The following is a 71,489-nucleotide window of genomic DNA, read 5'->3' on the forward strand; positions in this document are numbered from 1 at the left end:
TTGGTCCAAAAATTAGATTGTGTTTTGAGAAAAGTTTCGAAATGGTTTTGATGCATTAAAATTAAGATGATGCATGAACTTCTTTTTAATATATTTCCTCTGTTAAAAAATGTAATATTATTTTAACTGAATCTTACCTCTAATAAAGTCGTTATTTATCTTTAAACTAACACAATTCGTCTCTATTTATCCCTGTTTAATAGGATGTTTCACTCTAAAATAAATATAAAGTGATTTATTTATTAAGAATATTTTTAAAAAGAAAGGTAATAATTACAACTTAAAACACCACTAATGCCTTACATTTTTTAACAACCAACCCCTTAAAAGATGCCTTGTATTTTTTAATGGAGGAAGTAATAAATATACACACCAGTTCATGTACCTCTTTCTTTATAACCTCTTTCTTTATAAATAGAGTTGGAAACAGATTCAACCTGGCCAATGAACCTACCAAATTTAATAGGTCGAGCTAAAAAAATGAGTCTATTTAGGAAGGCAAACAAATACACAGACTAGTTGGCTCATCAAGCTTTTAGTAAAAATTTCAATATTCAAATCTTTGATACTCCTCCCCTGAGATGTAGGGATTTTTTGTATGCTGCATGTCTGCACTGTGTTCTTATGACCTTTTTATTAAGAAAAAAAATGGGCCCAGCAAACTTACACCATATAACAAGCTGATTAAATGGGTTTGTTTGAGGGTTATATGGATTTTTTTTTTGAAAAATTGTAAATAAATTTCATTCAATACAATTAATTATTTTTAAGTTCATTGACAAGTTTCACTCAAAATAATTATACCATCTTTTTTTTTTAAATTCATTTGTTAACGAACTTTTGAGTAACACGCACTCAAACACTTGATTGGATTTGGACCTTGGCTAAGTAACTCCCTCGGTCAGCTTCGCTTCAACAGATTCAATACGGGACTGATTATCCGCGGCCGCTCCTTCCTACCTTCATTCTTTGACTGGCTTTGAGCGATCGTCTTTCAGGCTGCCCCCGTCCAGCGAATCCGGTCACTCCATCATCTACCACCTCCACGAGTCCATGGCTGTCGGATCCTCGAGCTCGAGTCCTCGCTCTCGTGGCCGATCCAGGTGCTTCATCTTCTGCTGTGCTTCATTCTCTGGAGATTTTTAATTCTATTTCAGTGACTTCAAAAATACTAAAATCCAATCCAAACGCTTTCTTGAATTAGTGAAGAAGGCGTGATTCCATAATTCCAAATGGATAAACACATGATAACTTCTTGAAGATGCGGTGTTAAAAATTGGTACGCAACTTGTTGAAGAAAACACTCATTTCATAGTGCAATAAATAAATGGGGAAAAATCTAGTGAAGATCAACTACAGTACAGAGTGTATTCATTTATTTACTTGTTCATTTTTCAGGGAAATGGGATTGCAAGAGGAGAGAAACAGCCACAGATGGAGAAAGAGATGAGTGGTGTTAGATTGTAGGACAGAGGAGTGTATATGGACGGAGACGAACAGCGACTAAGAGAGTTCACTAACAAAGGTGTGAGGCTGTAATATATAAGGCGAAAACAACTTCTAAACACGACGCATATGGATCGGCACTTGTGAGTTCAGTATGTGCCGCATGACGAGGCCTTTGGGTACAACAAGTTCCAAATTGAATGGGAAGGATGGACCAAGCAATGTCCATATTCAAACCATTCAGATGTATGCATTTGATACATGTCTTCAAGACTTTATATTACGTTCAGCTAATGACAGTTTGGACCTTACCAACAAAATTTTACTTTATTTTTGGACCTTACGTTCAGCTAACGATGCATGTCTTCAAGTCTCTGCCTCTAAAACGTTTTCGTTTGACCAACTTATATTTTTGTAGGTTTTTGAGTCAAATGCTATAAAAAGTAAAATTTTGTGCATTATATTTTAATTTAATTTTTTTTTTAAGATGGTGGCAGGATAGCCTTCTACAGTTCCTCTCCCCCTTGCCTATATAAACAAAAGGAGAAATAACATGTAAGGATTTCTTAAAAAAATTCACGTTTTTTTTTTGGTCAAACAAAAAAAAATAATGTTAAATTAAGATTTTTTTTTTAAAATATTAATAGTGGTGTATGAATGTAACCTCGAAATTTCAACGCATTCCGTGGTGATTCCTTTGCTGATAGTATTGAATACCAGGAATTGCTGGGAATATTGAAAATCTCGACTGCTCTGTTTGCGCTTGTATTGAATAATCTAACTTAACATTTATTTGTTTGTTTATTTTTTTATGAACATTTATTTATTTAATTGTAGGTACTTTTACGAAGAACATGAAGCTGAGTGAAAAGCCAGTCTCTCAATGATAGAAGCTCTTGCAAAATTTACCTCCTCTCGCTTCTATCTAATCACCCAGAAATCTGTATCAGTTCCTCTCTCATTCAGATTCGCAAGCACCTCTTCATTTGTCCAGCCGTGGAAGCCTAGATTTGAAAACGAAGACCCAGAAGAGAGCATCTCCAATAGGACTTACTGGACGAAGAAGATTCACAGACTCTGCACCAAGAATCGTAACGTCGACGACGCGCTTCGCCTTCTCCACCGTCTCACCCTCCGTGGGTACCGCCCTGACTCTCTCAATCTCAGTAGCATCGTTCACGCGCTCTGCGATTCCCATCGTTTTGTCGAAGCCCACCAACGTTTCTCGCTGTTCATCGCTGCCGATTGTGTCCCTGATGAGCGGACTTGCAATGTGCTTATCGCAAGGTTACTTGATTCTCAGAACCCACGTAGCACATTGCTAGTGATTCAGCGTTTGATTGGCGTGAAGCCTGAGTTTGTACCCTCTGTGGTTAATTATAACCGTTTGATGGATCAGCTTTGCTCTATTTCCCGACCCAGCGAAGCTCACAGATTGTTTTTCGATATGAAGAGTAGAGGGCACTCGCCGAATGCTGTTTCGTACACCACTCTGGTCAATGGGTATTGCAGGACTGGCGAGCTGAGGGACGCACGCAAGGTGTTTGATGAAATGAGCGACAATAGAGTGATGCCTAATTCGCTGACGTACAGCGTCATGATTCGTGGCATTCTCCAGAAACGAGATCTTGAAGGTGGTAAGGAAATGATGCGCAAGTTATGGGAGAGAATGAATAATGAAGAAGACCAGGCGTTGAAGACTGCTACGTTTGCTAATCTCATTGATTCTTTATGTGGAGAAGGGTTTTTCAATGAAGTGTTTAGAATTGCAGAAGATTTGCCACAAGGGAATAGTGTAAGCGAGGAAGTTGCTTACGGCCAGATGATAGATTCACTTTGTAAAGTAGGAAGATATCACGGGGCCTCAAGGGTTGTTTATATAATGAGGAGGAGAGGATTTGTTCCAAGCGATACATCTTATAATTACATCATACATGGCCTTAGCAAGGATGGTGGTTGTATGAGGGCTTTCCAGTTATTAGAGGAAGGAACTGAGTTTGGATTCTTGCCATCTGAATATACATACAAGGAATTAGTGAAAGCCCTTTGTCAAGAGTTGGATGCGGACAAGGCAAGGGTAGTTCTTAAACTCTTGCTGAAAAAGGAAGGTGTTGACAAGACCAGAATTTATAACATATATTTAAGGGCTCTTTGCCATGTGAATAATCCAACTGAACTGTTAAATGGACTTGTATATATGCTAGAGAACCAGTGTGAGGCAGATGTGATTACTCTCAACACAATTATCAATGGGCTTTGCAAGATGGGGAGGATTGATGAAGCTCTGAAGGTATTGCATGACATGTTGATGGGTAAATTTTCTGCTCCTGATGTTGTGACCTTTACTACCATAATATCTGGTTTATTAAATGTTGGACAAGTTGGTGAAGCTCTTGATCTGCTGCATAGAGGAATGCCTGAAAGAGGTTTAAAGCCTGGTGTTGTGACATATAATGCTGTGCTTCGAGCTCTATTCAAACTTCGCCGATCAGATGATGCGTTGAGCATTTTTAATACCATGTTAAGCGACGGCATTACTGCAGACCATACCACTCATGCAATCATAATACAAGGCCTATGTGGATCTAACCAGATAGAAGAGGCAAAGAGCTTTTGGCACAATGTTATCTGGCCTTCAGGGAATCATGATAATTTTGTTTATTCAGCAATTCTGAAAGGGCTCTGCCTCTCTGGCAAGTTCAGTGAAGCTTGTCATTTCTTGTATGAACTGGTAGATTCTGGAGTCTCTCCAAATATATATAGCTACAATATTCTGATTGACTGTGCCTGCAACCTAGGATTGAAAAGGGAAGCTTACCAAATTGTGGGAGAGATGAAAAGGAATGGACTGACCCCTGATAGTGTAACATGGAGGATTCTAAACAAGTTATAAGATGGAGTCACGAAGCATTCTTATCCCGAAGATTCAACCAAAGAAATGGACAAGGAAGCACAGTCAAGTACCTCTAACAAACTGCGAAGCGAAAATGTGATAACTGATGTGTGGTGCTGGTCAGAGGATATACAATTATTAACCAAGAAGATACGTGATCAGGCCCTGCCAAGATGGATCTGCATATAGATATTATGTGACCTTTGGAAATACTTCCTCCATTTTTATTTGTAAGAGAGAAAAATTGTATCACCCAATTCAAGAAAATTGATTGACTATATTGATTGTATCTGAAAATAAAAAAATTAAATTAAAATATTTTTTATTAATTACGTTAATTAAGTTTTTATTAATTGTTTCTTATGATTGTGAATGATGAAATTATAAAGTGTAATTTAAAAAATTTATAATAAATACTTATTTAAAAATGTGATTTTATTTATATAAAAAATAAATTAAAAGTAGTTTTTTTTTTATAAATAAAAACGGAGGTAGTGGGTGAGTTGGAAGAGACTACAGGATAAAAGTACATAACTCATTTAATGTGGTCAAGCAGAGAAGCTATTTTCATAAGAAACGGTATTTCCTAGTTATAGAAAATACGGATAAATTTCCCAATGCTGAAATTAAAGTGGGAATTTTGGGCATCATTTTAGAGCTAACAGATCAAACTTCAAAGCTGCTTATTCGCTTCGGCCAAAATTCCAGAAATTCTCTTCGAAATTTGCATTCAACTATGCAAATCAATGGGCCCACCTCTGTGACCGGCCAAGGTGCTGGATGGCTCGGTCACAACCCTGCCAACTATAAGGTTGAGGGTTCTATTTGTTTTTTTAATTTATTTGGGGTAGTAAACCATCTGGTGCCAAATCAAGTTGGGCCGACACTTTATAGACAAACATTCTATCATTTTGTATAAAAAAAAAAATTCTATCACTAAATACTGTTCTATTATTAAGACTTGAATTTAAAATTTTTAGTTGACCTAATGCAATTTTTTAAAATTTTAAAAATTAGATCATCATTTAATTAAATAAGACACTGATTTAAAAGTTACTGATAAGATTGTGGTTGGACCCATCATGATTAATTTAATATATTTTAAATTTTATACGCTAAACGTTATATTAAAAGGAAAATTTTGTAAAATATCATTTCACAAGGATTAAACTTGTAAGGTAAGATAGAGTAATTTTTGCTTTTTATGATATATCATTTTATTAGCATGAACTATTTAATATGAAAAATTTAAAAAATATTACCATAAAAATTATTCTGAACTTATTTAATATTTAAAAACATTCATTCTTTAATCATTATACATAGAGATGGCAAAGTATCAAGCACTTTTTGAAGGTTTTTTTAAAATAAATTAACTATAATGAAGTTTAACAAATACAGATAAATAATTTGAAGTATAAAAATTAAATATATGTGCTTACACTAAAATAATAATTAAAGACTTAATTAAAATAACTCAACAAAGATTAAGGGAAAAAAAAAAGAAGAAAGCAAGTGCGGTTATTGAAAACAATCCCACGTCGAAGGATAGCAACTACTCCACTAAGCTGCTGTAAAACAACAGGTCGCTGCGCCCGTACTGTGATGGAATGGACCAAGTACCTCTTCACTTTTTTCTCTTCATTTCCCTCCATTTTTCTCATCTCAACCACACATATTATTTTATTAAATAAATTTTTTAAAATTATAGAATTCATGTTGAAGAAGGGAAATGAAGGAGAAATGGAGAGAAAGAAGTGGAGAGGTTACTCTCCCGTGATGGAATGGGGTTGAGTTCTCTAAATTAAAAGTTACAACTTGATCCCAGTGAAAATTACAAGCTTTGCCTTTTTTTTTTCTTTTTACCCTTTTTTAAAAAATAAGTTGGATCCGATTCATGAGCTTAGAATCGATTGGTTTTTTATCGGTTAAGCCAGTTCTTACTGATTAGCTGATTGGTCAACTCTCCAATTAAAAGGGGTGACTAGATTGGACCCAGAGCTGATTCGGTTCAATTGGTTTATTGTTAAAACCTTACAATTTTTTTGTTAGTTAAATCGTATGTGTTGGTGTGAAGGCCTACCTCTGCTGTGACATGTTTGGAATCGGGAATCGCCTCTTGGTTTGATTTTTAAAACTGTGCAATTTTTTTTTTAGTTAAACCATAACGTTGGTTTGAAAGCTGTAGCCTCTACCTTTGCAGTGACATGTGCGGATGTGTGTTACGCTTTTGAAAAATAATAATTAAAAGAAGGAGCCCACCACCACCAACATTGCCCGGCTTTGGCAGGAATCGTTATAGTGATTCAATCAATCAGATTGCAACTCAAAGCTTCACTTCCTCGTGTTTTTGGTTCTCCTTTTCTTTTGAAAAAGAAAGAAATGTACGAAGGAGCTAAAGCTCAGAGCCTCGAAATTACTAAAAACCCAACTTTTTTCTTATTCTTAATATTATTTTTTCCTCATAAATCTCAAGCAAGGAAATTGTGGGACTGTCCTTAAATATGCCTTTCTTTACCTTTGCGTAAAGTAACATGACTGATTGTTGTCCCAAACATCAGACTTTAGCGTTAACTGCGATAGAGGGAACCGTGAATAGATTCCACTTCACATCAGATCAGAATCTCAATAGCATAGTTGCAAATTAATGTTTCAATCAAGCTTATGTTAACCTAAGCCTATATAAGGGTTGAAGGTTAGGCATTTAGATAGTGAAGTTATTGCGTAATCCCTCGTTGTTTGGTTCCCCATAGCCTGGGGATGGCTTATAATCCCTCAAAGAGGTGTGGTTTTGTTTCGTTGTAGTCATTCATCCTTAAAGGTGGTTACTGTTGTAATGCCATTAATCTTGTTTCTTTACATTGCTTAACGTTGTATCAAAGCCAAGCAGACCCTTCAAGTCCTTTGTTTCAAAGACAGCTTTTCAAGAAATGGCTGGATTGTCAAGCTTCATATCCCTTGTTCAAGATTTGTTCCACACAAAAGAAAGAAACTTGAAAGAAAAGTATGAAGTAGAATAAAGTAAATTTATCTTTTGAGCAGCATCTCCATTTACTATCACAAGAATTTAGGAGGCTGCGTGTCCTCCCGTTGCAAAGGGCACATTGCCCTGTTACTTCCTCACAGGTATTGTTCGATTACATCCTTGTCAAAGACACCAGTGCAGCGTAGGCGAATAACTATGTTGCCCTTGATGAAAGCTTCATGGCATATCACACATCTACATTCAGGTTCCTTGTCTAAAAATGGTTGGTCCACCATGAACTCTTCCATTTGACAGCTATGAACTAGCTCCATAGAACCAAACAAATTGAAGGAGTTGTTGCAATGATTATAGGGCTATACTCCTCTGAAAGGAACCCTTATTTTGCAGCGTGCACAACCATAATTCATCGACTCCATGATAGGTGAAAACTCTTAGTTCTTATCATGTTGGAATAAAAATTGGTTAATCATGGTCATATTAACTACTTTTAAGGATAACAAAGCATGAATTTTATGAGTTCAAAAGTCAAAATGACTTAAAATTGAGTTCAGGCTACCTATAAATATTTTGAAAAAAGTTTAAGAACAAAAATAATCCTTAATCTTTAATTTTAATTAAGGTGAGAGCATTTCATGCTTTTGTCTTTTTTCACCGATACCTAAAGACAAATGTATAGGGGTAAGGTTACATAGTTCTTGTCCCCTACAATTTTGCTATCTCTTTGTAATTTTGTTAGTAAGAAATATTAAAAATTAGTTATTGCCCTTCCATATGCTTGATAGTTTAGATTGGCTAATGGAAAATGTATCATATCAATCTCAAACTATGTTAAAAAAAAACAAGAATTAACTCCTTTGATCAACCACTATCTTCTTAATTAAAGGAATTAGGTGATCTAAAGAACCAAAATCATCATCACCTTTATCAATGCCTGCCCTATTTTTTTATTTTGAAATAGAGATAATAGATAGGTATTATATTGAAGGATTAAAGATCATTTTTACTTATCAACTTTATCAGAAAAATCATTGAGGATCCTAAATTGAACTTAGGAACAATTCAATTCTTGGTGTTATCTTTTAGATTTTTGCCTATGATCCTACCTTTTTTATATTTTCTATAATAAATATCAAATGTAGGCCCTGTACCTTCTCTCTCACCCTCCCTACCTCCTCTCTCTATGTAAACTCCGGCAGCTTTATATCCTAACTTCAACAACTTTATATAATTGAAAAGTGAAAACAGCTCATAAACTATGGCAGCATCACTACATGGAGCTCACCAAGAATTTTATGGGTGCTCCACTTTCGATCTCTTGGTCCATGTTTGCAAGGGCTCCTCGCCATGGCCCATCCCCTGCTTTGAACTAAATTGTTGTTTAAAGAGGATGAGCTATGCAACCTTAGATTGGAGAGGATTTAAAGGTACTTGCACACCATTAACAAGCCTCATGTCTTGACCATAGAGGTAATAACCATTGTTTTCTCCTGCCTTTGATTTGATGCCAGTGTTGTTCCTTTGATCTCATGAACGAGGCCTTTGGGGTTGTGTTGTATGTGATTGTTAATTCTAGTTTGAGTTGGCAGGTTGCGATGAAAGTAGTGATAATATCAGTTGCCTTTTGGAATGGCAAGAACCAAAGTAATATATTCTTACATTCTAACTTACAAGGATGTAAATCCAACTCAGTGTAAGTTCTTGTTCTCAACTACTAATTAGAGAGGTGGAGACTTGCAAGCAGTGTCGCTAAATTTCAGGATGCTTGAATTGGGGTGGCGGCTTTAGGGATCATACTCATGCTCTAAAAATGCAGACTGCATAGAGGTCTATCTTGCAGGTTGTAAGCTCAGGTTTTGATACCAATGCTTTGAGAGAGAGAATATTTAGGTTTTAATGCCCTTTGCTAGGTCTCCATCATTGATTAAGATTATCCTTTTTTTTTAATATTGATAATATGGGTTGAGTCTGGAGGCGCAACCTGCAAAAAATGTGACGGATTGAGTTGGAGAAAATAAATTCATTTAAATGTGGGGCAGGCTAATAACTTGAACTTATGTTAAAATAAGTTAAAAAGGCAAACCCTCATTTAGTTGGTCGAGAGTAACTCCTTACTGTTCAGTTAAATTTTAAAATTGATTTCATTAAATTATCTAAAACTCAAAACATATAGACAAGTAAGTTTATGTGTTGTTGTCACGAGACTGTATATAATTAATACAACTATCGGTGTGAATTCTATTTTACTTCATTTGTATTGGTAAACACGAGACTATATGATTATATGAGCATTAGCTCATGATCTATGCTAGCCTAGCTGATATTTTCTCCTAAAATTGCTTCAGCAAATTTTCCTCACAGCAAGTGCTATTTTTCTCCGTTTGATTTGTTAAGCTTGCCTAAGCATTATTACTTTTTTGAAAAAAAAATTATTTGGACAAATTCAATTCACGAGTTAGTGTATAAATGCTTGTTTATTGATTAGAAGACATGTTTGAACCGTCCATTTTGATTAACAATTAAACTTTAGAAAATTTATATATTCACATATAACAGAAACTTTGACAGATCATATTATTCATAAATAAATTATAAGTGACACATTTTTAAGATTTTCTGCAAGGCATAATTATTTTTTTAAAAAAATAAATGACTAAATTCACCTATAGCAGTTGAATTTAAAATTGGTTATGTGATCAGCACAAAGTCTAAAATGTCAAGAAAAATTCGTTGCATATTGTCTTGATGACTCTTGATAGTTTCAATTGCAAACATTTTTTGTTACTCAAATATTTAGTTTTCAGGAAAAATATGATTTTTTTTATTGCAAAGATAAAAAAATGAATTTATAATTTTTAAAATTAAAAAAATTAAAAATATTTATATTATGAGCTACAGGTTGTGTAGGTTGGCAAAAATTCAACCTACTAAGATATAAGTTATGTCAATCTATTTTGTTAAATTCATGACTTGCTGTTGATTAACTCGTGAGTCATTAGTTAGTCTACATTGTCAATCCTACTCCTTTATTCATATGTGCATACATTTGCGCGCACATACACGTACAAATATGCATTCCTTGATTGAGATTTTATCCTATCTAATCTAAGAGCTGCAAATTATTTGGAGGATAAATTGAAAGGTTCTAAATAAGTTTCGAACAAAATTATCATATTTTCTAATTTCTATCATTAAAAGAGATAAACACGTTCTCATTACCCCACCCCCAACTAGTGGTGGAGCCATATACACTTGAGGGAGGCATATGCACCCTCTCAACTTAGAAAAAATTATAAATGAATAGTAAATATTTTGTAATTTTATCTTCTCTAGTCACAAAATTTTGAATCCTTTAAAATCTAGGTCCTTTTTTTTGGTAAATGTTTTAACTTAATTACCAACCTCATCTAATAAGATAAAGGCTGTTGTTGTTATTATTGTTTTAACTTAAGTTCAATTATGAATTCACTAAGTCCATAACTTTAATATAATTTTTAGAAAAGAATATACTTATTTATTTAATTTTTTAAATCTCTTGTTAATTATTATATATTTTTATATTTAAATAATATCATAAATTAGTAACTTATAGGGAATGAAATATTTTTAATAGAAGTATGAAACAATTATAGAATTTATGATTATTTTAAAAAATTAAATAATTCTTTTTAAATTATTATTTTTAAAATTAATCTGCACTACCTGATATAAGGTCATGACTCTGCCATTGCCCAACATACACATATGACATATCATATACGATTCCAGGTTGACTAGGAGAATAATAATAAAATCTTAAAAACTTAGAATTTATGAAAATTAATATTAATTCAAACAATTATAAATTTAGTGGTACTAACCATAAATAAAATATTTAAATTTAAATATATTTTAATTTATAATTGGGATTATGTTTACAACTGTTTAAAATAATATCTATAACTTATTTTTTAAAAAAATTTATGAAAGCTTAACTGTCATGAATTTTAAGATTTATAATTTTATTGTCATTGTCCTGAATTGATTTGTCCGTTGCAATGGAATGGGAGGGGCTATTTTGTTATTGGTCAATTCTTCAGACACGATTGAAATGAATCCGACGTGACACGCTAGAATTCGCTAAAGAAATAAACCACAGGTCGTACGGTCGTAGTGGGGAGAAAGCTCGGCCGCTCCATTCAAGGATTGAAATTGAATGAAACGCTTCCACTCACAACCATTCAACGCTCATCTCTCTCTCTCTTTCTCACACGGAAAGCCAAAAGCTTAGAGAGAGACTTGACAATGGCGATGACCCCAAGCCAAGACCCAAACCGTATCTCCGAAGCTAGCTCCAAACCTACAGTGCACCTTCAAGACATGGAGGAGCTCAAGAGAGTCTTCAGCCGCTTCGACGCCAACGGCGACGGCCAGATCTCCATTTCCGAGCTCGACAACGTTCTCAAATCCCTCGGCTCAAGCGTTTCCGAATCCCAGCTCGAACTTGTCATGAAGGATCTAGACAAGGACAACGACGGCTTCATCAACCTGTCCGAGTTCGCCGATTTCTGCCGCTCCAACTCCGCCGACGGCGACTCCGCGGAGCTCCGTGACGCCTTCGACCTCTACGATCAGAACAAGAATGGCCTCATCTCCGCCTCCGAGCTCCACCACGTGTTGAATCGCTTGGGATTGACGTGCTCCGTGGAGGAATGCAAGAACATGATCAAATCCGTCGATGCGGACGGCGATGGCTCCGTTAATTTCGAGGAGTTCAAGAAGATGATGACCAACAATCCGCTGAGCGCTTCTACGAATCCGTAGAGAGAACAGTACAATTTCTAACTCTTTCTCTCTACCAAGGTCTCAGACTGCTTCCGTTATCGTAGGCTTTCTAATTTCTCTTTGACCCCCAAGTTCTTTTGCTATATTATAATAATTTTCTGGTGGTGTGCTGATAAAAACGCCTATATCTATATTTCTTATTGACCAGGTTAGAAACTCCTTTATTAGATTAAAAAGGAAGACGATAATTCCAAAATCTTCCTATGTTTTTTTGTTTCCCATTTTTGTTGTTCCCTTTTTCTTTCTTTAATTTCTTTCTTTTCTTTTCTTTTCTTTTTTTTTTTGGGCGGCGACTACAATGGTCAGGAATGAAAGGATTTCGCAATACTTGTAGAATTCTCGCACGACCGATGAAAAAGGGGAAGGGATCATTCACGAGTGAAATGAAACTTCCCACTCCTGTATTCTTGAAATAGACACTAGAAAGAGTATTTTCATATGGGATAAATGAGTTATTAGGTTAAAAAATCATCTATACATTATTGATTTTGAATTTAAAAGTAACACTCTTAAATATTAAAAAATTGTACTATAATATTAAGTTTCTAATGATAGTTGAAAAACCATTTGGGGGGAAAAAGAAATTACTTCTTGTAGTTTTTCTCATTTTTTTAATTAAATTTTTATAAGGTATTTTGTTTTATCTAAACCTTTATAGTTTGATTTATTTTATTAATTAATCTTTAAAAGTTAAAATCCTTGATATTTTTTGTAGAAAATAAAAAAATATTTATAGATCCTTATGCCGTGTATGGTATGGTGGGCAAAGATTGAGATTGGGTGAGATTAATATCATCTTTAACATGTTTGATATGAAACATTTTTTAATACTTGAGATTGTTCCATCCCACCTAGATGGAAATATTGAGACCCACGATACCCTATGATGTTGTAAAATTAATCTTGAAATTGAAACTTTTATGACCAAAATGCCCTCTTAGAAAATGCCCAAATCTAACTTTGTCCCCTTCCCCTTCACCTCATTTGCTCGGCACGTTGATCGTGATGACTCAGGTGACAACTTCCTCCCTCATAGGTGGCAGCTTCCACCCATGCAGGCGACGACTTTGAGAAAGCAACAGTGAACAAGCAACAAACGATGAAGATCAGCAGCAACAATCAACCTTGAAGTGAGCAAAAACAAAAGTAGAGATGGTGAGATCGAAATTGAAATCTACCTTTTTTATTCTAAATCTGGTGATGGGTGAAATTGATTCAAATGTTGGTTGCAAAATTGAAGTCAAATGAGGAGAGGCATTAAAATCATGCATGGATTATTCCAAAGGCATCAACGGGTTGTTCTCGCGTTCGTTTTTCTTATTTTAAATTTTGTTCCATACGTATTAAAATAATCACATGGGTTGTTTCATTTCATGTGGGGAGGCATTGAAATCATACGGCTCACGGTTGCAATAAGAAAAAGGAGCGTTTGAAAGTGGGAAATTGAAGGAGAAAGAAGAACTAGATGAGATGTAGCTCACGGTTTACCTATAAAGGGAGAATGGAGGGAGGGGAAGAAGAAGATAAGGATAATTGTGTCTTTTAATTCTCTGTTTTTTTTTTATTGGAGACTTTTTGTTTTTTAATCTTATCACATATCAAACATAATTTTAAATTTTATTCTCACTCCCATTATCAATCCTAATTCCATAAAATTCAATGCTTTATATCAACATATTCCATTTGAAATTAAGTTTTTATATATTTTATTTTGTTATAACCAAAATTTTATAGTTTGATCTATTATATATATTAACTTCTAAATGTTAAAACTAATAATGAATTATTAAATTTTATAAAACAAAACTATTAGAGTTTACAAAAAAAATTAATTTAATATTTTTAGCCAAAATTGAAAAAGGAAAATTTAATTCAATACACTATTTACATTTTTATTAATTTTTTATGAAAATATATATATATATATATATATATAAAATGTTTAGAAGGCAATCTAATTATACAAATTTTAAAAGAAAAATATAACTTTTAATCTCCGTCTTTTGTTATAAGTCATTGTATTTTTTTTTAATATTTTGAGTTTTTATTCTTTTATTTTTTATTATTTTAAGTCCTTAAATGAATAAAGTATAGAAATTTTGAAAGGATATAAAATACCGAAAAATAAAAATATAAGAACTAAAAATATTAAAAAAAAGTGAAGGAATATATAACAAAACATTAGTAAAATGTAGGGATTAAAAGTTATGTTTTTTCAGATTATAAAAATTATGTAATTAATTTTAAAATTATATAAGTATTTTTAGTTTTTTAGGACAAAAATATCCTGAAAATTTTCTATGAGGGGGATGGTATTCTAAACTTTTTTTTTAAAGTAATATCACTCAAAAAACGAAAAAGAGAGCGTAATTTTACCCGTAGTTAATCCCATATATATTGACGGATACATTTACACGTGTTGCACCCCTTCTTCCTCATTTCCACTGCCCCTTCTCTCTCTTACCCCAAGTTCAAATTCGGTTCCTTTCATATTCTCAGTCTCTTCCCCTTCAGTCCATATCCAAATGTTGCATGTATTGTCATATCATCTCATATTAAAATAATTTAATTTAAAAAAGTACACTTTATTTTGCAATTATATGTAAATATATTATGATGATGTTTTAACTTGTTTTTTTTTTCAATTTTTATTTTTAAATTTGTTCTGAAAAACTTCGCTATAAATTTTTTAACAAATTTTTATTAAATAAGTGAGGTTAAAATCTAAATAAGTTAGATTATAGGTTCTTACAAACCTACTTATATTTATGTTTTAAAAAATTCTCCAGAGTAGGCTGGCCAGGACCTATAGTCTAACATATTCAAATTCTAAGACCTATTTAATAAAAAAATTGTTCAAAAAAGACCTGAGAATAATTTTTTAAAATAAGTTTTCAAATTGAAAAATGAAAAAAAAAAATTAGTTTAAATCATTATTATAAAAAGTATATATAAAGTAGTGATATAAATTGTAAAAAAATTATTTTAACAGGGATGGGTGGCTAGGCATGAGATATTATTGGACATGGATAGATTGAAGGGCCTGAATTTCTCGCCACTAAGAAGCTGAGAGAGTAAGAATCAGAGAGAATCTGGCACCCCCAAGTTCCTTGTTTCCTGCAATTAGAGCCACACCATCTTCACGCCAGGGCCTTTCTAGGTTGATATCAGTGATACGTGGCGGCTGTGAAGCTTGAGGACAAGAATGTGGTTTCCAAAAGGGTATGGGTCTCCAAACAAGAAGCTTCTCTCGTCCCCTAGAAAGCTCAGGCATGTAATTCTCTCTTCCTCTGACCTTCTTCTCTGTTGTCTGAAATGTTGCCCTCTCTGTTCGCTTTTGAGGATGAGCACGTCTGCACTGTGCCTGCTGCTAGACTCTTCAACGCTCTATTCAAACACACTCACACCATCCTCCTTGATGGTCATTCTTAAGTCTCAACATTAAAAGTGTCAAACTCATCGAAGGAATCGGCTAATAACCTGGAAGTGTTGTCAAGGTTTCCTCCACGACGAAGGTGGGAATCCCAAATACGGATTGCACAAAGTGGAAGTCATTGATGAGACAAGACAAGCTGTGTGTACAACTCCATCATCGTGGAAAGCTAGTGGGGGAAGAACTTGTTCGCGAAACCCATATATATGTTTTGCGAAGCCACAATCTTGTCCTCAAGGTTAGCCTTCAGATAATCACAAAATGAGTAGAGAAGAAGAAGAACTCAGCCGATGGAGCCACAAAACCTTGACAAAAGAAGAGGGAAAGAGGGAGGAAGAACTCAGGGAACTGAGGGTGCGGTACTTGTAAATTAATTAGTTAACAAAAATATTAAAAACCTGTTTGGTTGAAAGAAAAGGGAGGGAAAAAGAGGAAAAATTAAAAAAAAAAAAAAAAACTCCCCTCCCCTTCACCTTATATGGAAAGGTGTTTTTAAAATTTTCTTTTCCCCTTCTCTTTCCTTCTTTCCCTTTCCCTTCCTTCCCTTTTAACCAAACAAAGCTTAATGGGAGAGAAGAGCATCTCCCCAATTTTGGGGAAGGGAGGTCCTCCTCTCCACCTTACCAAACAAGGAGAGGGGAGATTTTCCCTCCCCCTCCCTCACAATCAAATATAGAGTAAGGGTTAATGTGAAAAGGTCAATAGTGGAATATAATTTTATTTTATTTTTTTAAGTTTCAAGATAATATTGCTACAAAAAATATTGAGGATATTAGGTATCCTTTGCCAAAATCTTTTAGGACATTTTTGTCCTTTAATTCATATTTTTATTAGAAGATTATATCATTTTAGAATTAATAAAATAATTTTTCTAACTCAAAATTTATATAATTATATTATGTCATCTAAATAATTTGTATACATATAAAATTTTATTTTAAAAAATTATAAACATTGTATTAAATCAGCTTCTTTTACCCAGAATATTAAATCAAATATTCAATTAAATTTAAAAGTATTTTGTTTTGAAATAGTTAATCATTAAGTACTAATAATTTTAATTTTTCAGAATAGAAAAAATAAAATACAAGAATTTAATTTAAAATTGAAGAAAATTATAAAAATATGCAGATTAATGTTTTTAAAAAAGATACCAGCCCCACGCCAATAGGGGTAGAAAGAGATTTTTTTTTTTTCCCTTAATTGATTGAGAAACATTTTTTTTGGTTAAGAAACTATTTTATTTTGTGACATGTAAAATAATTATAGAATTTCAAGGTAATAAATTATAATTAACTTACATACAATAAAAGTTGTCAAGCTTGTGAATTTAAATAAATTCATGGCAGAAATGTAAATTTGAATCGTAAATTCAGATTGTAAAATTATAAGAGTTTATCTCTATTAATAAATAGTTATTAAAAATATATAATAGAATAATTAAAATATAAAATATGACATTATTTAATTTAAATATATTTTAAATCTAAATTATTGAAATTAAATCTATTTATATTAATAAATTATCATACTCAATATAGAAATTTTAAAATAGGACAACTTATTTTTTATATTTCTTTTTTTTATTAATATTAGGTTTTTGCTTTTTGAATTTTATTTCTCTTTGACTCAGGTCATACCATTTTTATGAATTGAGTTTCACATAATATATATTTAACTCATTTAATTTGATAAAAAAATTGACGAATTTAATAAATTAAATTAAATTAATAAATAATTTAAATTTATAAATGAGTTGACACAATTACATAAGTTAGAAACACGAAAACAATAAATTTAAAGAGTCAACTTACAAGTTTAAATGAATTTATTTTTAGTCTGAGTTTATGAATAAACTAACACAGTTTTATAAATTAAAGATATAAAAATTATAAATTTAAAAAATCACTAGAGAGCTTTACACCAATTCATACGCCGATGCACACAGTACTTGATGTTTCTCCCCGAAACTATTGCTCACATCAAAAGCGTCCAGGCTGGGATTCGATCAGAACATCAGAGGAGTGAGGGGGGAAGTGGGGTTGGGACTTGGGAGAGTGATTCAGAATGCCATTTGCCAACCATTTTTAGTTAAAAGGTTCCTGTCTTATTTAATTTTGTTGTAAATCTCTGGTGTATTGTTTTATTTTTGAAGTAATATTATAGCTCATTTTTCATTAAAAAAACGAGGAAATAATTTGAAATAGTATGAAATGCTTGGTATTTTTCTTTTTTTTTAAAGAAAAAAATAGAACAGGACGTATTTTTCTTTCTTTCTTTCTTTTAAGAAAATACTGTTCAACCCACTAAATATTGCATTAATTTTTAAATTTATCCCTATTTAAGAACATTAATTGAAAAAAAAGAGAAAATAATCATCTCTCATAATTAAATGTAATCCTAAAATTTGAAGGCAATCTTAAAAAGAATCTTAAGCCCTTTGGTTTAACCCCAATGCAAGCGGCTCGCAATGGTAACCAAAATTGCATTACCCAATATATGTAAGGGGGTGTTCGGTTGTTTTTTTAAGTTGTTCGTTCATATCTCACACTCCACTACCGCCCATTACATGTTTTAAAAAATCATATTTGCTCTCAAATTCCATTGTCTTCCAATCTTCCCCTTCATCCTCTGTTATTGTCCTCACCTCATGCACCCACAGCACGCACGGATAGAAATTATTGTTGGATTTGTCATACTTAGACCCAACACTTGAGGCTAAGTTTGATAGGTCACCTTTAATAAACTCAAAAAATTGTATGGCCAAGTTTAAAAGTTTAAAAAATAATCTTTATTTTGGGTTTATTCAGATAATTTAAATAAATCGCACTCAAATGCATTTGACTTGAATACTCAAATTTTTTTCTATTATTTAATAAAATGAAATTAGCCTTCACTTCAATTTTTACTTTGCACCCACAAACTACTCATACACTTCATACCCTTGAATGAAACTTTAACATTTCAATAACTATCATTTTTTAATCTTTTTTGGAAAATGTCAAGGAAAAATAAATATAACAGGTTACTTTATATATTTTTATTTTCACTCTTTCAATGCTTCGTTTCAGACTAGTATGGATAAGGGAAAAAAAGGTGTGTTGTTATGTTTTGTTGCTTGAAAAATCTTAATTTCTAATGTGAAAATTGAAATTTGCTCAAAAAAATGAAAATTAAAAATAAAATAAAAAAGTTTTAATAATTTTTATATTTGGACAAGTTCGAATAAGTTCAACACTCAAGATATAAGGACTGAGTTTGACTATATAAAATTAATCTTTGACTCTCTAATTTTGGAATTATATTCTTTTGTATTAGCTAGCATCACTCTTAGAGTAGAATAGGACAGAATATTTTTCTCTTGACAATTTTTACTCATTGGTTTTTGAGTTCTTCCTTCTTAGCCCTTCATTGTTGCTAGAATATGTGCATGTGTGTGAATAACAACTTTGTGTTTGTGTTAATGGCATCATTTCCTCTGCTTCTCTACCTTCAATTATGCAACGACCTTGTTGTCCATGTTAAGTTTCATGAGCATGAGTTTGATGCTATATTTACGATCTACTATGTTTGTGTATTTTTTTACTGCTCGTTTGTCATTTATTTAAGGTCCAAGTTGACTGCATCAATTTGGACTTATCAGTATGTGTTATTTTGTTCATGTTTCATTATCGTGCATGTGCTGTGCTTGTGGTTAGTCCTAATTAGCCCAGTCCGGTAGGTATCATGAGCTTTTTGTCACAAGCTGAGAGTCTGGCGCAGCACACGGCGCCCGTGCGGCATCCTGGAGACCCCATAATCCTCAGGACAAGCCTTACCACATACGAATCACACTGGTTTCGCCCTGCGATGGGCTCATCAGGGAGGCGGCACTAGCCCCCGACAGTTGTGCACTCAGCCCGAAAACTGAGGCAGAACACCCCCAAATGCCAATGTCGCCCCCTTTACCCATATTGTGCGAGACTAATCAGCGGATCGTTCATTATCTTGATCTTTACACAGTCACAGAGATATCATCCGTGATATTTTGATGCAATTGTTTTATCTTTTTTCAATAATATTTAATCCTCTATCAGGAAAAAAAAAAAAAATAATTTTTTTTTAACAAGATGAATATTATATTAGCGTCACTTTAATTTACATCCTCACACATCAATTTGAATAAATGGATTTCAGGACTCCCCGCAAAGTATATGTACTTTTCAAGCCCTGCATTAGACTTGGTTAATAATAACCAGCCCGGCCCGTGAGTTAGGACAAAAATGACAGAAAAGCAAATGCATTACTTAACAATGTCTTTTTTGGGCCGAAAAAGCATTACTTAACAATGTCAACAAGGCAACAAGCCCATAACTATGGGCCCATTTCGCAATTTTCTATAGTGAACTAGTTTTTTTTAGGCCTGCTATAGGAAACTAGCTTAACATTACTTAAGGCAGGACCAATCCGACCGTCAGACCAGTTGACCCGCTACCTGAATATAAAGTATATGGGCCCGTTTTGGATATTTTTGGTTTGGACCATTTTGACAGACCCAAGATTAACTCGAATAGAATTGGGTTGTTTTGAATATTTCGTTTTACTCCAACGTTAATGATAATAATTTTTATTTAATTTAGAAAAATTAATGTCAACTTCATTCTAGATTGTTGTGGTAAAATTTTGAGTGCATAATTTTTTTTATCGTTATTGTATAGATTAAATTGCAGAAAAAATTGAAAAATCATTTGCTTTAATGGGACAAATAAGTGAAATAAAAAATACACATATAAAAAAAAGGGAGGAAATTAATACTTGATATATAATGACTAAAAAAATATAAATTAAGAATAATATTATTGGTATTTACAATATGTTATTTATATATGTGTATATAAATATTTTTTATTCAATTAATATATTACCAATTTAATCATCAATTTAACAGGTTGAATCATAAGAATTAATATTTACTAGTATTTTTAATTTATCATCCAATATAATTTTCATGACACTGCTTGCAAGTCTTTTTCTTAATTAGGCTCAAAAATTGAGACTATTCACCCATAATTTCCCTCCTAGAGATCATTTCATAATCTAAAATCTACAAATGTTTACCCCAATTGTGGTGGGACGGCGATCAACTAACCTAGTGGCAGCCATATCATGACCAACCTATTGCCTGCAATGTGCACAAGGACCAATTAGATGTTGCCACGTAGGCCATTAATTCCCACTTCCCAGATGAAAATAAATACATATTTCGAAAAGGACAGGTGTAATAATGTTACTGGGCTTTGCCGGAAGTTGGAGACAACCTGGGTAGGCTCTCCCACGAACGAGCACCTTCATCATACTCTAATGTAATCATCTTGTCATTATCAACAAATTTGATCCTTCATGCGGCTTTTGAACGGGCTAGAAGCGATAATATTCTTCATTATTTCATTTCAATAGTATAAATTGTATTATTATATTTAATTATTAAATTGTAATACTATTTGCTTCTAGTTTCAAACAAACTAAATTTAAAATAAATAATTTTTAACTATACACTGAATAATAATAATTTCAAAACAAATTAATAGTTAATAAAATTTAAATTGGTCAACATAAATTTTAATAATTTATATTTTTGTCAATGATTACGCTTGTAAAGATACTCTGACTAAAAATACATGTATGGCTTATAAGCAATAATACTCGATTGTTTAATATTATAAGGCATACTTTTAACTAATTTATACCTCCTAATAACTTAGTTAATAGTATTTAAAATAACCCTTCTTTCTATGTTTACTTTCATTTATTAGTTATTTTAATTTAAAAACTTTATTAATTGTACCTTGATTAAGGATATTTATGAAGAAAAATTATATTAATTACACATCAAATTTGATATTTTTTAACATGATATTTTAAAATATTTTATAATATTAAATTGAGAAATATTTCTTTCATTCCAAATTATAAGGCACTTTTAAAAATAATTTTTTTTAAAATATAAATATTTTGGATAGATTAAGATTTTATTAAATGTACCAATTTTAATATTATTATTTTTTTCTTTATAATTAATTTTTATTACTCTCTTTTTTATATATTAAATGATGAGTATCTTTAAAAGTTCATATTTTTATTTTAAAAAAATAAATTTATTAAATAAATTTAATAAAATTTATCAATAAAATTTTATTTAAAATTGTTTTATAATTTAAGATGAATAAAGAACTTTGAATTATTATAAACTTTATTATACAGATGAAGATATGCCTTCTTAAAAAAGAAAAAAAAGAAAGAAATGGTAATAATGTGATTGCTTTAGAAATTAGAACTGTATATATAAATGTGATCATCACTTTGCAGCCAATCAGCGCGGCTTCTCCTTCCTTCGTTCCTTAGTCTTCAAATTCATTACTTCTCTTCTGCCTTCTTCTTTACCTTCTGCTTCTGGTTTTCCTGCGAATTTAACTCATCTACTTCGAAGCTTTATCAGTGAAATTCATGGCTAATCATTATCGTCGTCATCATGAAGCATTTGACGAGGAGTGTGATTACCTGTTCAAAGCCGTTCTGATTGGGGATTCAGGAGTCGGGAAATCGAATCTTCTTTCGAGGTTCGCGAACGATGAATTCCGTTTGGATTCGAAGCCAACCATCGGAGTCGAATTTGCTTACAGAAACATCAAAGTCGCCGATAAACTCATCAAAGCTCAGATATGGGACACCGCCGGCCAAGAAAGGTTCCTACTTAATTCACTTTCTTTCTCTTCTTTGCGATCTTTAATTGATGGTTTCCTGCTCTGCAGCTCTGTTTTCTGATCGATCTTCGTATGTGCCGATGAGTTTTGTTTCATTCAGTGAATCATCAAATAAAAATTGAAGACCTTTTGAATTTGAAAAACTCAGTTTGGAATTGAATGGCTTTTTAAACATTTTTCTGGTTTCTTCTTCTCGGAAACAAAGTTAGGGAACTTCGGGTTTTCATTCAAAGTTGGGCTCCACGCTGAGGGTTTCCTTAATTCAGACGTTAAATTAATTTGACTTAAATCATTATTAGATTTTGAATTTCCTTGTACTTTTGTTCACATTAATAATGATTTTCCTTCCACTTCTCTTGTCTTGCTTCTGTATATTTCGATTCAAAATTTTAATAACCTAACAGTGATGTTTGTTTGCTTTCGGTTTGTTTTGTTGGGTTTCGTTTTGGAGGCAATATTGTTTGCTTTTGTTAGGGTGAAACCGAAAAAAAGAGAGAAAAATCAGGAACAGTGACGTGGGACTTTTGAAGTATCTCAATTTACGATGATTCCCAAGTCCATTCGGTTTTAGCAAGTTTAGCATTGGCTGTTTTATATAAGGTAAAAAAATATTTTAACACACACATATCACATTGTTTTTATAAGTCATTTTATATATATATATATATATATAATAAAAGACAGGTTATTTATTGCTTTCCTTCTAATTTTATTTTACCCTTTCACCAATTTTAAATGAGTAAGATAACGAGTCATATATGATAGGGAGAATATTTTTAAAAATGATATATTTGATACAGGTAATGAGAATTTTTTTATTTTTTAAACAATACGAGTGATTTAACACATTTAATTAATTTGGTTATGATAACATTATGCTAGATAGTAGATACTGTATGAAAAATTAAAGTTTATTTTTAACCAGATATATAGGACGTAAAATAATCAATTCTTAATAAACATATATTTTTTTTTAAGTAAGACATACTTTGATATATTTATGTATATTTTTTTTTGTATATATAGGCGAATTTTTGGCAAGGATAGTAGGAATGTACGATGAGGATTTTTCAAACTGTGGGCCCATCAAATTTTTTTATTTTTTTAACCATCATATTTGTTTTGGCTGTTTTTCACTTTTTTTGATACAATTGTTTGGGTGTTTGGACTTATATTATTAAAATTAAATTTTATGTTGAAAATTTTAATTAAGTTTTATGTTGGTAATTGAACAATTTTTTAATGTTATATTCCATTTATTAAATTATCCAGTTATTTCATTTATTTCATTTCATGTAACAAACAAATTCAATAAAAGGTCCCTGCAAGGTCAAGTCACTTGTATCTGTTGGTTTATTAGATGTGGTGTCACACAAAAACATGTTCGTGAAAATAACATTTCACATGTTGATTCGCTCTGTCTCTTCAGTATGAGATAAGAACAAGTACTCTCTTTTTTTGTTTCTGCATGCATGCTAGAAGAGTTTTTTTTTTTCCTCCTTAAAAAAGAAGTCTTATTCAATCAAATTGAAGTGAGAAAATGTCATTAAAAGTTGTTTAGCAAGAGAATAGGGCTAACCCTAAATTAGAAAATTTTTAGCTATCTACATTCTTTATTAGATCGATCCTTCTTGCTTCTATACTCGCCATAGATTTCATTCTTAATTAACAAAACGTTATCTTGCATTGATTGCTTTCTGAAGGCAATTAAAAATCTTGACTAAAATATGGCAATTAAATTAGTGAGCTCCAAGATAGAAATTACTCTTTAGACAATGATATCTAAACACCCAAAGTTTATAAAATTGTCATTTAAGCACCTAATTAATAGCAGATTCAAAACACTTTTTTAACAAGTCCAACAATATAAAGAAGCACTTTTAACAATAACAACTAGTTTTTATAATTTTTAAGTTGAATTTTAATTTCGATAGCTCTTTTTTTTTTAATTGTCAACTTCGCAAATTAACTTTTAGGTTTTTATTTCTTTTATTTTGATTAGAATTATGTGGGGGAAAGTAGTACAGAAAGGCATATTGGTAATGAATGGGGGTAGAGGGAAGCATGTGACATAAAGGAAGGTTGTTCACCAACCCTACATTTCAGCATTTTCTTTTTTTATATAAAATCATCACTGCTCGTTAATCATTTCACTTCTCATTTAATTTTGATCCTTTAATCTATAAAATGCCTTTCCTTCCTCATACTCATTCATTGCATCCTAGATTCAATCACCTAACTCAAAAAGAGAACACTTACCAAAATCCTTTTCTTTTTCTTCAATAATTAAACTGGGTATCCTTTCATTTTGGGTTTTATGACACGCTTGCTTATAGATTCTTTAATTGAATGCATCGTGAATTATTGCGCTCAGTCAGATTGCACATAATTTCATAAATTTTTTAGAGGTGTGAAAATATTTTTTTAAAAAAAATTGAAAATGAATCTCTTAATTTTTAAATTCATTCAAGTAATCTTGTACTATTAATTCATTATTTTTGTGATGAAAATGTAATATATTTAAGCAGTTATTTGAATTTTTTTAAAAAAATTACTTAGACATGATTCATATAATTCAAGAGAGTTATTCATACAAGAAAAAATAATGCTTGAAATCATTGTCAATTATGTGTCATGCTTGCATGTAGTACTGTAAGAAATTAGAATGAGCCTAGCTTTTGTTCATCATCAGTGAATGTTAATCCCAAGACTTGTGAACAATCTATCATATTATAAAATTTGTGTTATATATTGATATGAAAGCCTTTTCTTTTTTTTTCGCCCATATACTGATTCATGCACACATACATAGATGTTACTGTCTAATTGCTTTGACTTTACATTTTGCTCACACATAAACAAAAATGTCCAATTAATTGTATTATTACAACGCAGGTTTAGAGCAATCACGAGTTCATACTACAGAGGAGCCTTGGGAGCATTACTAGTGTACGACATTACCAAAAAGGAAACCTACGAGAGCGTGAGAAAATGGCTTAGGGAGCTCCGGGAGTTTGGGAACGACGACATGGTCATCATCCTGGTTGGCAACAAATCCGATCTGATGGAATCAAGACAAGTGGATGAAGAAGAAGGCAGGAAGCTGGCAGAAGCAGAAGGCCTGTGTTTCATGGAAACCTCAGCATTGCAGAATGTCAACGTTGAAGAAGCCTTCTTGCATATGATCAACAAGATTCATGATATCACCAACCACAAGATGACCTTGGAAGCTGCTAACGACATTAATAATGTTGCCAGATACAATATTCCTTCTGGGAAGGAGATCAATTTGGCTCTTGACGAAGTTACTGCTACCAAACAGCCCACTAATTGCTGTTCTAGATGATTCATTATGAATCCCTTTAATTTGATTTTTCGATTTCATTTGCCACTATATATATATATATAGCCTTGTGTAAAGATCTTTAAGCTTTTGATGACATCGAGTTTTTTTAGTTGAAAATATAGTACTAAATGACATTCTTTTTTAAAAGCCTTGAGGTTCATCTGTAAAAAGAACTATTGACACGTTTTTGTTGAAACTTGATAACAAATATCATTCACTGACTCGCATTAATTTGACACTCTGTTTTTGAGTTTCTTAGCCACGATTATGTTCATTATCGGATTTTTTTTTATTCACACTATAACTACCCCAGCAAGAATGCAAAAGACAATATATAGTTGAAATGGGACAAGAAAGTTGTTATAAATTAAAGCACCATAAAATACTCTAATTAACTCTGGTTTAGTTTTAGTTATGAGCTTTTGGTAACAGATCGAGAAAGGCCATATATGTTTTCTGTTATTTTTCTATCGTTATATCAACCTGGAAAAACCTTAATTGTTACTCGAATGAATTAAAACTGGCTTTTGAGTTTCACCATCATCACCATGCTTTAATTAATTAAACCGGCATTCGCAAATAGTCACATGTTAATGCAAACAATGGTGGGAAGAAAGAGAGACGACTCCTTTATTCAGTAAAAAGCCGAGTAACTAACTATAAAAGAAGTTGAAACAAAAATTATAAGATAAAAAATATTGTTAGTAGGTAGTCTATTCATAATTTTGTAAGTTTCTTGTAAGTTAGGATAATCATTTGAAGCCAACTCTCTAGATTTACCATACTAACGTGATATGTACAAGAAAAAGTTTTTCAACATTCTTTTTTCCCTTATCTTCTTTCCAGTATATGTAGTCTTTTTTTTTTTTTAATGATAATAGATATACTGTAAATTGTATCTTTTCAACATAATGTGAATTTGAAGTTATAATTTTCTAAAGCGATATGTTTGTTTGTGATTTGCCAGTGTGATTTTACAGCTTTTGAGGCAAATCACACTGATGCCAAAATCAACGGGGAGCCAAAAACAATCTAAACTTAACCTTATACATGTTCGTGTTAAACTGCAATTTTTTTCTTTATCGATATAGATGTGTGTGTAGAAACTACATTATTTATGAATTATAAAACAATATGATTTTGTTTCTCAAGTTTCATATGTACAACACATTGATCCTACTTTCTAAAAAAATATCATCGCTTCAAGAAATAATTCCAATTCTTGAGTACTTAATATATATACTCTCAACAATAAACATTCTAGAGGATGAATACACTTTTTGCTTTTTAAACAAATAGACCATTTAGTATTTAATTACCACTGAAATCAGCACTATAAGGAGACGCATGTGTGCTGAACAACCGCCCTAACTTTAAGCACCATTTCTTGTCCAGCGACCACATTCGGAAAGGAATATATTTCTATTTTATATCACAAGAACATTCCCATTAGCAATTATTAATTTTATTATTATTTGCCATTCTTATGAGTAATTATTTACTTCCACTTTAATTTCAAATTTGCATGGCCCAATTGGTAGGTAAGAACCGGATCAAGGCAAGTAGAATAACTAGTCCTATTTCTTCTTCTTCTTCTGTTTTTTTTTTTTTAGATTTTATGAGGGTCCATAACTCAAGGAAGTTAAAAATGAGTTAATGGTAGGAACGAAAATCAAGTTATTAATAAGAGGATGAATCACCAACAGGCGTTGATCATAGTAGAAGGGGATATGTTCACTTAAGCACAAGATCTCAAGTTTGATCTGTGCAAATACAGAAAATATCTTTAAAAAAACTACCTCTAATTAAATTTGATAATATTTGAATATGACCCAATTAGATAGCTATATTAAAAAATAACATTTTTTTAATAATTCATCATTCTTTTTCTCCAAGTCTAATTCACCAAATTAAATCAATATAAAATTTTATTAAATCTCATATAAATATAGATAATAATTCATCAAATTAAGTTTTTGAAAAATGATGTTACATTTCATATCATGCCTACTGAAATTAAACATGGGTTCAGCCAGTCAAGGATAAAAACAAAAGGAATGGGAAGAAGGTCCAGCTTTTAAATTGGCAAATTAATTGGGCTTGGCAAATTATATGGGCCTTATGAAGCCGAATAAAGGAGGCCCAGAAAAGGCGGAAAGGTGGCCCGTCATCGTCGGTCAAGCGTGTCAGGAAGTCTTCGTTATCCCTATCCCTGCGGGCAACTCTTTCTGTGTTACACCTACTGAGTCGGTGGGTTCCTATCATCCCATGGAAACTGTGTGGTTTACTCAACTTCGAGGTCGAGGCCCACAAAACATGTTCCACGACCCGCATGTCACTATACCGTTCACTGTCCGCCCTTTTCCATAGTGTTTTCTCGTTTCTGGGTCTCCTTCTCCTCATTTCTACCTTCTGCAAATGTTCAAACTTTGCTTAAACGCTGCGTCCCGCTCAGAATGTGCCGATTGAGAGTGTATGGATTATGAATTTATGATTGTTGATTCATTTCTTCTCTCCGTGCTTGCGCTCACTGATTGGCTCTGTCTCAATTGAGCTGAACATCGGAGATAATGGCGAATTGGATCTCCTCCAAACTCAAAGCCGCTGAGAATATTCTCCAGCAGGCAATTCTCTTAATTTCTCCTCTCTTTCTTCCGTTTTCTTTTTTCCTTTCTGATATTTCGGAAAACAACTGGTGTGGAGGGCTAATTCTGGGCGTTTCTTGATTCAGAAGAATGGGGGACTTGTTATTTTATTCGTCGATTTTTTTATCTCCTGTTTATTAATTACTGATTACTCTGAAGATCATGAGTTTAGACTTTCTCTTTCATATTGAGTTAATGCCATTTTCACTGTATGATTGTGTAACGAACGGTTCAGATCGATAATCAAGCGGCCGAGTCGCTTCGCAAGAATGAGAGGCTTCGATCTGAGGAACCTAGGATAGATTCTACTGCCAAGACAAGCGGTGCTGTATCTTTGAAGGATCAGTTGAAGAAAAGACCGCCGGAGGACAGTAACTATCAGGGCAAACTGCGTGGTGATCCCAATTTTAGCCAGATTAATGATGCACATAAAGACATAGCAAGTGCGCCAAAAGCCTCTCCCAAATCTGTCCCTGCGCTTACAGATGGTGATTGGACTCAACTCCTTAGCACGCCTAATCCGCCTACAGCTTCTGGGAGTAATCACAGTAATGGAGTGACTGCGATTCGTGGTTTAAACAAAAATAATAGGAGGCCGAAGAATTTATCTTCTAATTTATTGGTTCCGGAGGTAAAGAAGAATCAGAAGAGTGGTAACAATGCTTCAAAATCTTCATCGAAGTTAGACACTGTCAAAGAACTTAAGTTGAGTGGAAAGGGTAAGGCTAGTGATGGGGAGGAGTCTACCTCGTCAGGTTCAGCTGGGAGGCACTCAAATGTAGAATCCGAAACTGATGGTAGGCAGGCAAGAAAACAAGGATTGGGTGGTACGGAAAGTGCTACAAGGCATGTAATGGAACAAGATCGTAGGGAAAGTGAAGAAAATGGTTCCTCTGTTGATTATAGCAAACTTCCTCCACCGGAATCTTTACAGTCACTCAATAAAATGCGAGATACCAAAACGGCTATTGATATTGTTCAAGGTCAATCGAAAAGTACAATTAAGGGGAAGAATGGACTTGATGCAGTCTCTGGAAATTCAACATCTGATGATTTGAGAACAGTTTCTTCCGTGTTAAGTGATGTTTCTGATTCAGATACAGACTTCAGTTCATCTGGCTCTGAAAGTGAGCATGAGAGGGAGGAAAGGAAAAGGCGGCGAGAGAGAATTCTTGCTGAGAAAGCAGCAGCTAAAGCAATAGAGGCAATCAAAGAACGGGAGGATATGGTAGCGAAATTAGAGGGTGAGAAGCAAAGCTTGGAGAAAATAGTTGAGGAGAGAGCTAAACAACAAGCACAAGAGGTAACATTATTAATATTATAATGCTGCAAACTTCTTTTTTCTTTTCTTCTGCATTGTAATGTTTTACTTTCAGATTGTAGGATATTAGTTATTGAGGGAAATTTTGGATTTCCAGCCCTGCTTTCCTTTTGGTTATTTATTGGGAGATTTTTATTGTAGTGTTAAATTGTCTCCTTTTGAACTAAAAGTCCTTTACAATTTTACAGGAAGACTATTCTGATTAGTACTTCTTTTTTCTTTTTGTTAATTATTTACTTTATTTTTACACACTCATTCCTTCAGGCTTCACAGCTGCAAACCACTATGATGGAAACAATGGAAGCTGTTGAGTTGGAAAAGCAAAAACATAATAATACTAGAATGGAAGTTCTTGGACGTTTAGCTAAACAGGAGGTATTCCACCCGATTAAGCTATTTTTGTAACAAATATTAATGTTGTGTATTGTTTAACTTATTACATGTTTTGGTAGATAATGTTCCTGTAAATAAATCATTATGTGCATGTTAAAATTTAGTTTTCATGAAAGACTCGATTGATTTTGTTGATAAATATCTGGGATGTTTGCAGACAGCAAATGCTGATCTGGCCAGATCCCTTGCAGCTGCTCAGTGGAACCTTGAAGTAGAGGTATGTTGAGATCCTTACTCAGATGACATACTTCCACCAAGATTTTTTAAAATTTTGGGTGAAAATGTTTGGAGAAGCTTCTGAGTTCCGAGTACTTTTTCTCTTCGGAATATTAATTCACTGACAAGGGTATTTCTTAGAGTTACTTGGCTGCCAAATATTGTTTTCCAGTGTTGCCGCTCTGTTGACATCTGTATGTTTATAAGATATTTTGGTTAGAATTTTTCTGGCATACCCTAATTATGGGATCAATGAAATTATTGGAATCTGGTTTGTAGTTTCTTCTTCATTGACTACTTGCTTGTAGGATGTTATACATTTGCTTACCTGGGTATGACACATCAGCTTACTTTCTCCCCTTATTTTTCCTACATCTAAAGAATCTTTTAAAATTCAAGTCACCTGGAAAATGTGTAGGCAGGAAATGCAGCTTAAATGCTCGACAGCTTTTAGGCAGATTAGTTGTTTTATTTGCCTAATATATTAAAAGAACTGCAGCACACGGAGCAACGAGTAGAACGATCAAAATCTTACAATTCAAATAATTTTATTTGTAATGGATCACAAAGCCAATGATATGAATCAGTGGTTAATTTGTTCTAAATTACTGCTTCCAGAATTTAAATTATATGATCCACAACAATAACAACAACGAGTTTTATCCAATCAAGTGGAGTCAGTTACATGGACTACAAAATGCCATTATACTCTATTAACAACCAAAGCTTTGGAAATATTGTTAACCAAAAATTCCTTTCAATAATTTCATTTAGTACTGTTCTCTTTGGTCTTCCTCTATCTTTCTTTACAGGACTTAGAATTGTTTGTCCCACCCTTCTCATTGGTGCTTCCATTGGTCTTCTTTGAACCTCTTAGATGACTTTCAATCATTTTGTGCACAATAGATGTCACACTCTTTTCTGCATGTGATTTTTATGAATCTTATCTTTGCTTGTATGTCTATACATCCATCTTAACATCCTTATCTCTATTACCCCAGCTTTATACTCTTGTTATCCTTTTAAAGCCCAGCATTCATTGCTATATAGCATAGTTGGTCTTATAAGAGTGCAATAAAACTTTCCTTTAAGCTTCTTAGGATCTTTCAATCACAAAGAAATTGTATGATCAATATCGAGTCACAGAATTGATTAATCATATTGATGGTTGAATTGATGATGAGTTGATAAATTCAAGCCAATGCGGCAAAATAGTAATACCATGAATAAAAAAAATTTGCAAAGGCAATAAATTGGAAATGTTGTGTTGCTATTAAGTGCTTGACTATTCCTCTTACAAAGAAAGAACATGATGTTTTTGATATTATTTCAAGAATTAATTGCATAGAAATTATATGATTAATGAATTTACTATCTTGACTATTTTAGGCATATTATGAAGATATACATATATGCCATGTTTTATAATTCAAGCTATTATCTATTTGTTATTTAATGATATGATTTAATATGTTTTATATTCAAGATCCAAACGTGTGTTTTTCATTTTATGATATACATGCACACCCAATAAAGTTGAATCTACCAAATATGCTCGTTTTGCTTTGACACTTATGCTCACTTGATCCTTGGGTCATTTTTAAACTGCTCGTGAAAATTTGAATATTAATGCATTAACTAGTTATATGTTCTTGGACCAGGTTAAACGAGTAGCAGAACTCCGACAGCAGATTGTGTCAAAAGAGTTGGTTCATGAAGGTACTGTCTCTTGAATTTTAAAATATTGACTCATTGTCAGGTTATTATTTATCATTGGAGAACTTCATTTTTAAAGCTCATTTCCAATGGCACTACAGTACGCTGTTCTCATGGGACTTGTTATTTGCTGAGCTTTGTATAGTACCTCAATTTAGCTCCAGAACATATTAACGCGTTCAAAACTTGTATGATAATCTTTTCATGCAAATACTGAATTAAAGTTTAGGCCAATTAAGGATCTAAGTATTGCCAAGTTGGTGTACTCTTGCATGTTGCAAAATTAGATGATTGATTATTGATTAATAATAATAATATTCCTTTGCAAGAATGTAGGTACAAGTTATAATGATCAACACAGAACTGCAATCCCAGTCCAAGTATAGGGAAATAATGTCAGAGGAGTCTAATTAAAAGATGTTAATGCCATATACAGCTACATTCTTTTGTGTCACTCTTTCTCCAAATGTATGAATACATGTCCAGGATATCCAATTTGACCAAGAGCTGGAATGACATTGATGGCAATCAATTGAAGTTTGCACCATTGAATATGCTGGTGCAATTCTGGTGTGATTATGATGCAAGCCAAAAGTTTAGTCTGCTCACTGAGAAAATGGAAGGAGACTTCATTTCATTCTTCTCACAATTTTTTTAAGCTTGTGCTAATGTGACAATGGCTGGCAACAGTAAAAGAAGTAGGGGCTTAGGTTAAGAACCGGTTGATAGAATTTCATCGAGTTTTTGATCTCTGTGGGGAGAGACCAGTGATCAATTTTGACCATTCCTGCCTTATCTTGTCAACAAATAAACCTACCACCTCCAATGCGTGATGATGTTCCTTGCTACATGATAATCTTAACAAAATTTAGAATTACAGTTCTAAATACTAAAAATCTCAAAGCTCGGTTAAGCATGATTTCATGAATAGGCATAGAATGTAGGGATGGCTGGATGATGGTTAATTCTAGATTGCTAAACAAGCATATGTGAAGGATGATGCAAGACTTTGGGTGTAGCCGGTCAATTATCTCAGTAGCACTGTGGATTGGGTCATGTTGATGATGCAATACTATATGTTGATTAGAATAGGTGGTTCATATGTGATTAGGGACACGATTGATGGTTGGAGTGAAGTTGTGTAGGGTAGGTTCTTGTGGCAACTCAGTAACTGCATCAATTAGGATTGCACTTTGCTGATGGTATAGAGTATGTTTAGTACTAGTGATGTGGTTCTATTGAACCCAGCCTATGTTAAATATGTCTTCCAGTAACTGGTGAAAATTGGTCTGGTTTATATTTTTGCATGATGCATTAGAGATTTAAAAAAGTCAATATTGCACTGAGATGAACTGGCATTGTGATGGTTTGATCTTCTTTAACCTTTCCAGAGCTCCGGAGGAGTATAAAGAATCCTTCTCAAACTGGATCTTCAAAAAACCAGGCAAGTTATACTCTTTATTCGTCATCTTTTGTGTGATCTTATATTCCTTTTTTTTGAAAGCTACATTAACAAATCAAAAGAGATTACACAAGTTCAATAGTGTCTAGAGGATCTTATATTCCTTTTTAAAGCTTTTATGTTAGCTTTTTTTTAGCATGAAATTCCTGACATTTGTTTATCGTTTTTGTTTTGTAGTTAGCTTTGAAAGGGGTTGAATTTGAGAGAGAAATTCTTGAGGCAGAGTATTCTTTCATTAATGATAAAGTTGCACAATTGCAAGATAAGGTAAACTTTAAACTAGTGTGCGGATTTTCCTTGAAAAAGAAGCTTTAGTAGTAACATATTCACTTACTTTTAGTAGTTTTATAGTTTGTACAGATTTTCCTGTCTGTAAGTTAGAAACTCTATTGCCCTCTCGTTGTATCAAAATTCAAATGAATAGTTTTATTATTTGGACTATCTAATAAGACTATAGAAAGATGAGGAAGTGCTCAAAGAATCCATGCTTTAAATATTCCTGTTTCTCCATTATGCTGGAACTTCCATATTTCTCCCATCCATTTCCTGTTATAAAAATCTATGTTCTTATACTGCTTATTTAGTATTGAGTCTTGTCTTGCTAATGTGATTTATTTTAGCTGAATATTTATTAACTTGTTCACTATAGGCTAGGAAACTCGAAGCAGATATTGAATTGACAAGAAAGGATATAGAGGAGCCGACAGAAGTTGAAGTTGAGCTGAAGCGAAGGCTTAGTCAGATGACTGATCATTTAATTCAAAAGCAAGCCAAGGTGTGCCTTTCATGCATCTAACATATGTTTTTCATGATTTTAACCTGAAGTATTATTTTTCATTAATTGAATTGGTTTTTGTTTAAGCAGATTTTGTTGTTCTGCAAAGACTACAGAGAGATACGTACATTTTCTTTCTTGATTAAAAACCTTAAAAAATTATGCTGACCTAATTCTTTTGAGCAGAAATAATGATAAGAATGGGAGTGAAAAGCTTTGGTATGACATAATTATTAGTTGAAATTGAAACTGCTCAGAGATGGATCGCATTGCTATCACTATTCACTCCTGAGCGAGCATGAGTTGTTGCTCTGCTTTTCTATCGATTACATGGGCTTCTTTATGGAGTTCTTGTAGGAACTAAGCTGTAGAAATGTTCTAATTTTCTTATTGGCTTGGGTCCTAGGACCTATACATTAAATTCTTTTCCGTTGATGTATCAAACTATTCTTTCATTTTGCATATTTTGTATTGAGAACCGTTTAAGAGCAACTTTATATCTTAGCTGGAAATTGTGCTGCTTTTAGAGATCTTATTTAATAAGAGCTACTGGACAGGTTGAAGCCCTTTCCTCAGAGAAAGCGAGTCTTGTATTTAGAATCGAGGTATGTTGCCAACTAAGATCATGCTGCAAATTCTCAGAAATTTGGATATGCTTTAATCCTCAATTTTCTTAATCAACTTGGCAGACAGTGTCAAGGTTGCTGGACGAAAACATGTCAAGCGCCTCCACGTCAATGGACTTGGAATCAGGGATATGGCAACTCTCTAATTCAAAGTTGAAGCCTATGTTACAAGAGAGGTATCGTTCAGGCAAGAAACAGTTGGTGTCACTGCTTCGACAGTTAGATCATGTTTTCGTGGTTGGCGCCCTTTTCCTGAGAAGGAATCCGAGGGCAAAATTATGGTCTTTGGTTTACGTTATTTGCCTTCATTTCTGGGTGCTTTACATTTTCATGTCTCATTCTGGCGCTTCCAACGAGGGTAGATCTGGCGCTGTGATATCTCTGGAAAATATTAACAACACTGGAGCATGATTTTGTTACGATGCCTTGTTCCTTGTATGGCTTAGCTTGCCTCACCTTTTGGGAGGTCTTCATTGCATTGAGTGTTCAACACCCCCGTGAGTATCATGATGAAAGCAAATGCTTGTAGATGCATATTACATTATGTGGGGACATAGGGCTGAACATGGACCTGACTGGCCAAGCTGCTCATTAGCCTGGGGTCGGGTCTGGCCTAGTTAGGTTTTCAGCAAGGTTACCTCAGCCCATGGGCCAGTCAAGATGGGATGGGCTGGGTTGGACCATGTTAAAGGCCTAGTCCAGTCCAACATGTTTTTAAAAGAAAAGACAAAGGCAAGCACGTGACTTGGGTTTCAAAACATTAGTGAAGTCCCAGGAAAGGTGAGATGAATCTCCATTTTATAGTACAAAAAAGCAATTATAACAGTACATAGGAACTTCATTTGGTAGAAGGGATTGTTGGTTCCTTTAAGATTTTGGGGCATTGTATTCTTCACTGAAAAAACTGAAACATTTAATATGTATTCGAGCAAAATGAAATCCCAGTTGTAAAATCATGAATATATACACGCACACAAAAAGTGCTAGAAATTAGAATTTAGATCCTGAAATTTGAAATAGTAATGATGCATGGACATGAAAAAGACGCTGTACATGATGAAGAACTGAAATATGAGTAAGTTGCGGTGGCCGTGGCTTGCTTCACATAAAATCAATATCGTCTTCAGCCAAAAAAATGCTTACCTGCAAATAATTATCTATAGATTGCTTGATATATATAAAACAACCCGTAATAACATTCACAGTGCACAAAATCGTTATCATCTTCAACCAGAAATCAAGATGCACCACGATAAATCTTAATAGCAACCATCAAATGGAAGCCAACAAGCAAACTAATCTTAGCTAGCATTTGGATTCATAAATTTGAATTTTCAATTTGGATTTCAAATCCCACATCTTAAGTATACACATTTAAAATTTTTTGTTTGAATAGTTAGAGAGGTTATTATTATTAAGCAATACTCTGACAGTGCATATGGAGGTTTGAAATAATAAGAGTTTATAAATTACAAAGGAATTAAAATAAAGTTTGAAGTTGGATAAACTTCTATCCATAAATTTTTAGTTGTCTAAATAAGAGATTTGGTTCAAATTCAAATCTAATTAAAAGAATCACATTGGCATGAAATTGCAAACAATTTAACCATGTGACTGGTCAAAGTTAACAAAACATATCAAGTTCTGACGAGGCAAACCTAACAATACTTAATAGCATTCATCAAACATGTCATAGTTAAATGAAATCACAACAGAAGTAAGCATTTTCTTTATACACAAAGTTTAAACGTGTAAAAACCACATCAATTGCAAATTTCTCATTTTTCTTACAAATGTTACAGGGGAACTTGTAAATCATCACAAAATGAAAGTTTTGCGCTTTATTTTGAGGCCAAAAATGGCAAAGGAAGAGCTGTGAAATTTTATGAAGTAACCAGTGAAAGTGGGGAAACATTAAATGAATATATAATATTTGATGATCCTATGTGAAAAACATACTAGATGACATGTAAAAGTCACAAGTTGACACCTACATTATCGAAGACATCTAAAACATAGAAACAATATTTAATTTTTTTAATAAATTATCACATTATTATTGTAATATTAATTTATTAATAGGCCGTCAAACTGCTGCAAATGGCATTGGCCCAACTACTGGCACCAATGGTCAAACTAGTCAAAGGAGGGTTAACATAGTCAAAGGGCTTTTCAGTAATTTTACACCCGTTTCAAATTGCTGCTCCCCAGTCAGAAAGAATCTATTAGTAATTGATTTCTTTACATGATAATTCTCTACAGTAGCCAATGCTGCAGCAGGCTTGAGCAAATGAATTGGTGAATAATCGATTACATTACACAAACAAATCACTATCCAATATTTCATTGAATTATCTGAGCGTCAAAGAGTCTAAAGTGCACCGAGCTAAACATCACAACTTACAGAGTGCCCTTAAAGGACACCTTAGATTCAGAGCACCCATAATGATGAACCACGACAGCTTCAAGTTCAGTGGAAAATCAGAGCCTCAACAAGAATAACAACCAAGTGCTAACCCATCTTCAGTGCATCACCACCTTGCCCTTTGCTTGTTCTACACCTTGCATATCAAGTTCATAACAAACTAATAAAACACCTAATGATGCCATGAATACTACGATACAGCAAAAAACTTCAGGCATTTTTTATTAAAAATTATTTATAAATAGTTGCAATATGTCCAAACCAAACAATCCTGCAGTGCGATCTTTGCTCAATAACTTGCAGCATCAAGATTCACGACTCCCACATAATAACATAAAGGCAAGGAGCATCAATTAATATACAAAATCTAAAGTAAGCAGTTTCTGTTTTACTGCCTTCAGCCATTCGCAATGATGAGTTTTTTTTTTTTTTTTTTTAAACGTGGATTTTCATTTCCTTGCATAACAGTGCAGGGAATGTTCTGGTTCTAGTAATAACTAATTAGTGGGGCCGTACTCACTATTTATAACTTATGAATAGTATGGCTCCCTATAAATTTTATATTATATATAGATAGTTATTTAGACTAGAAATATTTCCCAGACATGTATGATGGTAGTCAAATTAAAAAAAAAATGAAATAAACACAACCCGTAGAAGTATACAATATCCATAGGTGTAAGAAATGTCACTTCAATAAATAATGAGGAGCAATAGGTGATATTATTTTACATAATATATTGATGGGTCATGGAAGCATTAGGCCCAATTTTCTCGCTATATATATATAGAACATATGACACGAGATTAGGCAACTGAAAAATTTGCCTCACCACACACAACCCAAACAGGAATTGAAAAAAGTTTATCTCAACCAAGTTGAAGCAAAAGCTACTCAGAGCAGTTTAAAAAGCGTGTCCTGTAAGGTAAAGGCTTCAAGATATTCTAATACACAGAACAGTCATGAATTAAATCCAAGATGCCTTTCAAAATATATATATATATATATATATTAACTGTGCAGAAACACAGACTGGAACAGCATGGTCCATGTCCCATTATCATAAAGTCTAGCAATTGTCTCTCTTCAAGTATGTTGGACACTTGAGTAAATTAATGAGCATAATATCATATACAATCAACATTAAGGTCAATTAAACAAATCCCAACTCATTAAACCATGAGAAAAGGGGGCACAAAGAATTTAGCCAACATATGTTTTGCAAGTAAAAGCAAATTGTCACTCACCAGTTTGGTCCTTCTTGAGGAAGATTACGATTGTAGAGTGGAAATTCAAAGAGAAAAAATGTTTTGAACCACGAGGGCAAGCTTCCATAGACAGAGGGAAGCAGCGGAATTAAAGGGCTGAAACAAGGATTTAGCTTAGTTGTCTCTCCTTTAAGATACACTTAAATGCAAATAATTACATGAGGTAAATCTAACCTTGTCCTTCGTTTGTATATCCGATAAGCTTCCACGTTTCCAAACTTCTTATCTGCTGATTCCTGTTTCCATTAATTCAATCATCCATCAGCTATGTCAAAAAATTGCAGCACCATTTTGAATATGTCAGAGGCAAGAGGCAAACCTCAAGTAGCGGAATTCCACTGACGAAAAGAAGCAACAACGTGAGAAAGATCGGTCCCAAGATTACCAACCATTCAGCACCCTCCAGAACTGGTGCAGAAGCCACAAAAATTCCCCACCAAAGCAGAATCTGGTTAAGCATTCAAGAAGTTCAGCTAGTTAGTTTTCCACAGGAATTTCCAATGAAATAAGAAATATTACTAGAAGAGAAACCAAAATATAAGATTACAAGATCAACAAGGACAATATGCATTGTCTATTGCAAAGCAATATTTACCACAATAAGAATATAGTCAGCTAAAAGGTATAATCACAAAACTGTAAAACCAAAAGAACATCCAGCAGCAGAGCATCAATTCTGGAATAGTGGCGGCGGCACTAACCTCACCAAAATAGTTAGGATGACGGGAATATTTCCAGAGTCCAACATCGCACCATTTCCCTCTATTTTCTGGTGATCCTTTAAATCTCAACTTCTGCTGATCCGCTGTACCTTCAACTATAAAACCGACACACCACATAATCCACCCCACTACATCCTCAGCCCGTAGAAAAGGATTTCTGTCACTAGCATTGATCACTGTAACAGGTAAACTCACAGTCCACACCCAGACAGCCTGCATTAGTTAAAAGAGAATCCCACAATACATTAGACTACAAATTATGTGGTCAATATACCATTTCAAACATAGGGGAAGAAAGAAACCTGAAATGTCCAAAATATTGCCAATTTTCCCAAATTACTACGCATGTCATCAAAACGGCGATCCTCTCCCCATTGCAAAATCCTAGTAAGAGTATTTGGAAAGTAAATATGATAAGACATCCACAAAGAAACACTACAACGCATAATGGTTTAATGTTAAGATGCTTGCCATTTGCTATGTCAAAGGCTGACACAATATTAGCCTTGAAAAATGGGAGAGAACTCACATGTTAAACAAAACTTAATTACTTAAACATCCCACAATAATTTGCCACGATTGCAATTATGCATCACGAATTGCCCTATGGTTGCCAAGAAATTGAGGATTAAAAAGAGTGTCTGACACGTTACATTATGTTGCGTGGGATTGATTAATGTCTTATGCGACATGTCATACATAATTAGGACAATGGGAGCCAAGAGTCTACATAAATAACTCAATAGACTTGTTCAATGGGAACTTTAGAATTTGAAATCAATTTATCTTTTATACCCTATAGGCTATAGCCACCAATTCATTCCTCTTCAATTTACTCACTTCAAAAACAAGAGAACTATGCAAGACATCATTCACTTTTCTGCTGACAGTAACATATGTAACACACCTAAATAAGAGGAAAAGCGCCAGGCGAAGACCCCATAATACAACAAGCAATGTCAGGATCACCTGAAAAAGAGAGCGATTTATCATGGGACAAATGGTAGGAGTTAATATGATAATTCACCAGATAAACACCAAAAGATAATGATACCTGTCGAAAATACCATGTTCCTTTCAGCACGAGTGTCAATATAGCAAGTATTATGAAATTCGTGCTTCCTTTCAAGAGAAAGAAGAAAAAGAGTTATTTGAACGATTATGTAAGGCATGACTGGTTGCAGAGTTCATTCATTGATTCTACATTATTTGAATTTCAACGTACTTATCTTTTTCTTCTCATTCCCCAGTAACAAAACAATCAAATTGAACCGTAAGAATTAAAATTAGAATACCACACCAGAAAAGAAGACTGCCGTACCTGCAAAATCAGTGACTTTGTCGAATTTGAGCAGTGCGGTGATCACAAAAAACATAAACTGATATCCGATCTGGAGCAGGAAACCAACAAAAGAAAAAGAAAAATAAAAGGCACGCAATCAAACCAAAAAACTTCAACTTTCACGAAAAACACAAGTTGGGCGGGAGTAAGTAGCTATGGATAGAGAGTTACAGTGACCATGGCAGTTAGGGCTAGAAAATGGGAGTCGATAACAGTACCCATGATGTTACTTCTTAGTGGTTTAGAAGGTTAGCTTTCTTGCTTTGCAAGGTGTTTCAAAAAGGAAAAGCCCATTACAATTAGGTGTGTAAGCAAACGTTGACAAGGAAGAGGAAGAAGAAGAAGAAGATGGAATGTTTGAGGTAGAGATTTGAACACGTAGGCGTCATGAGGATGAAAGGAATTTCCATTGCCAGCGATTCTAAATTCTAATTACCTCTTTCAAGCCAGCCGGCTAACGTTATCCACTCCTCTCACAGTGTTCTGCCGTCTTGGCTCTTTCTTTTTTCTAATTTCCCCCACTTTCCACTTTCTCCCAATGAACTTTTTTTTTTTTTTTTGGTTTTTCTAATCTCTATCTGCATTCATCTAATCTAACTCAGAACTGGGATTGATTTGATCCCCTGCAATATTCCACACGAAATCATCAATGTATCTGAGATAAAAATAAAGTAAAATACTTATAACCACTTATTAAAATTAAACAAAGTAGTTAAGCTATTAATTTTAGTTAAAGATAAAAAAATTTTATATACATACCACGTTCCCTCTTATAATTAATAATTTTTGATAAAAATAATATTAAAAAAATTAATTAATATTTTATTAAGTGACTTATAATAAAGATCATTCTTCTCTTCTATAAGGTATCTTAATATATATATATATATATATATATATATATCAATTAAATAGTAATGAGCTCCAAAGTTATAACTTTACATTCCGTGAGGTGCGAAGTGTAGAACTAATTGTTAAAAAATTACATATAGTCTCATGAAAATAATCAGATAAAAGGATTATCGTTTTTTCAGGCCAATAAAAGTACTATGACCTCCTTATATATATGCTCTCTTCATTTAAAAATATAAAATATTTTTTAAAAAGTTAAATGTTAAAACATAAAAGATAATTTTAATCTTTCAAAATATAATAATTGCCTTTTTTAAAAAATATTTTTATTGAATAAATCATTTTATATTTGTTATAAGGTAAAACACGCTCTTACATAAGAATAATTGTAATAAGATAGGGTTAGTTTGAAAAAAAAATAATTATTTTATTAAAAGGTAAAATTCGGTTAAAAATATCATACATTTTTTAACAGGAGGAGTATGTATATATAGACACACACACACATGGTTGTTGAACTCTCAAATTAACTCTATGAATTTATTGTTTGTAATTACTAACTTACAAAATCATATCAATTCATTTATAAACTTGAACTAGATTTAAACTTAATTAAACTCAAGAGTTGATTCTCTAAATTTGATGTTCTTACGTATCTAACTTACAAAATTATATCAACTAACTCATAAACTCAAATGAGATGCAAATTTAGTTAAACTCACTAAACTCATCAATTTCTTACCAAGTTGAACAAGTGAAGTATATACTGTTTACAACTCAATTTATAGAAATTGTAGAACCTAATTTAAAGAAAAGTAAAAGTCAAAAAGCGAGAACTAATATTAATACAAAAGAAAAATAAGGAATACAAAAAATAAGTGCTAATTTTAAAATTTGTATGTTGAACATGATAATCTACCAATGCAGATGAATTTAATTTCAATAATTTATATTTAAAATACATTTAAATTAAATTAAGAACATATGTTATATTTTAATTATTTAATTCTATATTTTTAATGACTATTTATTAATACAAGTAAATTTTTATGAGTTTATTATTTGAATTTACATTCCCATCGTGAGTTTGACAACCCTGTATGTGTACATATAACTAATATTTTTTTGCACATATGTGTGTGTAAATAATACTTCTCTGCTCCTATTTATAAGTCACTTTCAACATATTTCGCCAATATCAAGGAAAACCTTAAAACTCATTAACTTTATCTTAAAATTTAATAAATTCTCAACTTTGCCCATATTAAATATGCATACTTTAATAACATATTTTCTCTCTCTAATATTTAATGGAGGATAAAAGAAAAAATTTGTGATAAAAATTTAATAACTTATAAATAGGACAAAAAATTCTTTTCTCTCTACCTTATAAATAAGACCAAACGAAGTATGGTTTTGTGTATAACGTAAAATTACAAAAAGAAATCATACTGTTCATAATTTATTAATAATGCAATTTGTTATAGATTTAATATTTGATATTATTAATAATTTTTATTGACTAAAGATAAAAGTAAGGATGTTTCCACACGTTACGCAAAGTACAGGTTACATGAAGTACGAGAAATTATCCAAAATTTTAACTTGTAGAGTACAAGCATCTTATTATATAAATTCTGCATATGAATATGCCTTTAAGATATGTCTCAGTTATGGTTTGGAGGTTTAACTCATCTAAATTTTCGTTCTTAAAAAAAAAGTCTATAAATACATGTACGTTGTTATATTGCCTTATTACTCGGTAAATGTAACAATGAAAATTGGATAGTCAACCGCTCAGAAAGTACCATGGAGTATCTTATTTGCTTTGAATCTACTAAATAGAGATTCCAATGGTGACCATACTTATTCTGGTATGGTCAACCATTTATAGAAAGTTCCAACTTGGAAGATTGTTGATAGAGTGATTCATTAGCCTGAAATTTATGTACAAGGGATAGCAAAATTGGCCCATGAATTACAAGCAGATTCTTGCAACCTCAAAAGATGTTTATATTTGCAAGTTGAAGAAAGGCTTTCTTCTTAGGCTGTGATTTTAGTCCTTTGAATATGTCTGGTTTCATGAGTAATTAATCAAAGCCTTTTCTATACCAAATTCCAATACTAACAAGTAAAAGAATATTATATTGAAGAAAGAGAATGAACATTAGACTACAGGCATGACTCTGATACACATTTCAGCCTCCAAAATGAAATGTGACTTAATCAAGCAGGAGCTATGGAAACTCTTTCAACCTCCACAACATATTCAAGTGTTGCTTGAGGAGGGATCTGAACTCCATTCCCTAAATCAGCACCGTCCTCTCCAAACCCTAATGAAGGAGGCACTATGACCCTTCTCTTCCCTCCAGCTTTCATGGACTTTATCACAGTCTCTATCCCTTCACACAGTCCCTTGCTGTAAGGCCTTGAACCCATCACCAGAGCCAATGGCTTCTTCTCCTTCCCAAATGTCTCCACAAACACTTGTCCACTTTCTTTCACTTTCCCTTCTATGTCTATCACCACCAAATCTCCTGTCCTTGCCGTTGCTCCTCCCCCAACCTTAAGCTCGGAGTATCTGCACAGTTTTTTTACAGTTTGTGAGCTAAAAAGTCTGCAACATGCGCCTCATCTGGATTTTGTATATGTTATATACATGTATAGAGAGAGAGAGAGAGTGGCAAAATAATTATTTGATCCCTGACTCATCGGTCACAACTCAGTTCAAAAAACTTGACACAATTCAGTCCTCAAGTTTCAGCCATTTAATCTGTTGGTCACTATACTTTGCAACTCGATTACAAAACTTGAGGAACTGAGATGGACATGCTAAATTTCAGTATAGGAAGTACGTGATTGATTTTCCCTTTTATAGCAGTTTTGGACGATTTGTGAGTGAGAAAACAGTGTTTCCTGTACAGTTATGTTCGTTTATGTAACTCCTTCAGTTCATCTCATAACTTTATGACAGGTTTTAAGGCCTAATTATTTTGTCAGAAATTGTCTTCTTTTGGTCCTCGAGTGACTGAGATAGTTATGACCTGTTCAAAGCACTTTATTTTGTCTTCACAAATTTAGATGTGACAGAAGAGTAAGAAGACGTATGTACCTAATGCCGTTAGGAAGCACCACCTCTTCCTCCTTCTCTACTGTCCTGTAAATGCATCAATGCCAGAGTCTTGTCATCAAATATGGTACCATTTTTGTAAGTTTTTCCAAAGTGGGTTCTATTCATCAGTTGAAGAGAGTTCCCAAATATATTGTATAATTTGCTAATTTTCCAGGAAAGTTGTTGAAAACGATCATTGTTGGTGGATAATTTGCAGATTTTCTCAATGTCGTCGTCATCAACAGCGTCCAAGAAAAAGTCTCATTCTCGTTGATTGACAATAGTGGGAAGCTAATTTGCAGGAAAAAATAAAGCAGTTCTAAATCTATTCCATAATTTGCAGAATAGAAAACAGACCTCGTGTTAGCCTCTTGTTGAGAAACCTCAAGGCGAGTCTTGATTTGTTCAGAGACAACACCAACGGCAAGAAAAGAGACCCAAGCAAGACCAGCTCCTAGCCCGAACCTTCTTGTTAAAGAGGTGGCCACCCAATCTGTGGAATCAACCTTAGTCCCGGAAGTAGAAGATGAAGATGAAGAAGGAGCCACAGGTTTAACAGGCTTCTGTTGCTGTGCTTTTAGAGAGCCCGGTACTGATTCCTCAGATGACTCGGTGGCTAACTGTGAAGCCGATTTCTGGGGCTGATCAGGTTGTGGTGAAGATGGTGGCGGTGGCGTCGGAGATGATGAAGAAATGTGATGAGTTCTTGTGGTGGGGATGGAGAAAATGGTTGGAGAAACGAAGAAGGAAGCCATGTTGGAGATTTTAGAGTTTAGATACAAAATGCAGATAGAAATATTTCACACTTTACTCACTGGTTAGCCTTTGTCCCCACCCTATCTGCATTTGACAGAATCCCATCCATTACATGCAAAATAAGAATGGATAGAATTATTTGGAAATAAAAACTCTTTTTGCGTTATCTTTTTTGTCAATAAAATATTACAAACACAATATATTAGCATTTTTATACCCATATATCATTATCAGTCTTTTAAAAATAACTCATTTTATATTTTCATGAGTTCTACCATTCAAAAGATTAATCTTATATGATCTCTCCTTTTATATTTACGACCATAACCATAGCTCTTTCATTGAGAGTATGAGTCTCACGTCCTCACAAGTAAAATATGGTTTATAAGGTCCCCCAATTTGAAGAGATTACATTTTTTTTAAGATGGTTTGTACTTGTACCTAATTGATTAGATGAACACAAACTCACTAGGGCACAGATTCTAGTCATCTCAACGTGGCAATGGAAATTGAAGTTGATGAAATTACTTCATGGAGTCATATTTGGAATTTAAAAAGAGAAATATAAGTTGGTCATGGGTCATAACAGTTGAGTACATGTATTATAACACTTAACCTCAGTTAACTACGTAAAACAAAAGAGCATGGCCCAAAGAAAAAAACTACTTGAAACAAGAGTGATCAATGAAGATTTTCTGGGAGAATCACAGTGTAGTTGAGATCCAACATCACAGTACTGTCTAAAGCAGCATTACTCCAACGAAGATTTTCCAGGTAGAATCAATGAATTTACGTTGTAAATGAAGCGTCGTGTACTTGGAATGGAGAAATTATTGCACCATTCTACAAGCATTTGAACAAACTGCATAATTTCACTGCCAGTTCGATTAAAACAGAAGCAAGCATTGTTTGGCACAAACAGATTCAGGCTCACAAAGAAGTTACACACTTTTACCAACATCTGTGTTTGTCAATTGACAGCACCAAACAGTTTCTGTCACAGTTACTTTTCTTCAACTATGTGGCAGCAGCTTCTGTTGAAACATGAATTATCTATACACACCAAAATTTAGGCATTGATTGCAATATCCAAAAGAATTTTGTACAAACAAATGACAAAACCTTGACAATGGCTGCACCACAGATTGCACAAGATAAACTGGAACTAAAAAAGTGAAAAGAATCACAACCTAGTATGAGAACGCATGTTAGGTCATGGTCTTCAATCAATCTTCATCTTTTCCCCCCTTCTTTTATGCTCATTCGTGATACTTTACAGCTTGCCCTTTTTTTCTTTGGCAATAGAATGAACAAATATTCAGTTAGCTGTACAATTGTCTCCTCATCCTGCTGCATCTTCTGCAACTCGCTTTGACTGTGCACCAGACTTGGCCACATGAGAACCGACAATCGGCTTCTGTAACGGCTTCAGTGCAGCCATGATCTCGGCAAATGTGGGTCTCAGCCTTGGATCTCTACAATGCAAAAGTCATTTATCCAGTTATGTAGCTGTCGCAGAAAGAAATCATTATTCATGCATTTAATAATCAAAGTAAACCAGCATTTGGGTCCATAAGAGATGCATATTCTATCAGTTTAGTCTACAAAAGATAACTACCATCATTTGACTACCAAGTTTAGGATCTCATCAATACGATCCCAGCATGAACTCTGATAATCATCAATGAAGTTAGTGGCAGTATCATATTGCTGGGTTTGTCTGAAACTGGTGGCCTGGTGTGGCCAAAGGATGGAAATTATTTTATGGACTAAATTGATGTTACCCTGTCAATAACATGCAGTGTCTAATAAAAATGCCACGCTCGCAAATTAAATAACAAGTCTAGGGTCTGGGTGTGGATGTGGATATGGGTCAGGCTCAGTCCGGTGACATCACAAAATCAAAGGAGAGTAGGCCCCATGTTTGATCCAGGGTGATAAAGAAAAAGTTGCAACGACCATTAGAAAGCATTGCACACTCACGTCTGCCAGCATTTCCAGATAATATCAGCAACAGCAGGGTCCATATTGTCAGGAATGTCAAGACGGCGATGTTGGAAACCAACAGCACCAACAACTTGCATTGGATTCATTCCTCCCCACGGCTGCTGCAGCGTCATGAGCTCCCATAATATGACTCCAAAGCTATAAACATCACACCTGGATATTGGATCACAACTCAATCTCAGCATGAAGGCCAGGTGGCTTGCAAGTGTTTCTTATGCACAAGCAGAAAGCAAATGGCTTCAACTAGGCAGTATAATGTGAAGTTGTTCTTTCTCAAACAGACTCTAATATATATAGTTGGAAAGTCCATGTAAAGTGATGGATTAAATTACTTCCAAATTGCGTTCAGCTAGCATTCATGGAAATGACAAGTAAAGGAATGGAGAAAAAAATGAAGGATCAGAATGGCAGTCTCCTCTCCTTGAAATCATAATAATATTAATAATAACTAAAGAAGAAAAAAAGATTACTTTTCATCTGAAGGTTCATTTCTTAACACTTCTGGAGCCATCGACTCCGCCTGAAACATATTATACAGCAAACAGTAACTAATATATCCAATTACATGCACTCTTCATCAAACAAAATGATTCGGTCTTGTGAGAAAGAACATTGTAGGTAATAATGACAAGTCATGTGCAACTTTCCTAGAACAGATCTGATATACCACAATAATAGAACTTTAACCCATTGTTGACTTTAACATACTATAATAATAAAACTCAACCCACTAACTTAGTCCTGCTAATTCAACCAAGATAACCATAATCCTAATCTCCATGTAATTCCTACAACTTCATCCAATTTCACATATATCCTTTACACCTCATCTAAAATATTATACTTCTTGGGATTTGTTTCACTATAGCGTTAGAAACTATTAAACCTAAATTTGGAGTTTAAGAGAGTAACATAAGATATTCCTTGCTAAAAGTCTTCAAACTCACTAGATGTTCAAGGGTGCCCATTTGACACTAACAAATTGTTAGGCTCCTGTAGAGCTTATGAGTTCTAGCGAAAGTAATCCAACGATTAAATTGTAATCATTGATCTTAAGGTAACACCCCAAGCAACATAAAATCAACATGGACACGTGTTAGAGCCATATTTGTGTAAACAAAACTAGACAAAATATGCTAACCCTTGTAAGAAATAAAGACACCAAACAATAGAAACAAAGTGTGAAAAAATCAATTAAGCTAAGGAAAGAAGGTGTATGATAGCTTACAGTCCCAGCAGTTGATCTGGAAGAGAGGAATGTACTATGCTTCATTCGTGATAACCCAAAATCGCAAACCTATTTAATGGACAGAAAAAATAGTCATACCACTTAACTTAGAGAATTGATCATGTGATCAAGGAATAAGAGCAAGGGCTTAGAATGACACCTTCAAAACCCAGTTTTTGTCAACAAGAAGATTTGGGGACTTCAAATCACGATGGACTATCATTGGAGAGCAGTTGTGCAAATAGTTCATTCCTCGAGCCTATATATTCAGAAGAGGCAGGTTATGTCTTTCGAGAATCACAGGTAGGCAAGCATTTCTAAAAGAAACTGCACTAAGACAACAAATCTTACAGCATCAAGGGCCATCCTCAATCGCCTTCGCTCGTCTAATTGGTTGTTAGGTCGGTGAATTAATCTATACAAACTGCCTCTGCAAAAGGTGATCTGCATCTCAGTATTTGTATGGTCAATAATGCCCAAAAACGAAGACATTAGTAAAACAAAGAGAGAATGGCAGTGACGGCCCTAGAGGAGAAAAAATAGCAGTGAGGGTCAAAAACAACTGAAGGTTCGTCCACGCACAACTACAAATTCATCAATTCACTTGTACATAGATGAACCTTCAATTGTTTTTGACCCTCACTACTATTTTTTCTCCTCTGGGGCCCTCACAGCCATTCTCCCTAAAACAAAAGCACAACCATAGCAAGCAGTATGATAAGATTCCGGATAGAATTCAAACTTATTCAAGAAGAAAGAAGCAAAAGATAAATTAGGATTAAATTCATTTAATTTAGTATTTTATTTAGTTTTTACATATTTCTTCAGATTTTATTTAGTTAATTAATTCTTTAAATTCAAATTTTATCTAGTTAGATTTTATTCAGTATTTTAGATCTTAGGAAATTTTATTTAGTTATCTAGTTATCTAGATTTTATTCATTATCTTAAATAGTTATCTAAATTTTATTTTAGATTGTATTTAGCATTATAAATATGACTAGCAATCTTGAAGCTAGCATATCATGAAATTAATAAAATAATCTTTCAAACCGTTTGGAAATTCTCCCGAGCGTGACTATTGAGAAAAATATAAAACGAGATTCTGTTTTATATCATCTTAATAGATTTATTCCTATTATTTCTTTCAGTTATTGTGAGCCCCTATCACAGTAGAAAGAACTTATTCAGTAAACTATGGTAGAATGGTATATAAAATATAGTAATATCTTTAAACATGTGTCTAGCAGATTAGAAAATCAAGTGTATTGAAGGACCAAAAAAAACAAATCATCTACAGCATAAAATGAACTGAGTACCATTAAAAAATATATGATCTGTTTTTGCTTAGAAAATTGCAATTTTACCGTTAGCTTCCTAAATTTCCTTAACTCAAGGCATGGCAGTAATTAATATCTATAGTCTCCAGAGTTATTGCATATGACTTCCAAAATCTGAGTTAGGCATAGCAAATGCCACATCATTTAGGAAGTAATTTAGCAAGAATTTTTGGACAATGCAACTATACCATTTTCTAAGAAAGGACACAGCTGAAAATGTCAAGTTTCTAAAAATTTCAAATTAGCATATTATAGTCTATGATTTGCCTTGATAAATGAATAATTTAAAAATACCTGGGAAGAAATTCTGTAACAATGGAAAGATTCGGAGGACGAATTACAGCTCCCATGAAGAGAACAACATTTGGATGCCTCAATCTTTTCATTATTTGAACCTATTGCATTTTGTCACATAATTGAACAACCACTTCCATCATCTAAAGATATGAATAAGTACAATCAACCATCACAGTGAAATTACTACTGCCACTTCAGAGGGAGACCATATTGATATGCCAATAAGGTGGAACAAAATCACAAATGAAGCAACACTTGTTTCACAGAACTAAAACCATAATCACATCACAGAAGATTCGGGATTAGTCAATCATGACAAGAAAACAATTATTATTAATATGATAAAATCTGTCTCACAGTCATTTAAAATTTTACATGCCGTGTTCAAAGCAGATCCTAGTTCAGACCCAATGTATAGGAAACATAAAACACAATAAGAAGGTTAGAATAATGGGGTAAAATAAGTTACACAAGATACAATTTCAAATTGAAAATAAAATGTACAAATAATAGTAGATCGTGACTAAAAGGGTCCCCATCTAGTCTATGAAGCATACTCTAAGACTAAATACAGAAATACAATTCCGTCCTACCTCTTTCCAAAATTAGAATTAAACATCATAGGAATTAAAGAGGATGAAGAATGATACAAATTCAAAATTGATCAAAACTGAAAGAGGCTTAGAATCTAAATAAAAATGTCACTGCTATTGAATATTTGATTATAGAACAGACAAATAATGTCACTGAAAGTGATTAAAATAGGCAAGCATTGGATATCTTGTTATCCTCAAAGCCAGTGAAAAGCCAATCAACTGGAAGCATGTCTGAGTATAAGACTAGATGTCACATAAGGAAAAGTAGTGTACCTCGCTTTTGAATTCTTCAAGTGATTCACCAGATATATCTTGATCTAGAAACCTTTTTACAGCAACTTCCTACAAACCAAAGGCAATGTGCCCTTAATATTTGAATTACCCAACAAGACCGAAAATGCTGATATGTGAAAATGATTGCGAGGTAGCCAAGTTAGCAAAAAGTCTGTCAATGATATTGCTGAGCATTTCGCTTAGGTTTGAGTAAAAATGAAGTACAAAAATATAAGGAACACATTCAATTATAAAAATGTTTTAGCTACTTGCACATGCATATACAAGGGTGCAGCTGCTGCAGTTTAGTCTAAATAGTTTGCACACCAAAAGCCAAGATTACAAATTATCCAATTAGTCAAAGTCAAAGAAACTCACAGTTCCTCTCCATTCACCATGGTACACCTCCCCATATGATCCTGTAGACCAAACATATGCCACATAAATGAAATCAAATCCTCATAGGTAAAACCAGATAGACGCAGGTTGGTATTTTTATATTGACACCTTCATAACATCTGGCAGAAAAATGTAAATAAATTTCAAAGAACAGTGTAAAGTTAATACCAAGTCCAATACGCTCACCCAGCACCATTTCCTCCCATGGAATCTCATATTCAGCAACATCATCTAGTGCAGGATCAGATTTTGTGCTTTCATTACTTACTGATTTATCAGATATTCTCTCACCTGTGTTTTCCCCTAAATTAACATGCTCTCCATCACCACTACCCTTTGGCTCATAAACACCATCTGTATCTCCATCACTTCGACTTCCCTGCTCATACTGTTTACTGACAGCTGCAGTGGTTGCAACAACAGCTGCAGCAGCTGCCACAGGAAGCTCAATTTTTGAGTCACTGCTTGACTTTGCCACAGCAACTACCATGGAAGATGCAACAACAGCTGCAGCAGCAGCTGCTGCTGCAGCAACTGGGACATTTTTCCCATATTTCACAGGACCAGCTTCTTCTTGTGATGGTATGTGCTGACCAGCTGCTTCCCTTGCATCAAGAGTAAGGTTGGCCCCTAAACCTTCTACAGGCTTAGAAGGCTCAGGCTGACTGCTGGTACTGGCTTTGGGATGAAATCTGTAGTGAGGCAAAGGAGGCAAAATTTGAACAGGGCCTAGGTTATCAGCAACCTGAGTTTCTTGCTGGACAATCTCCTGTTTAGGTTCGTCTTTTTCTTCAGTCAGTGATGGAGCATCAAGTTGCTCATTATAAATCTCAGAAAACAAGTTTGGAGGAGCAACAACACCACTTTCAAGTAAAACATCATGAAGCTTCTGAGCCAAGTTAGGATTATCTTTGGCAGCATCCATCATATATTGTGAAACATCTTTAACCTTCATTCTACGAACTGCAGGGGAACTGATCCCTTCAGTCCAAGAAGGTGATCTTGCATGTCCATGTGTATAATTAGGCCTACTGGGAGTTTCTAGCGCAATCTTCTCAACATTGACGGGACTCTTGAAAGTATACAAGTGTCTTTTTGATTCTTCCTTGCCAGGAGCGGGCCTGCTTTTTTCAGATCCTGCATAGGCAAACTGCTTTGATTTATTTGAATTGTCCAATGCCCCAGAGTCTGAAGCTCCTTCCATTGAACTTCCAATACCTCTGCCAGACAATGTTGCAGGAGACGAATCAACTCCTGTTGTAGGAGTGGCTGAAAATATAGGTTCGTTAAACTCAACATGCGATCCAGTTGCATCAGCTGGAATAAGTGTTCCAGGATCAGCCATTAGGTCAACAATGTACTCCCTGAAATTCAAATTAACATCTTATAGGCGCAAACTTACAAGAGTTGCACATAGAATGAGGCACCATTCACATATTACCCCTTTTAAGGATTTTTTAAAAATAGAATAACAAATATTACAAAAGGAAGGCACTAATAATAAATTAAAATTCTACTCTGGAACAATCAGAGGCAGCAGAAGCATTGACTAAAGAATACCTTGGTACTCATAACAGGAACAAGAAAAGCAATCCCTATGAGCATTTATTCACATGTTGTAACAGCGATGCAACAAGAACTGTATCATAACAATCCTTCCTACTTTCCTACATCACAAAAATGCAAATTTAATAGCAATTACCTTCCATCATCAATCTTGATGAAGTTCATTGCCACACCATCAGAACCCGTGTATTGCTGTCCTTTGACCATCCGACAAGGAACACCCACACAATCAGCTAAAACCTATATTTATTATATAGCAATAATTCATTAGAAATACCAGGACTTTTGAAAACCTAATCCAGAACTTCAAAAAAAAAAAAAAGGATTATCAACGAAAACCTCAAAGCATATAGTGGCATTGATTCTCTTAATATCATTCAATGATAATTAAGTTGCTGAAGACTTCAACCATCTAAGCATGGAATTGTTCTTAAATAACATTTAGTGCATAACAGAAACTGGTGGAACAAGTACCTTAAATAGCAATGCACGGTGCCGTGCCAATCCAATGGTCAGAGAACCAAGTGGCAAAACCATGCTGCCAAGGGTTGATTTCAAGCTATAACTAAGACTCTGCCACGCACTTGTCATATGTTGAGGATCTGCAACCGGTCCACCCATATAGTCAGCCACTAATACGGCAAGCTTCTGCACCAAATTACCATTTGCTACTATTTCAATTTCTAATCTTGACTTGCTTGCCAGCTCTAAAGCTTTTTGCTCAAGTTTTAACAAATTAGAATCGGCAGCCCTATTGACTAAGACTGCTTCCCATGTGACACTATCTGAGATTGACGTCCCTTGCAGATCTACGAGGGGAGGCATTCTTGCAGAGGTCGACTCAGTCAAGATCCCATAAAGGTCATAGAAACCATCTAAAATCTTGTCATCATACCCAAGAGCATTGTAATTCTGTCAACCACAGTCAAATCTACTGTATAAGTTAGATAAGAATAGATGTGGGATAAACTATAGATTCAAGTAATTATACGGACAAGTCCATTTTGTACAAGAACTACTCAACTAATGGACTTTCTGGACCCAATTCCAAACAACATATAGCAGTCTCAATACAACCTACTCCCTCTAGTGTGGAGCCAAAATCTTCACTTAAAAAAGATAGTAAAACAAAAGCACAAAGCCAGAATCAGAATCATTTTTCATAAAGAGAGGTACCATAACTCCAAGAGTCATAAACCAAATATCATGGAAGCAACCATATTACAGTATCTCACAAGTCATTAACCTAAAAGCTTAGACTTTTAGGAAATGATCCCAGTCAAGTATTCCAAGCAAATGACGTCATAACACCAACTACTATAATGGAAATCAAGAAAGGGTCATACTGGAAAGGCTTATGAACAAAACAAAACAACAAACTGAATACAAGAAAAATCTAATAAGTGGCCAACACAAAAGTATGTCTTTTGACCGACTCAAATCTGAACTTAAGAAACTTTTCTGAAAACCTGAGGGCTCGTCATTTTATCCAAACATTTATGGATTCTTAAAAGGAAAATTACCATTGTGGAAGTTAGGTGACCAGCAAGGGTAACTAAGAAGAGTTAACATTTATAATAGAATCGTATTTCGACATGAAAAATTAATTTTTTATGGGAAACTGCATGTATAAGGTCGATGCAGTTTTTTCTCAATAATAATATGGCTTAACCAGAGTCTAAACTATAGACACTCAATGCGCAAAAAATGTTGAGTTACTTGCATTTCGATCCCAATAAAATCGCCCTGCGGGGCATGCTATAAATGTAGTTAATAACACTGTCAAAGTTCTACCACGAGTCAATGACTCTGTCATTGTCGCAAATAAGTCTAAAGGGCAATGATAAAATCACACAACTCCTCGATTTCAGTGTATCCATAATCCAAATGATGCATGCTCGGCATACTCATCTGAGACTCTCAAATTCTGGAAGCGCCATACATCTTCATGAATGACATAACAATCAAACTTATTCGGCTCCCTAACTTGATCCTTCTGGAACCACCACCACCTCAACAGCAATGTGACTTCCTTTCGACCCAAAGTCAATGATGTTAAAGTGAATAAACTTACCCAGTATCGATAGGCCACAACTTCAGCAGGTGTATTGTCAGGGTCACAAGAGCCTAAACTGATTTGCTTGACAGCTTCAATTTGCACGGCCTCAGGATCCTCCTTTGCACTCAACTCTAAAGCCAGTTGAATCTGATACTCTTCCTCGATTTCAGGATCCTTCGAAGTGCTAGAAGCTGTATCACACCTCGCAGAATCAGAAACAGTGTCCAGACCACCACTGCTCATTGAATCAGACGGTTCTGTTCTCTCTCCTCTTGTGAGGTTCGAAGATGGAGAACTGGGACTCTGCTTATTCGCAACTGCATGCAACCAATTCGAGAGCCCTGAAAAGGGTTTATTCTCAGGAACTTGAGGAGACCGAGAGTGAGAAAGCTTCTTAGGGGATGAACCATCGTGGGACTTGCTTCCTCTTGATGAAGTAGACCCTTCAGTATCTTCTGATTGATGGGGCATGATATGAAGCTTCTTGAGAATGTTCTTCATATCTTTTCACTAAGATACCGTATTGAATACTAAAGGAGTAGCAACCTCTCCATTGTCTTGGACCAAGCATGAAATCAAAACCGCTACGTCTCGGAGAAAGGCATCTGATAAATTGTTCAGAAAGCCACGACAGAACTTTGAAATCTAAAGAACACCATGAATCATTTCAACTTTCAAGCAGCACCCACCAAAGCAAAGAGAATCACGGTGATATATATAAGCTTGAATTGAAAGGGAACAGACTCCTTTTCACAGGACAAGTAAATCCCACTAGGGAGAAGATCCTGAAATACCCCAACAAACCATACGAAGCTACCCCAATTTCAGAAGCTCTGTAAAGTGCGCGTCACCTTTACGAAGCAATAAAACACAGACTATTGCGCATCCAGATTGGGAAAAGAAAGGATCTTCCTTTTGGTACTGGGAAGCAGAGCACAAAAATAGAAGAGACAGGAGGAGTACGAAGAGAACAATTAAAGAAAAGAAAGAGACCAGCAGGTAAGCAGAGGCTAAGAGAGCAGAGAGAGGGAGGGAGGGAGCAGCAAGTGGGAGAGTAGGGCCACAAGGAAAGGACCCACTTGCCTAAGAGAGGCGGAAGGATTTCACGGTCCCAGAAAAAGGCGAACTTGGTGGAAAGCACAAATACACAGCACAACTGGCTTTTCCCTTCTCTCTAATCTATCTCTCTCTCTCCCCCCTCTCTGAATTGTGGGTGAATGAGTCAGAAAATAGGGGTGAAGTGATCGGAGATGATAATGAATGAATAAAGTAGGGAAAAAATGATTGCTTTGAACACCAAGCTTTGCTATTGGAAGCAAACCCGATCCCTGCCCTTGTGGCAACTGCCGCTTTTTGTATACAAGACAAATGGATTTTCAAGCGAAAGTGGCGAAAACTCACTTTCATGCTTGAGCTTCCAACCTGCAAGGCTCCGAGTTCGAACCACATCCGTCAACCACTCTTGACGCGCTCGTAGTATTCCCTCTGGGAATTGGCTGTGGTTTTTTTTTTTTTTTTTTAAGCGTTCTATTCCAACACTCGAGGATGACGATAGCCATTAATGTCTCCATTACTTATTTATTAATTAATTACTAATATGAATAATAATTAATAATTAAGCTAAAAAAAGTCATTGCCGGTATTATTAAATTGTAGGCTTGCATTGAATTTAAATTCCTCCCTCCTATCCATCCAAAGTATAAGAATTTTTTTATGAATTACTTTTTGGATCAATGATATGAATTTTATAATGTCATTGTGTCTATCAACCCAAATTATTAAGACTTTTTATACAAAATTAATAATATTAATATTTTTTTAAATAATCTTATTAATAATTGTATTATATAAAGATATTACGTAGGAAAGAAAATAAAGACACTCCCTCCTTATTATATGTCATTTTCATATTTTCTTTCAACATGCAATTAATAGAATTTTTCCAAAAATACACTTAATTAGGAGTATCATTGATAAGATTTTTTTAATTAAGACACTTATTAAATAAAAATAAATATAAAAAAAGTGTATAATTTTAAAAACATGATACTTAAAGGGAGTAAGTAATTAAGATATATTTGTTTCGTTTTCAAATATAAGCAAATTTTAACCAGCTAAAATGTCCTTATGATTAATTCTTCAAATTTTTTAAATTAATAATATTATCATTTAATAAAAGGAAAGTAAGGAAAGGTGTCATAAATGTTTCTTGAAAACTGTTATTTTGTTAAAATAAGAAGTCATATGAAATTTTTTCTTACTTTACATCCAATTTTATCTATAAATTATTACTAATATATTTTATTAGAATCGAGAAAAATTTTAAATTACATTAACTTTTTTTAAAATATTAATAAATCTCCACCTCTATCTCTAATAAGAGCAAAAGGAATTATTTTAATAATTTTTTTAACATTTAATAAGGATAGAAAAATAAATATAAACAGAAAAATAGTGGAGTGTTCTAAAAATAGGATCAAAATTAATCTTCTCTCTACTCTATAAATAGGACAAAAAGAGTACTCAAAAATGGAAGGAGTAATGATTTTAATTGGAAAATAATTTTAGAAAGTAGATGTGATTTTTTACCATTTTAATTTTACAAACTATCTTAATTATTTTTCTTATTCTTGTGAAATAATACTTAAAAATATCCTCTCTTTTTCTAATGTTAAACATATCCTCTATTTTGAATTGGATGAAGTAAGTCATAGTATTATTAGTATTTAAACAACGAGATCCACATCTTAAAAATTCATACTGTAACTTCAACATTTTATTAGTGTATATCATGTCTAGACCTATAAAGTGACTTATAAAATACATTATTAATTTTTTTAAAATATGACTTACATATAGGATAAAAAAGAATATAGTATTATACAGAAAAAATAATTAGGCTTAAAAATAGAGAGTGTACTATATTGGCTTTACTATATATTTTTAACTATTAACCAGAAATTTTATATAAATGTCATCTTTTATTATTTAATTTATATTGAAAAGTAAAATATATATTAAAATTATACAAAATTTGATTAATAAAAATCATATGAAACTTGATAAAGGTCAAATTATTCTTCTTTGCCAGAATAATTTAGTCAAATTATTCTTAACATATGAATAATGTATGTAATTCCCTTCCCCCTGGCCAACTAATGAATATTGATCATTTTAGCATCTTAATCTAACTATTTTAGCACTAAAACACTTATAATTCCGAAATTCGACCCGCTACGTTGAGTTGTGGCTTGAAAGGCCATTTATTGTTGTTGCTTTTTCCCCTAAAAAAAAAAAAGTTATGGTGGAAAGATATTTTGTTCACGTGCTCTCAACTCTAGTGGTATTACATTGTGCTTTTCGTTTCCACATTGACCCAAAACAGAAAAGAATAAAACGCCCTCATTCCTGCATCAAAACACATGTAACCGATAATTAATGGGAGTTAGTTTGAGTGATAAGTGACTCGGTTTCGCTTAAGTAAGGTATTGAGTTCGAGTTTTGTGTATGTAGAAAATTTTTGCTGGGAGACTCATCCACCATGCTAGGTGTGCGACGCGGGTCGGATTCAGATGTAATCGAGGCAAAACTTCAGTGAACTGGGTGAGCTCAAAAAAAAAACACGTGTAACGGATATGTCAAAGTTGTTGTCTGGAGAAATACTATCTTTGTATTTTAAAACAATTTTTGCATTTATTTGTTTTTTGTTATTTTCCACCATTTATATTCTCAGGTATGATAAGATTTTTTAAAAAATTCTGCATATATCATGTTTTTATCCTGGAACCAAAAATAAAAACATCTACCAATTGAGACATTAGTGATTAGGTGATTATTAATTTATTATGAATATATATATATATATATATAGTTATAGTAGAGAGAAGGAAATAGAATTTTATCCAAGTCAAATCACTTTAAAAAATTTTTGCAAGGCAAACAAAGAGGAAACTTGAAGGCCCCAGCTTGTTTGATATGAATCGATTAAGTGGAATGGATGGGGGAAATGTGATGAAATGGAGTTTTACCATGTTTGGTACTAGGGAATTGAAATCCTTTTCTTGTTCCTTGAAGATTTTGTATTAATCCTTCTCCTTTTTCAATATTATTTTTATTTAAAGTCATTAAAAATTTTGTACTACCTCCATCTCAAATTATAAAATATTTTTGGGGGAGATTCTGGATTTTAAAATATAAAACACTTTAACAAAAATAAAATTTTATTAATAATACTTTTACAATATTACATTTTTCATATATTACATTTTTATTGTATTGCTGCACCGTTCAAGAAGTAATTATTATATTTTTCTTGTAATGCTCTTCATAAAAGCAACATTTATTTCCAAGAGACAAAGCTTGTTTCATTAATTATAAAAAATTTTAATTTATATTTTTCAATTTTAAATATGATTATTTGGATAAATAATAAATAAGCTTTCTTAAATTATGCAAGTGGTTTAAAATTTGTTTACATTAAAAAATGAAGGGACTATTAGACTTGTTTGTTTTGAATATTTTTTTAATTTTTATTATAAGACACTTCTAATCACTTCTTTAGAACCAATAAAAGATAGTTAAATCATTAATTTTGTAGAAAATAAAATAAACTTTCAATTTTACCCTTACTTCAATGAAAATTTTTAAATTTATATTATATTTTATTTTACAATGAATGAATTTAAATAATATTAATATTAAAAATTAAAATTAAAAAAACCTATTAATATCTTATATTAAAAACCAAAAAATCTTTTAAAAATAAATAATGTGGAGAGAGGGAACAAAAATAGGAAGTTATTGTGTATCCTTTTTGGAAGGGGGGGTGGGTGGATGGAGAGCGCTTTTAATCTTGACCGTTCGATTCCCGTGGGACCCTCACAATCTCTCTTTCTTTTTCCGCCGACTTCAGCTGAAAGGCTTGCATACCATACCATACCCCAATGCCCTTCATTTCCTCTAATAAAAAAAAAAAAAAATCAACAAATTGTCATCTCCACAAATTCTCAATCTTAAAACCCCCAAGTTCCAGGTCAAGGTTAGGTACTCTTTTTTTTGTTGACCAAAAGTCAAGGTTAGGTACTTGACTGATCCGTTTTTTTAATAAAGATGCTATAAATAGTAATAAAAAATATCAAAATGCTATGCGGTAGGAATTATTTCCTAAAATACTACACATGAAATCATTCTCACAAGGAACAACTTACAAAATTAGTGACACTATGAACAATTTCTTCAATATTTACTCCAAAGTAAAACAAAAATTTTCTTGACATGACCATTTTCTAAACTTTATCTCCAGCACTTTCTCTCCCTTAATAAATGAAATGAACGATTTGCCTAATCAGTTAATAATTGTTTGAATGAAAAATGGTGACTGAATAATTGGAGAAAAAGTGTTAATAATTACTTCTTTTATTTAAAAATATAAGACATTTTTTAAAGAGTTAGATATTTAAAAATATAAAATATTTTTAATTTTTTGAGGTATAATTATTGCCTTTTTTTCAAAAATACCCCTATTAATAATGATTTTATATTTATTGTAGGGTGTTTAATAGGGATAAATATGAAAAGATAGGGTTAGTTAAAAAATAAGTAACTACTTTATTAGGAGGTGAGATTCGATTAAAAATGCCTTATATTCTTGAACGGAAAGAATACATAACATTACTAACATAGTTGGAGAAGAAGAGGGGCACTGATAATGATGACATAGGCATGTAATGAAATTAATTAAAATTTTAAAATTCTTGTTTCTATATATTTTCATTTTCAACTAGTGATTAGATAGACAAGTAGCAAGTCACTTCGCTTGCTTGATCTATCTTGAAAAATTTGTGGACAAAGCAAATTAATTCTAGGTGGAGCAAGCTAAGCGTTCATATTAAATTGTTTTCTCTCATTGTAACTAAAATATTGTGTTAGTTTTGAACAATCTATCGTAATAATCAAGACAATGAAAGCATTCTAAACGAAAATTAATTGTTAGCTTGTATAATTCTTTTTCCATATCAACCTAAAATAAATAATAAAACATGGGATTATAACACATTTTTATGTCATATGCATGCTGGGGTTCTCACGACATTCACAATGAATATTATGTCACATTAGTCAAAAAAGCTAAACTCATTCATTTAATGAATAATTTTACTTTTTATTAAAAGAAAATTAAGTTTTGAACTTGTTCACTAAGCGCGAACGATTTCATTTTTTATTAAAATGATTAATTTTTAACAATAAAAATTGTTATTGGGCTAAACAAATTCTGCACAAATATTAACTCGTTCCTAGCTTGAATGATTTTTTGTGTGACATTTGGATGAATATTTTTTACAGTACAGTATTTAGGTAATTTTTTTAACTACTTATAGCATATTGGTAAAAATGTCTGACTTTTCTATATCCAAAATTTGAGGCGTCATGACTTGGAAAAGTACTCCGTCTTTGCTCACCATAATTTTACTTGTCCCATTTATGCCTCCTTCCCCATCACATGTTCGATTACACAACACGAGTTTTTTTTTTTTCCTTTTTTTAAAAAAAACTTTATATTGATCTCGTGGTTATTCTTAAAATTAATATTTTTATTTAATTACCTAGCAGTATCCCATAAGTCCCGCAGATAACATGAAGCTTTGATAAAAAAAAAATGAAGTTTTTTTTTATTCGTAAGGTTCTGATTCTAATAATCAACTTTGTTTATAGGTTTAATATAGTAATTTATATCTTAAACTTTTATAATGTATATTTTAAACTTTAAACAATTAAAGTTAGTGTAATTTCATGGGCGTAATATATGATTTTCACTAAATTTCACTTTCCCTCTCTTAACCCCTTTTAGAAAAATTGCATATTAGACCCAATTTTTTAAAAAAAATAATGAACTTTTGTTTTTAGTTAACAATGAGGGCAAAATTGCACCAATTTAAATTGTTTAGGATTTGACATGCATATTATAAAAGCTTAGAGATCAAATTCCTTCTAAACTTATAATTCAGAGTTTAAATTGCATATTAACTCTTATTTAAAAGGAATTAAGTTATTCATTCAATTCTTGACCCAATTAGTTATTTTTAAAATCAATACTGTAATTCTTTTAATTTGTAAAAAGTACAACCTCTTTCTAAATTATGCAAATACCTACTACCGTATGTTCAAAATATATTTTTCATGATAAAAGTAAATAGCATGCTCTTCTCTTTAGTTTAAGTATAATTTTTATAAACTTGGAAGAATTTAGTGTTATTTAAACAAAACATAGAGAAATTATGTGTGATTTATCACTTTCTTTCAAAAGAAAAATTAGGATCATAGTGGTTTTAAAAACGAAATATAATCGTGTAATTTTAACAAAATTCAAAGTCAGCCCATGCGGCCAAGGAGTTTTATTCTTAACTAGATGGGATAAGTTATTAATCTTCTCATGAATTAATGAAATTCTTCTTGATTAGTTTGCTAAAAACATCAACATTTTCAAAAAGATAAGCCTCATACCCTCTTCGAAGCTATAAAAGCAACTTATCGAGTAGAATGTAGATAAGATTTACTTCTTGAGTATTCAAAAAGATTATAAATTAAATAAATTATAAAAATAAAGTAAAATTGAAAATATTAAATTTATTTAAATAATAATTCGACTTCTAAATAAACATAAAAACAAAACAAACAATCATTTACAAATTTATCAGAAAAGTTAACTCACTGGCAAGTTTAATTTCTAGGAAGTTAACTTTTCGAAAAATTCAATAAATTGAACCAAACTAACCCTTTTATAAAGTTTCTCCAAAGATTAACCTCAGCTGAATTTTATAATCACAAATCAAGTTCACACTTTATGTACAGAAATTATATATATTCAAGAATGGAGACCCATAAATCAAAGTTAGTGATGAAAATGGACAAAACAACTAAGCCAATGAGAAATATTTATAAATTTAATAACATTTCATTTTTCTCATTGCCTTATCTTGGAAGCCAGTGGAGCTTTATAAAATTCAAGCAGAGTCAACTCTCACCATTCACTCAGTGGCTCCAACAATCAATTAAATATTTAAATTATCTCCAACGTTTAGAATTTGCAATATAATATTTTGTTGCCATATATAGTAGTACATATATAATACATCATGGAATACGTAATCTGTTGGATTAATTTATTCAATGTTTCTTCCTCTTGCTCCCCCTTTCTACATAAAATCTTCTAGTCAGGCAATTATTTGTATTGCTTGTTGCTAAGAATTTGATTTATAATTTATAAGATTATAGATTCAAATTCTGTTACAACATGAGAACGTACTTCAGTATTATCTGAAGTACGAGAGGCATGTATCAATTAGGATCCAATTTGCATAAAAAAATTTTGTATAATAAAAAATATATATTGTAACTTATAAGTTCAGTAGTAAAGATAAGCATCCCTATTAATATATATTACAACTCAATAGATAGTTTATCTGTTGATTAAATATATACCGAAATTATGTGTAATTCAGAATCAAAATTAATTGCTACATCAAGTTCAAGTTCACAACAACCACACGCACACACATGAAATGTACAAGTAGACAGCTTTAAATTTCCTGTGACAGCTGATGATGGATGACGATCTGAAGTTAATTGGACAACTGTGTGGGTGTGTGCGTGTACGCACGCGTGGGTGATGTTAATTTAGTTGTCACTTTCTAGATTATAGGAGAACACGTCCATGATCTGAAGTTTGCTTTTTGGTGGAAAAACTGAACTCGATGCCAAAAAGCCAGCTTGACATGTTCTTTTCGAGCCAACTAGGATTTATGGGTTCGACATCTTAGTATATTGGGTGGAATTTACTCATTAAAGTTTTAACTTTTAACTGTGGGTATCAGTGGAAACCCTAGCTGGGAACCACTCATAATAACCCTGTTAAGCATATTTAGAGAGTTCAATAATATATTTTGAATTTGAATTAGAAATGAAAAAAATCGCTTTCAATAATCCCATGGTTAATGAGTTTTTTTAAAATATAGTCAATTTTTTTTTTTGGTCCCAATAGCATCGATTTGTTAGGTTATTTATATTAAAATTTAAAAAATCTGGTTCAGTGGGTCAAATTAAGAACCAGCATTAGTCCAGGCCAGTATGGTCCTTAAAGCCCAGATAAACCATGAAAATCCGAACGGTTCACAGTTTAGCCTTTAGATCTTTAGAGGCAATTAATGCCAAGCCCAACTTTTGGGCTGTTCAAGGCAATTAATGCCAGGCGCTTCCCAATCATGGGACCATCTCTTTCTGGGGATGATGAAGGCCGGCGTTTGCATTCGGACCGTGTTGTTACAACTTATGTTGAAATATAAAAAAACCCGTAAAGTTGTGAAATTTGTAAAGATCTCCAGAATAATGGAGAGAACTCTAAAGTTTTTTAAAAAATTTCAATATATTTTAAAATATTTTAAAAATATTTAAAAAATTTAGACAGATTTAGGAGTTTTTAAAAAGTTTTAAAAACTTATGAAAAAATGTAAAGATATCGAGAATATTTTAAGATATTTTAAAATGTTCTAGAATGTTTACATATATTGAAAGTTATTATCTAAAAATATCTTATAAATATTTAGATATTTGTTATAGATATTTTTATGAAATACTTTGGAGATGAATGTAAATCTTAGGATTAGATTGATTTTCACCGTCCATCAAGGATGTTAGAATTTTTTAGAGAAAATGGAGAGGTCTGTAAATACCCCCACAATTCTCATTTGTAAACAAGAACAGCAAGCATATCAATAAAGCTCTCAAGTTCTCTCATTTAAGCGCTCTTCTCTCTTGTGTTCAAATTTTTAATTCCTTTGCCTACATTTTGAAGGTTTAGTTGACTTAGTAAAGGTTAAAAGTTGATTACACTAAGGCCCGCATGGTTCAAGGCCTAAAAAGTTTCAAGGCCATGACAATGTACTCTTAAGTTGATCTACACCCTTCATTTTATCTTAAAAAGATCTATACCATTCATTTCAAATTTAATTTTTATATTTTTAATATTATATTTATTAAAATAGAAATATAAAAAATATAAAAATGTAATATTAAATCAATACTACTCATAGTACATCTAGATAATTAATTTGTAAAAATTATAAATTTTTTATTAAATTAGATCATTCAAGTTATCTGAATTGTTCAAAGTACATTCTAGTCAATTTGTAAAATAAAAAAAACTAATATTAAATTAGCTTGTCCAAACTAATTATGTACTGACTAAATTGATGATAAATAAATTTATTTAAAAAATTAAATTTTATAAAAAGTTTTAAATTTTAACCCTTGAATCTAGATCTCATCATAGGTTATAAGTAACATAATACTTATCACCTGATAAGCACTAGATATAGTCTAAATTTAATGTTACAGGTTTTATCATTTTTATAAATTTTTATTTTAATAAATATAATATTTAAAATATTTTAAAAAAATCAAAATGAACAGTATGGATCTTATTGGCATAAAATGAAGGGTGCAGATCAACTTTTGAGTTGATGAGCACCAAAAGCAAACACCAAAGGCCGTGGTGCTCACACCAATAAATGATAATTCGAATCGGACTAATCAATTTAACTGATAACCTAGTAAATCAATTAGTTGGCCAATCCAATCTACAATCTAATCCAAAGTAGTGTCAATACAAACTAACTTGATTAATAGGGGAGTAACCAGATCAACCCGGTCATTTATTTCAAAAAAAGTATTTAACTTTTCATTTTTATTGAGATTTTATTGAGTTTGCTAATTTTTTATTGGGATTGTGCTCACACATATAAGATTCTTCTCTCTTTATTGATTTTTTGTCAATTTATTTGAGCTGAATTAATGATTTTTATTTAACTATTCATTTTTCATATTCAAATATGAATATTTTTATGTATATAAGTTAAATTATATTACTTTAATTAAGAATGGTTTGTCTCCAAGTTAACCCTTAATTAAACCACTGACTCTTAATCCACTATCTTAATTGGTTCATTGACTAATTCAGTTTTTAATACCTTGCTTAGCACTATGGTACTAGAAACCGAACCAGTGATTAAACCGACCGAGATGGTAGTTTAACGGTTAATAGTCCAACCAAGGGTCAATATAGAATTAGACCGGTTACGATTAAAATAATATAATTTGATTAAATATATAAAAATATTCAAATGAAAGACCACAATATTTAAATAGAAGTTTTAAATTCTTGAGTAAATAAAAAATTTATCCATAAGATTTTATGCATGTCTTATAGAAAGAATAATTATAAGTCTCTAACAATAATAAAACACAATAGCATTAAAATTATTAATTAAGAAATTTATATTTAATTAAGGGTTCAATATTCAGAAGAAAAAAGGAACAAACAAAGAAAAAAATCCAACTCAGGTCAACTTATCAACTCTCTGGGTTAGCTAGTTTGTCTAGATTAAAGTCAATTTGATGAGTTGAAGCCAAGTCATTGGTGTTCGATTTCCTTAATCAATCAAACCAACTAGGTGACCAGTTCACAAGTCTGGATTAATTTGGGTTCGCAACAAGGCCCGACACTAATACTCTATCATTTTAGAGTTATATTTTTTTCAAACCATAAAATTATTACTATAATAATAAATAAATATTATGAAACTGTTATTGTACTATGAGCTAAATAAATAAATTTAACCTGTTAAAATTTGACCTAAATAACTTAGAACTATGCTGAAAAATTTAGGGGAAAAAAATGAACTGATAGTTTAAAATGAGAGTTGATAGTAGCAAAATAAGTTAGTTTCTCATAACATAATAAATTAATATTTAAATTCTTATTAAAAGAGATACTTATATTTAATATCCAACCCTGCCTTAAATAATATTACTTTTAATAAATGAATACCTGTGCAAAATCAATAAAATTATGAAAAAAAAATTTATAAAACATGTTTAGTTATAGTTTTAATCTTTTAGTATAATTCTGAACTGTTAACGGATTAAATTTATTCATTTATTTCATATTAAAATAATAATTTTGTAATATTTATTTATTATTATAAGAATAACATTGTGGTTTAAAAAAAGAAAGAAGAAAAATTAACTCTGGAACCGATAGAGTTCTTCCCCATGGCTCTGCTTATATAATGAAACATCCGCCCTCTCCACGACATCATTTCTCGACGTGAGACTTTGCTCTCTCTCAATTGCTCATCTGTCACCATTTTTTTTTTTTCAACTTTGCCTTTTTGTAGTGAAGTCTTTAAAATTTTCCTCATATGGTGGATGGATTCTTTATCTTTATACTTCTAAATATTTATTTATATTTTTATTTTCATGAAAAAAAATTTATGTTTTGTTTTAATATGCCTTTAAAGTATGTTTGGTAACCAAACTTTTTTTAATTTGAGTAGGTTTCCAAATGCTTAGGGCGGTTCTTTTTTTATCACTTTATCAACATCTTTCTGAATTTCAAAATGGAAAGGCTTTATTCAAGATTAATATTAATCATGTATTCATTAACAATATAATGTATTACTAATTATTTGCAACATTTTCTTAAAAAATATATATTTACATGTATATCTTTTTTGATTGTGGGACATAAATTAAAAATATATTAATTTAATATTGATCAGTGTTCAATCACTATTCAACCATTGAACTGTGAACTAATTCATAGCCTGATTCAATGACCAGTTCTATTTGAAAACCTTACTTGAATTTGCATCAAAATATGTATTGGCTTGGTGACGGGAGTAAAAGCTGCTAAAGAGATTATTTCCTCTAATCTTAAAGATTTGAAACAAAAAATATATAAATAATGAAACTTTTAAGTTCCTCCAGTTTGCGTCATTTATTAATTTGGTCATTTTAAGTTTAATTTTTATTGATTTGATCTCTTACTATCCTAAAAGTTTTGAGATACAAATTGACTCTCAAAATCTAATGTATAAAACATACTATAAGTAAAATACATTTATCACCCTTCTATTATGCATTAATCACACAAACATTCCCTTTATTTTGAAAATTTATATAAATTTTTTTTAAAATTAAAATGTATATTACATAAACCTCTATTATATATTTGAAATGATATTTTCATCCATCAAACTGTTCGTTGCCCATTAAATTTGACATTTAAACTTTTAATTTGACCAAAATATCCTCTTTAGCATAAGAATTATCTAAAAATCTATATTTTCCAAAGCAATATTTTTTTCTACATAACTAAAAAAATATAATAAATGTATTTTGAAATTTTTATTATATTATAAAATTTATAAATTTTTATCACATTATAAAATTTTAATTTTATTCAAATTTATTTAAACTTATTTGTTTATGTTTTTTAAAATTGCTAAAAACATATTCTAAACACATATTTTTGTTTAATATAAAATGATTTAAGTTCAAGAGATTAGATAAATGATTTAAACTTAAAATTTGTAAACATGCATTTTACAATGAAATTATCTAACTATTTAAATTAATATAATTTAGGATTCATTAGGGTGAGGGGTAAATTAGAAAATAAAATTTTTTTAATATAAAATTTAATTTAAAAATAAAATTATAAAATATTCTTAATAGAGTTAACGGATTAAACTAAATTATATATTTTAAAAATAAAGGGGCATTTGTGTAATTAATGCAATATAGAAGGGTGGTGAGGGTATTTTACTTAAACTATGTTAACGACTTATCAAGTGTGAGTTAAATGAGATTAAATTATCTATCAAATTAATTTATGTTTTATCAATTTAATCACTTATGCTGCATATTAATTTGTTCATTTGTTATTCAAAATTTCTTTCTTTGTTCTTTTCCTATCTAAGTAATTATAATTTTTTTTATTAATATACATGGTTGTCATCAATATTCTTTCATCCATGTCAACATATTTTAACAATGTCACTTCCTTTTTAAACATAAATATCAAATCAATATCCAAGGTAAAGTTAGTGAATCAAATTGATAAAAATTAAGCTCAATGGACCAAATTAATAATTAAGATAAATTTGAGGGACTAAAAATTTTATTATTTATTTAAAATATATTATCTATAGTTTGATGGGAGAATGAACCCAAAAATTTTCAAATAGACAAATGATAAAAAGAGACCGCAATTTTGGGTAATTATTTTAAAGTTTCGAGTTCCTTTTCTAGCTAAATTTTCAAGAAATTACCACATTGTTCATATTTTAAAAAAAAAATTCTCACCACTGATATTTGCCTGAACTCTGGCATCGACCGAAGAATTATTAATTTTTAAAACTGAATTAACAGAATTAAATATATGAAACTGAAATTTATATCATCGATGCCAACCTATGGTCCTATAAAAATCACTGAGGGCAACAAAATAAAATCAAAGTACATGGCACACTTTTAGACTTGGATTGTGAAAACTATATATTCACTTAATACTTCCCCATATCATAATATATATCATTAATAATTAATTCACATTTTACAAAAAAAAAATTAGTTGAAATTTTATTTTTTCAAAAAATGTTTACGTCTTTACACTTATACTCTTAAGTTTTCTTAATAATACGTGTATGATTTTTAAGTATGAAGTATTTAAAAATAAAAAAAATATTAAAAAAGTAAGAATATAAATAGTAAAAAATATAAAATATATTAAATATATTATATTTTAAATTAAAAATATTTTTAGAAAGTGATTTATTGTGTAATTTGAAAATAGTACTCCCCCTGTTCCACTATGTTGGTCACATTTTAAAAAAAAATATGGTTTATAATATTAATCATTCAATAGTGATGACTCTGTATTTTAAAATGGAGTTTTCAAAAAAACCTTTACTGTAAAAAAAATTGACAATACCTTTTTTATTGTAGAGAGACTAATTTTTTATAAAGTATGAGAAAAAATACATAAAAATAATATTGTATTGATTTAATTATTTTTTTATCTGAGGGTCAGTTTTAAAATTTTATTTATAATTATTTTTTATATTTTTATTGTATTGATATTGATTAGATTGATAAAAATAATTTATAAATAAAATTGAAAGAGTAATATATAATTATCTGAGGAGAAAAGAATTAAAAGCATATGAAGAAGCGGTTGCCCTATCAGATGGGGCCCACCAATACCCGCACTCACTGCTCCCTCCCCTGCTTCCTTCGTCCCTTCCCATTTAAAGCTTTTCACTTTGAAAGGCTGATATTAAAATTCTAAAACAGTAAATTTATGATAGTGAAGTTGTTGATAAAATTATTTGAAAAATTAATTTTAAATATTAATTCAAATATTTATAAATTTAAGAGTTTTAATTATAAATAAAATATTTAAATTTTAAATATAACTCACATAGTTTGAATTTCTATTTGTAACTTGTTGAGTCAATATTTACCACTAATTTTTTAGAAAATTTTGTCAAACTGTTATAAATTCCAAAATTTTAGACTTTGTTGTCATTCTCCATTTTATTTGCATGCATGAAAGAAAAAGAGATTTTTTTTCCTGACCTTATTTCTATAACCATTGCCTTGGATCGGTGGTATTATAGACAAAAGAATTCTGCTATACCAACGCTTTTTTTTTTTTTTTTTGAAGTTTGACAGAAACAAACAACTAGAGCTAGACTACAAAAAGTATATTCTCTCCGTCCTTATATATAAAAAGTCTTTTAAAACATTTTTTGTTCCTTAATAAAAGAGGTTTTTGACATTTTTTTTAATGAAAAGATCCTTATACCCTTATTAAATTAGCAAGAAAAATATAAATACTCTTATTAATTCACTTTAAAAAAATATTTATTTTTAATTTACAATAATTAGGGGCAAAAATAATTGTTGTGCTTTTAATTAGATAATCAATTTTTATTAATTTATATGATTTAATTAAAAACATATTATATATAAAGATGGATGGAGTAAATTACATTGACTAACATGCTCTTTCTCCAAGTTCGCTAACAATTATATGCAAGTTGTTTTTAGAGATAATGTAACGTATAGTCCTCTAGATCTAAAGGAATTTTCAATTTAGTAGTTCAAGTTTAATTTTCATCAATTTAATTCCTAACGTTTTATAAACTTATGTAAGCAGTCATCTATCTCATGAGAAAAATTAACCAATGCTAAATCATGCAGGTAAAGCTAACAGAGTGATGATGTGACAGCCATGTAGATTTATAATGTGGGGAAAATGTCGACTTGGATTGGGGGGGGAGCCATGTGGATTAAAAAAGGGCACTGTGGATTAAATTAGAAATTATAAGATAATAAAATTAATAATACCTCAACTAGGACTATGAGATTCGGCTTTTATGTATTGATTAATTCATGAGAATATCTCATATCAGCAACTCAATTTACATGTCAGCTTTTTTCAGGGCTAATTCATGAGTGATGAAGATTTCATTGACATTTTTTTATTTCATGTCTTTTAATCAGAAACAACTCTGTTCGACAAT

General features: G+C 32.2%; 7 protein-coding genes across 20 annotated transcripts; 4 read left to right on the top strand and 3 right to left on the bottom strand.

Annotated features, from left to right (window-relative positions):
* The first annotated feature begins 2,142 nt into the window (after nt 1-2,142).
* Nucleotides 2,143-4,673, top strand: LOC129322119 (pentatricopeptide repeat-containing protein At3g18020). Its single transcript, XM_054968194.1, has one exon. It carries the CDS (start codon nt 2,330-2,332, stop codon nt 4,337-4,339), a length of 2,010 nt encoding a protein of 669 aa, XP_054824169.1. The 5' UTR covers nt 2,143-2,329; the 3' UTR covers nt 4,340-4,673.
* A 6,801-nt stretch (nt 4,674-11,474) lies between these two features.
* On the top strand, nt 11,475-13,813 carry LOC129307194 (probable calcium-binding protein CML26). Of its 5 annotated transcripts, none has more exons than XR_008592318.1 (3): nt 11,475-12,133; nt 12,453-13,301; nt 13,387-13,813. XR_008592318.1 is itself a non-coding variant. In XM_054948090.1 (2 exons), the coding sequence occupies exon 1, from the start codon at nt 11,607-11,609 to the stop codon at nt 12,123-12,125; it is 519 nt and encodes a 172-aa protein (XP_054804065.1). In that variant the 5' UTR covers nt 11,475-11,606; the 3' UTR covers nt 12,126-12,133; nt 12,453-13,813. The 5 variants fall into 5 exon arrangements, 3 of the variants coding, with proteins under 3 accessions (XP_054804065.1, XP_054804072.1, XP_054804056.1); XR_008592319.1 differs by having other exon boundaries at nt 13,183-13,301; XM_054948090.1 differs by having other exon boundaries at nt 12,453-13,813.
* An 8,111-nt stretch (nt 13,814-21,924) lies between these two features.
* Nucleotides 21,925-25,782, top strand: LOC129303610 (ras-related protein RABA6b-like). The gene is made up of 2 exons (XM_054943070.1): nt 21,925-22,301; nt 25,215-25,782. Exons 1-2 carry the CDS (start codon nt 22,063-22,065, stop codon nt 25,663-25,665), a joined length of 690 nt encoding a protein of 229 aa, XP_054799045.1. The 5' UTR covers nt 21,925-22,062; the 3' UTR covers nt 25,666-25,782.
* Nucleotides 25,783-27,913: 2,131 nt separating this feature from the next.
* LOC129296474 (golgin candidate 2) lies at nt 27,914-35,781 on the top strand. Its single transcript, XM_054935104.1, has 10 exons — nt 27,914-28,289; nt 28,546-29,613; nt 29,896-30,006; nt 30,182-30,241; nt 31,902-31,959; nt 33,348-33,400; nt 33,596-33,685; nt 34,068-34,193; nt 34,751-34,798; nt 34,883-35,781. The coding sequence occupies exons 1-10, from the start codon at nt 28,236-28,238 to the stop codon at nt 35,228-35,230; spliced, it is 2,016 nt and encodes a 671-aa protein (XP_054791079.1). The 5' UTR covers nt 27,914-28,235; the 3' UTR covers nt 35,231-35,781.
* Nucleotides 35,782-36,976: 1,195 nt separating this feature from the next.
* Nucleotides 36,977-41,005, bottom strand: LOC129311507 (uncharacterized). 2 transcript variants are annotated; one of them, XM_054953871.1, is made up of 10 exons: nt 40,749-41,005; nt 40,557-40,626; nt 40,290-40,357; nt 40,143-40,204; nt 39,538-39,619; nt 39,215-39,448; nt 38,833-38,961; nt 38,688-38,749; nt 38,493-38,609; nt 36,977-37,380 (listed from the first exon to the last, which is right to left on the bottom strand). In XM_054953871.1, exons 1-10 carry the CDS (start codon nt 40,797-40,799, stop codon nt 37,332-37,334), a joined length of 924 nt encoding a protein of 307 aa, XP_054809846.1. In that variant the 5' UTR covers nt 40,800-41,005; the 3' UTR covers nt 36,977-37,331. The 2 variants fall into 2 exon arrangements, with proteins under 2 accessions (XP_054809846.1, XP_054809916.1); XM_054953941.1 differs by having other exon boundaries at nt 36,977-37,374; nt 40,749-41,004.
* A 2,549-nt stretch (nt 41,006-43,554) lies between these two features.
* Nucleotides 43,555-45,381, bottom strand: LOC129288072 (peptidyl-prolyl cis-trans isomerase FKBP17-2, chloroplastic). The gene is made up of 3 exons (XM_054924423.1): nt 44,899-45,381; nt 44,542-44,586; nt 43,555-44,010 (listed from the first exon to the last, which is right to left on the bottom strand). The coding sequence occupies exons 1-3, from the start codon at nt 45,294-45,296 to the stop codon at nt 43,656-43,658; spliced, it is 798 nt and encodes a 265-aa protein (XP_054780398.1). The 5' UTR covers nt 45,297-45,381; the 3' UTR covers nt 43,555-43,655.
* A 425-nt stretch (nt 45,382-45,806) lies between these two features.
* Nucleotides 45,807-56,546, bottom strand: LOC129288049 (probable serine/threonine-protein kinase SIS8). Of its 9 annotated transcripts, none has more exons than XR_008587918.1 (15): nt 55,078-56,544; nt 53,478-53,915; nt 53,140-53,243; nt 51,606-52,801; nt 51,417-51,457; nt 51,039-51,107; nt 50,167-50,267; nt 48,884-48,962; nt 48,693-48,791; nt 48,533-48,601; nt 47,775-47,824; nt 47,281-47,457; nt 46,488-46,772; nt 46,247-46,350; nt 45,807-46,140 (listed from the first exon to the last, which is right to left on the bottom strand). XR_008587918.1 is itself a non-coding variant. In XM_054924401.1 (13 exons), the coding sequence occupies exons 1-13, from the start codon at nt 55,561-55,563 to the stop codon at nt 46,640-46,642; spliced, it is 2,919 nt and encodes a 972-aa protein (XP_054780376.1). In that variant the 5' UTR covers nt 55,564-56,546; the 3' UTR covers nt 46,185-46,639. The 9 variants fall into 9 exon arrangements, 3 of the variants coding, with proteins under 3 accessions (XP_054780376.1, XP_054780349.1, XP_054780385.1); XR_008587917.1 differs by having other exon boundaries at nt 45,807-46,159; XR_008587915.1 differs by having other exon boundaries at nt 45,840-46,140; nt 46,247-46,772.
* Nucleotides 56,547-71,489: the final 14,943 nt, after the last annotated feature.

Source organism: Prosopis cineraria, unplaced genomic scaffold, assembly GCF_029017545.1.
Source record: "Prosopis cineraria cultivar Desert tree isolate PC_DT_omini unplaced genomic scaffold, ASM2901754v1 PC1, whole genome shotgun sequence".
NCBI lineage: Eukaryota > Viridiplantae > Streptophyta > Magnoliopsida > Fabales > Fabaceae > Prosopis > Prosopis cineraria.

Bases quoted from the DNA above. Each gene is read 5' to 3' on its own strand.
- LOC129322119 (XM_054968194.1), top strand. From the start codon at position 2,330: ATGATAGAAGCTCTTGCAAAATTTACCTCCTCTCGCTTCTATCTAATC.
- LOC129307194 (XM_054948090.1), top strand. From the start codon at position 11,607: ATGGCGATGACCCCAAGCCAAGACCCAAACCGTATCTCCGAAGCTAGC.
- LOC129303610 (XM_054943070.1), top strand. From the start codon at position 22,063: ATGGCTAATCATTATCGTCGTCATCATGAAGCATTTGACGAGGAGTGT. The intron at 22,302-25,214 runs GTTCCTACTTAA...ATTACAACGCAG, and splicing joins GACACCGCCGGCCAAGAAAG to GTTTAGAGCAATCACGAGTT.
- LOC129296474 (XM_054935104.1), top strand. From the start codon at position 28,236: ATGGCGAATTGGATCTCCTCCAAACTCAAAGCCGCTGAGAATATTCTC. The intron at 30,007-30,181 runs GTATTCCACCCG...GGATGTTTGCAG, and splicing joins GACGTTTAGCTAAACAGGAG to ACAGCAAATGCTGATCTGGC. The intron at 33,686-34,067 runs GTAAACTTTAAA...TGTTCACTATAG, and splicing joins TTGCACAATTGCAAGATAAG to GCTAGGAAACTCGAAGCAGA.
- LOC129311507 (XM_054953871.1), bottom strand. From the start codon at position 40,799: ATGGGTACTGTTATCGACTCCCATTTTCTAGCCCTAACTGCCATGGTC. The intron at 40,627-40,748 runs GTAACTCTCTAT...TTCCTGCTCCAG, and splicing joins CCCTAACTGCCATGGTCACT to ATCGGATATCAGTTTATGTT. The intron at 39,449-39,537 runs GTTTCTTTCTTC...TAACTAATGCAG, and splicing joins CAATATTTTGGACATTTCAG to GCTGTCTGGGTGTGGACTGT.
- LOC129288072 (XM_054924423.1), bottom strand. From the start codon at position 45,296: ATGGCTTCCTTCTTCGTTTCTCCAACCATTTTCTCCATCCCCACCACA. The intron at 44,587-44,898 runs GTCTGTTTTCTA...ATGCATTTACAG, and splicing joins CAACAAGAGGCTAACACGAG to GACAGTAGAGAAGGAGGAAG. The intron at 44,011-44,541 runs GTACATACGTCT...AAAACTGTGCAG, and splicing joins GTGCTTCCTAACGGCATTAG to ATACTCCGAGCTTAAGGTTG.
- LOC129288049 (XM_054924374.1), bottom strand. From the start codon at position 55,563: ATGAAGAACATTCTCAAGAAGCTTCATATCATGCCCCATCAATCAGAA. The intron at 48,963-50,166 runs GTATTTTTAAAT...CACCTTTTGCAG, and splicing joins GTTACAGAATTTCTTCCCAG to AGGCAGTTTGTATAGATTAA. The intron at 48,602-48,692 runs GTGTCATTCTAA...TCCATTAAATAG, and splicing joins ACAAAAACTGGGTTTTGAAG to GTTTGCGATTTTGGGTTATC.